This window comes from Trachurus trachurus, assembly GCF_905171665.1.
Source record: "Trachurus trachurus genome assembly, chromosome: 22".
In the NCBI taxonomy this organism is placed as follows: Eukaryota; Metazoa; Chordata; class Actinopteri; order Carangiformes; family Carangidae; genus Trachurus; species Trachurus trachurus.
This window is the reverse complement of record NC_139907.1, coordinates 15370126-15442214: the sequence shown is the minus strand read 5'-3', so window position 1 is coordinate 15442214 and position 72089 is coordinate 15370126. Positions and strand designations below refer to the sequence as shown.

At 42.4% G+C, this 72089-nt stretch overlaps 3 protein-coding genes across 5 annotated transcripts; 1 reads left to right on the top strand and 2 right to left on the bottom strand.

The window, feature by feature from the left end:
- Window positions 1-26428: 26428 nt before the first annotated feature.
- On the bottom strand, window positions 26429-58645 carry rnf144aa (ring finger protein 144aa). Of its 2 annotated transcripts, XM_083998414.1 has the most exons (11): window positions 58289-58645; window positions 57748-58030; window positions 46093-46140; window positions 45837-45995; window positions 39695-39845; window positions 38643-38747; window positions 37578-37638; window positions 35608-35824; window positions 32954-33101; window positions 32427-32516; window positions 26429-30401 (listed from the first exon to the last, which is right to left on the bottom strand). In XM_083998414.1, the coding sequence occupies exons 4-11, from the start codon at window positions 45935-45937 to the stop codon at window positions 30270-30272; spliced, it is 1005 nt and encodes a 334-aa protein (XP_083854540.1). In that variant the 5' UTR covers window positions 45938-45995; window positions 46093-46140; window positions 57748-58030; window positions 58289-58645; the 3' UTR covers window positions 26429-30269. The 2 variants fall into 2 exon arrangements, with proteins under 2 accessions (XP_083854540.1, XP_083854541.1); XM_083998415.1 differs by lacking the exons at window positions 45837-45995; window positions 46093-46140 and having other exon boundaries at window positions 57748-58641.
- A 2704-nt stretch (window positions 58646-61349) lies between these two features.
- Window positions 61350-63912, bottom strand: rsad2 (radical S-adenosyl methionine domain containing 2). 2 transcript variants are annotated; one of them, XM_083997569.1, is made up of 6 exons: window positions 63580-63912; window positions 63331-63492; window positions 63006-63235; window positions 62770-62919; window positions 61986-62018; window positions 61350-61754 (listed from the first exon to the last, which is right to left on the bottom strand). In XM_083997569.1, the coding sequence occupies exons 1-6, from the start codon at window positions 63887-63889 to the stop codon at window positions 61590-61592; spliced, it is 1050 nt and encodes a 349-aa protein (XP_083853695.1). In that variant the 5' UTR covers window positions 63890-63912; the 3' UTR covers window positions 61350-61589. The 2 variants fall into 2 exon arrangements, with proteins under 2 accessions (XP_083853695.1, XP_083853696.1); XM_083997570.1 differs by having other exon boundaries at window positions 61732-61754; window positions 62757-62919.
- Window positions 63913-64837: 925 nt separating this feature from the next.
- cmpk2 (cytidine monophosphate (UMP-CMP) kinase 2, mitochondrial) lies at window positions 64838-68876 on the top strand. Its single transcript, XM_083997764.1, has 5 exons — window positions 64838-65460; window positions 65747-65861; window positions 66257-66458; window positions 66684-66917; window positions 68186-68876. Exons 1-5 carry the CDS (start codon window positions 64855-64857, stop codon window positions 68304-68306), a joined length of 1278 nt encoding a protein of 425 aa, XP_083853890.1. The 5' UTR covers window positions 64838-64854; the 3' UTR covers window positions 68307-68876.
- The last annotated feature ends 3213 nt before the right edge of the window (window positions 68877-72089 follow it).

The following is a 72089-nucleotide window of genomic DNA, read 5'->3' as shown; positions in this document are numbered from 1 at the left end:
AAAAGAGGAGATGGGGGTTATTGCTTAGGGAGGTTGTCTGAGGAAACAGAGGAGAAATTGTTGTGACAGCCATTAATTCCCCAGAATCCACACTAATTTCCATTCTCACCTGAATCAAAACAATTTTCATGGTGTAGCGCTCGGGCTGCAGCAGGAAACTGGCCGATAAAAGCAGGAATGGCAAATTGGCCCTCGATATCCGATATCACAAGAATCCATGCGAAAATATTCATTTTTATCTTCATGATGATGCTGTTAACGGTCGTACATCTTTCACGGTTCTTTTGTGTGTTTGCATACTCGAGTGCTTTTGTTCCAGTGTGATGTGAAGTTTTACCCCTTCACAAAAAAAAATCCTTTTAAAGGTCAAAGAAAAGTCACAAGTTCTCTGCAGAAGCTCGCGCATTATGCTGATTACTCTTATGAAAATTGCATGTAGTGGGGTGAGGGGTCACCCGAGCTTAATTCCGTTTTCATGTTTTGTTTCACACTAGCCAAGCTGTGGATGTCGGTGTGTGAGGCACTGTTTGCTATTGGCCTTGACAGCGCACAGTGTAATTGGCTCACTAAGGTGATTCAGTAATCGTCTGAGTGACACCTTCCCTGGCAAATTTTGACACTGGAGGTGGATGAGGATGCGGTGGGCTTGAAGTGCCAAGGGAGCTAACCTTGTAGGGAAACCAAATTTACAGCAGGGAAACGTAGAGTAGACCCACTTCATTCAGTATGTTTGCATCCTATAATGAAAAAGGTTGGCGAGAGACTTTCTTTTCTTATGCTCTTAACCTTATTGACTTGAACTGTTGTCCTTGCTCTTAACTGTTTTAAATGTGCATCCGATTTCATCATCTCTCCTCTGTTTCAACCTCCTCCTCCTCATCCTCCTCCTCCTCCTCCTCCTCCTCCTCATCACCTCCTGTCCTCTGTTTCTTTACTTCTCCTCCTTTCCCCTCAGCCTTCACTTAGTTTTCACTTCTATGGATCATCCCTGCCACTGCCCCTCTTCTCCTCCTCCTGTCATCCTCTGCCTCCCGTCTCCATCCTCTTCCTCCCCCGCCCTCGTCCCCTCATGTACCTCCTTAACTCCACTTCTCCCTGTCTTCCGCCTCCTCCCTTTTGCTCCTGGCGTAGCTCATGGAGAGGAGGAGCAGCCAGCGCTGTTCTGTTCCTCAGGACTGTCCTCCTCGCGCAGAACACAGATGGTTATTATGAAGCTGCACATAAATTGATTATGTTGGAAATTAACTGTTGCTGTCAAAGGCAGCCGCCAACCTGTCCCAGTGTGTCCCTGTGCCCGCTGATGCATAGGATCCAGCTGATGGACCAGATGTTTGCACAGTGCGCTGCTCCTTTTAAGGTCAGCACAAAAGTGGTATGGGGGCTCTCTGATCTCCGTTCTCTTTGTACTTTCAGTCTGTGCCCTCTTGCCTCTTGACATATTTGGGAAGCAAAATGGGAGCTTTTGAATGAGGATTGGATGATATGTGAAGTTGTGACTTATGTGTCTTATTTCATATAATTTTCTTTTTATTTGATAGAGCATCATGTGTAATGCGTTTCAGGCGTTTCAGACATTTCTTATTTTGTCTTTTGACTGATTAAATTTGCAGGATTTGTGCGAGTTCTTTCAAGAATGGAGGCTTGCGCTAAGTAACATTTAATCTGTGGGAGGTTGAAGTAGGCCTCAGGTTTGTGCCAACAGACCATGTAGTCTCTTCAACAGAACCAGCATGCCAAGAGTCTCCAAACGCCGTCTCTAAGTAGGACTGTCTTCCAGCAGCTCATTACGGGTTGGTCTGGATAAGCATGATGGGTGACTCCTGGCTGTGGCCTCGGGGGACAGGTACCACAATGCCAAACTCAGCAGAAAGACAGGTCTTAGGAGTGTTGCTACATCGTTTTCCAGGCCTGACCTTGATTCCAGGCCCACTCCTGCATGTTTCCGTATGCATGGCAGAGTACGGAGGGCTGCCAAAATCTGAGCCAGACAGGGAAGAGAAGCCCCCTGTGATTCACACACACACCAACACTCAGACACATGAGTAAACACACACACAGACATCGGCCAAATCCCATCACGAAGGTTAACTTTCATGGAAAGGGAAAGCTGAATTACTGATAAATGCAGTCTGTGATATATATAATCAATGTTTTTATTCTTTTTTATCTATCTATCTATCTATCTATCTATCTATCTATCTATCTATCTATCTATCTATCTATCTATCTATCTATCTATCTATCTATCTATCTATCTATCTATCTATCTATCTATCTATCTATGAGGATAATTTATGACTTTACATAAAGTTCAATGCATGATTTAGTACATAATACTATAATTTTTGGGGCATTTTCCCATTTCCTTTCAAGTCTGTGAGCACTGCATTTCAACCTGGGTTAAGAACATTTTGTTTTTGTTTAATGTGACTGTCTCACTCTCAGTTATTTTATTAAAACAACGTTTCGGTCAGGAATATGACCTACATCAGGCATTTCTTCTGAATTTTGCAGTTTGGGTTATGCCCTCCTCCTACGCACCTGTACATGTATCTTCAGGTGTGCTGAGACCTTTCACTTGTTTTAGTTTATTATAAAATTCGGACTTGTTTTTACATTAATGAAAAGAAGTGTCTCCTTTAATGCACCTCAACCGTGGCTTTAGATGTGTTACAGTTTTTCTCCATTGGTTTGGCTTACTCAGAAATTACATTCTCAAAACTCTAAGATCATTTGGCAAAACGGTCTTACAGTTCAGCACAACACCATAGCTCACTTGCAAAAGCAGATATATATCTCCCAAAACAGTTCACTCATGTCAAAACTAAATTCCTCTCTCATATAAATAGTTAGTGCCCCCAAAATGCATCGTCCCTTTGGCATTGTTTAAGCACAGCAAGTCAAAATGTTTAGATGTTTTGTCACTATGGTAGAGGACCATTGAAATATCCCTCATGTCCACCTCTCAGTCTTAGCCCAGTCCTTCATTGACAATGGTTACTGTACTAGTTTTTTTTGTCTTGCTAACAAAATACAATTGTGTATAAAACTGGAAAAAAGTAGCCTCCATGGTTTGACATCACACATTGCACTCATACTGCCAAGGAAATTGTAACCATTTTTATTCACACACACATAAGTAACTTCCATTCATCAGAGTAAAAAGAAAATGTATACAGCATATATACTGTAATGTAAACACATAAACAAAAAACAGGGACAATTATATGTAGCCTACATTGCTGTAATTAATATATGGTATTCATAATCATGGTGTTATTCTTGACTAATTTTGACAATTGAACAGACTATTTTGCATGTGATGACTTTGGAGAGATCAACCATTAGAAGATCTATTCACTTGGAAATTGTGCTAAATGTAGGCTACAGTACCTGTACTTAATAATTTGCAAAGATGTACTAAGACATTTGCAATGTGATGAAATTAATGAGACAATTCTGTTGTGAACAATTGCCAAGTGGTTTGGAGGTTTGTCCATGTTGTTTTGAGAATGTAATTTCTGTTTTAAGAAATGAGCCAAATCAATAGAGAAAAACTGTAATACCCCTCAAGTGAAAATGTCTCTTGAAGCATTTTGATTTGCACCTCTCAGAGGATGAATATCCCTGTAAGAACCTTTTGGGTAAAAGCTGTCAGACACTTACAGCAGCCTGTAGGCAGAATAAAGCTTCAGTGGTCAGTGAACTAACTGAATCCTGTCTCAGGCCAGGGAGGCATAGTGACATGAATATGAATGTCAGCAGGTGATAAACAGAGTGGATTTCTGGGACGTGTGACTGTTTGCGACACATACCCCTCACACCCCAGATGTAGGCGAGCTGTGGAGACTGTCACTCAATTTGACGACATCTGAGCAGTTAACAGCGGCATTGGCTGCGACAGCCTTATTGGATGGAAGCAAGTCTCAGGGAAAACTTTAAAAATGCAGAAATGATACACAACACTCACACACATTGATGTTATTATATCATTCTGAAAGTGCAATACTGTTGTTTACCTGAACTGAAACTTTTGACAGATAGATAAGATTATTTTTGCACTCATAGTGATCTCCATCTCTTATGGCTTTTGCTTAACATTTGGATCTTGAAAGAATGGAAACTCTTTATAGACTAGTTTCTTAGTTTCTTAGAGACTTTTTATCAGGTAGAAATCTGGGCATAAAACTGTCCAACTAACTACAGCCATTTGGGTGCAGGCCAATCCGGGATCATTAACTTTAAGGGTAATCAATTCCAGAGCCTATTTGTGAGGGCAAATCACACAATCTTCATACACTGTAAGATGTTAAATGACCTCAAGTAATGACATCAGTGCAGAGAGTTAGCAGATGTAATTCTGGTGAAGCAGTTTGACCTGAATTGAAGGCTGCATGTTGACATAAGAAGCAGAAGAAAGGACAAACCACTGGTTAGAATTACTGCCTTGTGGTTGTATGTGTCTGCCACTATAGTTTCAGGTTACCTCCCGGCTCACCCAGTGTCATAAAATATGAACCATTTGTGTGAAATTGTCATAATTGTTGGGTGAAGTCTTAAGTAAGTGTTTTGTGAGGTCACATTGACCTTTGACCACCGGAGTCTAATCAGTTCATCCTCAAGTCAAAGTGAGGCTTTTGTTCCAAGTTTAAAGAAACTCCCTCAAGGCGTCATGGAGATACTGACTTCACAAGGCCACGACAGACCATGACCTTTGATCTTTCTCTGCCAAATTTTAATCAATTCTCTCTTTAATCCACATTAATCCAAATTTGTAGAAGTAGAAATGTTACAGAGATATCGTGCCCACCAGAATGGGATGGATAGACAAACTCTCTGAAAACCAACATGCTTCCAGCTCGGGCATAAATATTTGTGAGCTAAATAATTAGGACTTATTAAAATGGGAATCAACACAACACCATTGTCTTATATTTAATAGCAACTAGCAATCCAGATGTCCTAATACTTCTGATAACAGGCCATAGTTCCTGCATCTAGTAGGCAGCTTTACCTCATTGTTATTGTTATCATTAAATTGTAAAGGAGAAATGCCATGATCCCTAGGTCTACAAATAATGTTATGTCGCCCTCCATGCCACAAGCAACCAACAAAGACTTGTATTCAGTATACACAAGACATAGACAATGGAAATGACATCTGAAAGGCTGCCAGTGGGCATGTAGTAATAGAAAAGTGAACTGAACAGTGTGAGCCTTATGTAATGCAGTGTACAATGGTGCTCTGCAGCAAGATTTCCCTTTCAACTTTTACTTTACTTTAGTTTTTTTCATTTTCATTTTATTTATGAATTTCATTCAGATGCTTCGGAACCAAAATGAAATTCACAGCATCTCCACTCACCGTATAATGTATCTCAGAGTGGCACAGTTTATTTCAGTCGGTCTTCCACATGAGTGTAAGCTACATACTTGTGCATCAGAGGACTCAAAGCGTATAAAATATGGCTGTGAAGTGAAATACTGGAACAAGTTTATCTCATTTTTACAACATATTTATGTGTAATATCTTTCAATAGGCAGACGTAGTTTAAAAAAAAGAAAAAGCAAAGAAAACAAATTCAGGATTTTGGAGCAATGTGCGCTCATTGTTCCACAACTTAGATTATATGAGAGAAAAGGCTGGAGGATTTTGGGTGATTTACACTCCTCTGTATGAAAAACAGGTAGGAATCTCCTTTTCTTCTCATCTCTATCAGGCTGGAACACCTTGGGCTGATAGAAGCTCAGAGGTACATAGCCACAAGCTGCAGTGAAATTTTACATGTTAAAAATGTGTGTATATGCGCGCACGTATCTTTTTCTACGCACCTGTGTGAGTGTGGATGAGCGTATGTTCACGTGTGTGTGTGTGTGTGTGTGTGTGTGTGTGTGTGTGTGTGTGTGTGTGTGTGTGTGTGTGTGTGTGTGTGTGTGTGTGTGTGTGTGTGTGTGTGTGTGTGTGTGTGTGTGTGTGTGTGGGTATGGCATATAGTAGTGGTGGGAGATATTTTCCAATCACCGCTCTGCCGGTTCCTCATTGTTCTGGGAAGCTGTTTGCCACTCTGCACGATTAACAGTATTATCTGTATGTAGCCCAGTCAGCCAGCCAGTCCTTGGGCCATTGTGTTCCCGTCAGGGGTGAGTGCTCTCGGCGCTGCGTGTCACGCCTGCCCCCCGACAGTAGGGACAGGCTTGGCTAGGCCCAGGTGGGACGTGCTGGCATTTGGGCGCTGTCCGCTGCAGGAGGGAAGGGAGAGACGGGAGATTTTTTTTTTTTTTTTTTTTGGTGGGGGGGAAAGCCACCACCGGCAGGCATGAGGCAGAAAACTGGTCCCTTTGTGCAGCCAGAGTGCCAGTTCAAGGGTGAGGCAGGGTGAGGGAGGGGGGGTGAGGATGGGAGGCCCCCGGGGGCCACCTTCGTGTGCCCTGAGCATCAAGCTCCATCTGGTCACTCTGCAGAGAGGACAGCGTCTGTGACAAGCCTGCTTTTAGAAAACAGAGTTGCCACAGACTTTTTGGGTTTGGCTCTGGCGGACCTCTCTGTCATGTCGCCACTCTGATGTCTCTAACATTTCCTTTTAAACATAATGAACACTACTGATTTTACTACTACTTTTTTTTTTTTTACATAATCCTGAAAATACTCCCACACAGTGTTTACACTTGCAATAGGTAATTGATTTATCCAGAAAACACAACATTTTCAATCCTCAAAAATGTTGTATTTTCTTAACAATTCAATGACCTATTGCAAGTGTAGACAGTCTGCGGGAGCATTTCCTGTTTCACTTTGTCAGCCATTGGTCTTCTTCTCCTAGACACCAGTCCATTTTTAAAAGGTGTGCATATGTTTTTCTTGCTTGACATGATCCTAACACCAAGAAGCCAAATGTAAAAAAAAAAACATATTTACTTTTCAGCCAACCCTGCTAATGTCCAGTCATGACTATTATAAACAACAATAAACCGTAGTAGAGGAAATCCAGGAGGAAACACTCATTTGTAGCCTTTCAACCAAATATGTGTCTTATTTGATTTGGTGATGTAGTTTCCTTCCTCTGATGTAAATGCCGTATTAGCATACCATTGACAACATACGGGACTGAAGCTCTCCATCTCTGTCCCTCTTTCTCTCGCTTCCTCCCTGCCTGGCGGCCTCTGTCACCGCTGACCCCCTCTGCCTTCTCCTTTGATGAACTCATGAATTCATTGCCCCTGTTCTAGGGGGCCTTCTCTTTCCTCTGCTGCTCTTTACCCCTCTTCCCCATGCTGTATAATTGACTCAGCTGCAGCCTTTGTGATATAATAGCTAGTTTACCTGGCAGAATGACATTTCACAGGCTCTGAGCCACCATAAAGCTAATTGTTCTAGAGCGAGAGAAGCGAGTGTATGTGTGTGCAGCTGATGATAAGAGAGCGGTCGTTCCATTTGTGCTGTAGAGGCCAACAGAGGGTTAGAAGTGACATTTATCTCCACATTGGGCCTTAGACCCAGCCGTGGCCTGATGTACTCTCTGTCTCTACCTCCTGCTCTTTCTTGCTCAAATTTTCTCTCTTTTTCCTTTCGCAGACTTTTTGTAGTTTTTGCCTTTGAATAACTGTTGTGCGGATGTGTGTGCATGCAAATAGTTTAGTACATACTGTACCAACCTTAGACTTCAACCCTGCATAAGAAGAAAGATATGGTTTTTAATTAGGCCTGGGTCTATTTCTCCACTCAATTTTCAGCCTAATTGTAGAAGGGAAAACATAAGTTGGTTCCTACACAGTGTTTTTCTGTCATGTTGTTCTGGTCGCTCTGTGCTGTTTGCTCTGTCCATCTGTCTTCTCAAAAATTAATATACAGTATGGTTTAAGTGAATCTGCTCTACACAATGTCAGCCACCAAATAAGGCAGTGCTGTTTGACTGAAAGGTATCACAACATGGTTCACGGCACAGATGCAATGGATTTTTTTGTCATGCAAAACATAACCCCCAAATTGAAAGAAATCACTTTGTGTATTATGCAATTTCTGTATGAGTCTTTTAAGGGGATAAATATTTAATTTTGTAAGTTGCTTTGTGAATGGGTTGTGGTCTTGATTTATCCTACCAAACTAGAAAACAGGGACAGTAATCCATATTGGCTAATATTTCAGATGATCTCATCATAAAATATCCCACGCTAACTAAAGTAACTCTAAAGTTTGATTTTAATTAGTGATCATTAAAGAGCAACTTAACAGAAGCAACTTCTCAGATTGTTGCAGTGTCACTTCACTGTGACATCAGTGACAGAGGGTGATGTGGGCGATGAACATATTAGAGATGTCAACCATCATATCTGACATTGCTTATAAGTAGAAGGTTAATAAGAGTCATCTTTGGTAATGGGGAATGGCAAAGTTTCTCAAGAAGCTGCCAACACTATGGCTCAAACACACCAATTTGGAAAGATTAGATTGTTTTTGTTCCACACTTGAGATCAGTCACAGTGCCCTATAAAAGTTGTTGCTTTAATTGCAGAGGAAAACTCAGAAACTCACAAACTTGACTAAATCTAATTGTTTTTTGATTAACATTTCAGTTTTAAATATTGTTAGCATCATTTTTGTGTTTTTGTCATTATTCTGTAAATGCATCATTCTTTTGGTTACTTTATTGTCACTCTGTCTACTGTATGTTGCTTTAGTTTTACTTGGGTAAATGTGCTTGTAGATAATACTGTTTTGAAGTACAATAGTGCATCTTGTGGGGTACAGGAATTGAGATGCAGCAGTCTGACTGAGCCCATCATTCCACTGAATCAGATCCTTTATATAGAGTCTGACAACACACTCAGACCTGCCGCTGACATGTTTTGTATCGATTCTGTCTGTCTGATATTCAGATAGCCATTGTCTGGAGTTTCAGCAGAAAGAGAGAGAGAGAATGAGATGGAGGGATGGAAAGAGACCGAGAGGGGAGAAATCTCCCAGAGGGAGAGCAGCTGCTCAGCACTGCAAGAAGATACATTTCATAATGACAGCATATTGCTATTGATTCCTAGATTGAATGGGAGCATTGATTTGATTGAACAGTCATTACATCTTGGCCGGTAACAACCATAATGTGATCAGACTAAAAGCATGTCTAATGTTATTTGCCGGGGGGACATTTTTTTCAGTGGGCTTGTTGAAATATACAAGAGTTCAGCATTTCGAGAAATGCATTTACTTCCTTTCTTGCCAGAGTTAGAGTAGACCAATACCAAAGCTATGTCTGCTTTAGATTTAGAGGAAAGGAAATGTCAGCTAACAGTACAGGAAAACAGTTAGCCTGACCCTTTTCAAAGTTTAAAAGCTGACTAATTGACAGTGGCGAGCACTCATAAGCTATAAATACAGTGCGTTCCCAAGCCCCTCAATAAAAATCATTGAAATGTACGTCTCTCAGTGTGTTCTATTATAATATGCCTTAGTTCTATCATTTTGGTTTCAAACCGCTAATCTATCCCATTCTGCTAGCGAAATGCTGGAAAGTTGACAGCTTGACGCGCACATGCGCTCTGTGATACCGAGTAGAACAGTTAGTGCTGTAGCCTGTGTTCACTGTACATGAGCATTTTGAATGGCAAAACTACTACGTAGCTAGCTTGCTTGAATTTTTCAGCAGTCACTCACTTGACAGCTAACGTTTGCCAGTGGTTCATGTAATCACCATTGTTATAGTCAAAATGAGTGAAAATATCAATTAAATCGAGTCTTTGCTTTCAGTGCCATTTTCCCGGTCACCACTCACCACTGCTAATTGATGTGTGTTTGTGTGAACAGCAAGGCCCATCTCCATCGTCAAGGTTAGCATAATCAGCTGCTTATATAACAGTCTTAAAGAATATTCAGCATCTAACTTTACTCAACAAAAGATGTCTCGAAATGGTGAAAAGTAATGCCCTGTTAAAAGGTTAGCACACTAACCAGCTAGCCTTTCTTGTGAATTTCTTATTTCTTTCTGCAGTTTAGTGTTACCTAAAAGCCATAATGCTGATTCACAAAGAAAAAAATCATCACTGGGATAATTGAGCTGCAAGGACCTGCACTTATACCAAGGGGAGCACATTGTTGTCTGCTTCTTCTTTTTTTTCTTACAACACATAGCCCTCATCCTTACTGCTCATTGATTAACTTCTCCAATACACTCGCTACAGCTGGTTTACTTCACATTACATTAGTCACAGCACTTTGATGGCATGATGTGCACAGAAATATGGTTACAGTATTTTAAACATGAGAAGATCATGTATTATACAGGATGGTTGGCCACCTTAACTTCCACATTATCCCAGTGAAAAACTTGTTTGGTGGCAGGACAAACTTAGAAATAGCTCCTTTAATGTTAGTATACCCAGTTAGACTGATGTTTTGAACTGGCAGTGTTTCTGTAACAACACCTTGTTGCTAATATAAAGGATTTCACTGCATTTCATGTTTTGTTATTGTCTCCAAAAATATGGAATATAGATCAAAAATAGACCAGAAACATAATACCGTAAATTTAAAAAACTGGTTAACAGTGAGAAATTTGAGAGAAATAAAACATCAACAGCGATGGCACAACTTTACATTCTCAGGTTTAGTCATGCTCCAAGTAAACATCCTTTGATGTCATGCTAAATAATATGGCAACACATCCATCTATGCTGGCAGGTTGCAGCATGTCCGCCTGCCTCTGTGTTGAACAGACTGTGGGATGTCGCTGTAGCATCACGAGGTTTCTTCTGCTCTGTTCCTGTCAAAAAACCCACAGGCCCACCCATCCAAGATGGCCTCTCTGCTTCCCACTTAGAGAAATAGATGGAGTGTTTAAGTGTTTTTGTCGAGTCAAATGGCACCAAGCAGATGACTGCATGCCATTACCATAATTTACCCTGATCCAGGCTGTCAGGGTGTATCATCAGCAGGTCTGTTTCCTGCCCTGTGGAGCTTCCTGGAGCTTATAGACAGGTGTAGCTCTCCATAGTTACGCTCCGCGCAGGTTCAGACTGTGGCTTAGTTTGGCAAAGTTTTGTTTGTTTGTCTGCCACAGCTTGTCACGGGTAAAGTTAGCTCCACTTCCTCTTCTCTGGTGACAGCTGAGGGGTGCTGAGTGGCACTCGTCCTTCAGTCTGTCTGTATGTCCATCCCCACCTGTCTCTCTCTGCTAAAGCTTTCAGGGTCTGCCCGCGCAAATCTGTCAGGCAGATGGGGGGCCGGCTTTTTACATGTCACTTGAGGGATGCCCAGGCAACACAATCTGCGGCCCACAATGCAATGTGTTTGAACCTTGTGAAACCCAAATGGAGGATGGATGCAGAGCCATACACGGCTGAGATTCTCTGAAGAATCCCTTCGTATCCTGCCTGTCTGTGTCTACCTTCTGCCGGGTTCCTTTAGAAGAACTCTGCATCTTTTATTTATCCCTTGAAATAAGGCTGGACCCTGACGAGAGCATAGGCTGCACACGCAGACACACTCTCTCTCACACACATATACACACTCGCACACAAATGGGCCTCCTTCTGTTACTGAAAAGTCGGCAATTATGGAGAGAGAGGGGAGGGACAGTTGGGATTTGCATATGTCGCTGAGAGAAGAAACTACATCTCCCACAAGGCCCGGCGGTGGAAATGAACCAGCTGTCCATGGTTTGTAGATCAGATCCCATCCTCTTGATTACGAAATCACAGAATAATAAGGACCAAAAAGTTGTGGGCCACGCTGTTTGTTCCTCCTTTGTTGTTCCCTAGAACAGAAGTTATTTTGCTTCCGCTGCCTCCGAGCTGTTTGCCATGTGCCAATGTTTGGTGCACGGTGCTCCACTTGTTCTGCTTCTCACACAGAAAATCAGAAGGCTCCAGCCCTGCCCCTCCAAAGCTGTCATGTGAACTCCCGCCTTTTGTTTAATTTACATTTTGAGGCACAGCCCATCAATTCCCCCTCTTCCCCGCTGCCCCCTGCCAACACCGCCACCACACCACACCAACTGGCTTCATCAAAAATGCAGAGTTCAAACTAATTAGTGACATTTGGCCATTTGTGAAACTTTTCCCTCTCTAAGCTCGGCTTCTGTCAAACACAGCCTCATAGCTCATGGAGTACGGGAATACTTTTCATCAGAATGACAAATCTGAATATTATATATCAGTGACAGAAAGCTATTTCTACCTCAAAATGTCGGCATATTTGAATAGAATTCTAATACATATTCATTCAAATTAAAAGAAACAAAGGAATAAAAAATGGTGTTATATCCCTTAGTGTGATTTCAGCAGTAGGTTGTGGTGGCTCACTTTACACTTTCCATCCCTCAAAATTCAACAGCCTGGAATAAAGACTGTGAGAAACAATTGGACTCAGGACTCATGAAGCAAATCTAGAGAAATTAAAAATTGTCATGGAAATTGTTTGCATGTACGAGCACAAGTACACTGTGTGGGTGCCTCTCTGCAAATTTAAAGGATTGCTTTTGTCACAAGAGACATCTGTCTCACTGATTAAAAATAGCTCTTAATATGAAGGCAAACATCTGTAGAGACAGAAATAAATAAATGATGTGATAAAGTGATGACATGAAAGCTTAATTACACAGATAAGTATTGAAGTTCTAATAGCAGCTTGTGCAGAAGTGTAGAATCTGGGGACTGGAGATGTAACACACACACACACACACACACACAAACGCACGCAGGCCTATTCAATGTGACTTGGCCAGTGCAGTGATATTTTCAAAGGCCTGGTGGTTAGGTGTCTCTGTACTGCCAGCTGTTCTTCAGTGAGGGTGCAAACAGGTGCTGTGCATATAATTTCTTCTCCATAAACAGGCGTCTTTTTAGCTTGACCACCATTTATTGATGCACTGAAACGGTCGGCTATCTCTGTCTGTAAATTAATCATACTATCTAAAGTGAAGTTAAAGCTCGAAAAATGAATACTTTGATATTAACACAGAATCATCTAGTGACTTGAATGTGACAAGACTTGCTGAGAGTGAACCTACAGTTTATCTTACCTATACAGTTTCCCTCAGTGGTCAGCTTTTGCAATAGTTGTTGAAGGTACGGCTATATAGGGACTTGATGATATATATATATATATATATATATATATAAATACATATATATGTAACAGAGGTCCGCAGGTATAGTCACAGTCACGAGGTACCAGTAAGGAGAAGTGACAGCGTGTGGCGGTTAGCAGTACTTAAGTTAAACTCACTCGCCCATAAAAAACGTGCTAACCTGCTTGCCAAGTGGCCATTGTCCTCTTGGCGAAACGGTTAGCATCGTCGCCCGTGGTGCGGGAGACCAGGGTTCGACACCCGCTCAGGGCAGGTCACAGAGCAACATTGGTCATATATATATATATATATACAGTACATATATATATTTAAGCAATATATCACGACAGGCCGTGGTATATGCTCATTATACCACGGCTAAGGGGCGTTGTTCGGCCCGACGCGAAGCGGAGGGACGACAACCCCCTTGGAGTGGTATAATGAGCATATACCACGGACTGGAGTGATATATTGCTTTTATAAAACGGTTACGAATAAAGGCAATATAAAAGAGGGATACGCAATCAATTTCATGTAGTTTTATTCAACCAGAAATACATATTATCCAATAAAATAGCCTCACTGTGAAAAAATAGTCCCACCTCTCCAGACGTTAGCTCCAAGTTAGCTCTGCAGCTCGTCTTTTCCTCCGCATTTTTTCAGGTGAAAGTCACTGCTCAGTCCCCTCTACCATTGTTAACCCTTCCCGAAGGTGAAAGTTCACCTTAAACATGTGAATTCAACTACTTTAGTCCGTTTTTTAACATCGTAAAAACATCAGCTGTCTTTTGCTACGGACGGCAACAGTCCGTTGTCATGGATACATGACAACAACTTCCATTCATACCAGTCATACGTGCCTGAGGCGGAGTGATAGCTTACGCTGTGATAAGGTTTTAGAATAGTAGCCGTGGTATATGCTCAATATACCACGGTTAACAACCAATCAGATCGCCGGATTTCACCTTTCCGTTTTATAAATATATATATTCTGGACACTTCCTAGCATTGCAGCCCAATACAGAAGAGGGACTGATTGGCCATAGAAGATAGAGAATAGTGCCATCCCTTCAACTCTTGCTGCTTAAAGTCTCTAATATTGTCACCAGTGCTTCAGAATCCAATTACATGACTGCACAGTCTAGTCCTACTGTCTCAGCTCAAAGCGGGCCAGACGACCAGCTTGGTTGGAGTGAGTTCAAACACCCGAGACCGGACGGATACACAGGTTCTCTAAACTATGAGGCTCATACTCTTTAGTAAAGCAGTGGAGAAAACATTCAGCTGCACCTACTAACTAACGCTAACGATGCTGAGCGTTGCTTTCAGTTGTTAAAATGACAAACGTCACTGGTACTACATCATATCGGCTGTCATTAATTAATGTTAATTCTTTTAACAACTTGATGTCAGGCCAGACAGAAACGAAAAAACTCATGTACTTCGATTTGTCATCAGTTTGGGTTTGTAGTCTGTAAATGTATGAGGTTGAATATCTGCGTCAGGCATGGACATCCCATGAAAAGATGCTATTTGGCATTTGAATGTAATATATATCAAACAACATTTTTGGAGCTTGAGCTGTTTTGGAAGTTTCATCAGAAATTACTTGGGTAAAATTATGAATAATTGGTGAAGTTATCCATACAAATATTAAGGGAGTGATCTTTTGTCTTCCGAGGGGAGCCGAGCACACAGTGTGAAATGTCACATGTACCGGACCAACAGCCAATCAAAATGCCATGGTGACTCGACATGGATTTATACGACTCGCAGTATCGGTTCCAGAGCGCACAGCGCTGCTCTTTACTCACCTCCAGCTCACGCTGTAACGCATACAGCCCACATTCCCGCCCTCTCCATGACTTTTTCCATAGTTGTTTTGTTTTTTGTGTGTTTTTTCAGACATTAATAGGCTGAAAACCACGACCATAGCATCTTTCTGTTTGTCCGCCATATTTGTTTACACTGCAGTCACGTTTGACCACACGGGATTTGGAATATTGAGCCTGATACTCTGCTGGTTAGTGTGTGGTGTGCTCCGTATTGCACACCACACACTATAAGATCAGAAGAGAGAGATCTTGTGTGATCTGTCTTTTGTTATCATCAAGTGTGTGGTCTCCAAATCTGTGAAGGTTTGAAGAATCCTGCAATGTGTGCCAGCCTAGAGTGTGTGCACCTCTGACCTCATCAGCGCTCTGCTGAAACACACGTTGCCGCTAGCTTTGTTTCCATGTTAGCTTGTTAGTCATTTCGATCCAGAACTTCAGAAATGAACAGAAAAAAGCATCGCTGCAAGGCCGACAGTTTCTGCCAAACTTTGTTCCAGCGCTGTTTCCTGTAGAGTCTCGGTGAGTGGGGAGCATTTGAAAATGAGCAAACAGCAGAACGTGGTGAGGAATGGAGCGGCACAGGTGAGGAGAGGGGAGGTAAAAAGCTGACAACGTTAATATGGAACCAAAAGGAGAGTGCAACCTGGCAGTCACTCAAATCCTGCACCTGCACCTTTATAAAACAAGCTCTCCGGTGTGCCTCTCTGGCTCCCCCTCTCTCTTTTTTCCCCCTCATTTCTCTCCTCTCCTCACTCCCTCTCTCTCTCTTTCCTTTCCATGTGCTGTGGCTCGGGGCGTTGTCATTTTCGGCATGTTTTCTCTATACTGTGCACTCTGTGTGTGTTAATTGCGGCCATCCTTGGGGAAGGAGAGAACGATGAGGAGGACCTGTTTGAGAGTAGTCGTGCCAGGTTCTGTGGTACGACTCAGCATGGAGCTACAGACACCTGGTCTGCCTGAAGGGCAAGAGGAAGGTAGACTTGCTTTTTCTCTTCTCCCTCCTTCTGCCCACCCTTCGCTTTCTGTTCGACCTCTCTCTCTCTCCCTATCTCTGCCTCTCCCCCACTTTCACACACTCTCTGTCTCTGCTCTCCTCGAGCTTGGAGAAAACAGCTGCTGTACAGCCTGTGCACAGGCATCCCACCTTACCAGCCCAACCTATCCCATCAATCATGGCACACTACTCACCGCTGTTTGTACGGATGCAAGTGTGCTAGAATAGGAGAAACTGGAGAACTTTGTGGGTCAGTGACTTTGAAGCAGTTTATCCAGAACGCCTGAAGCCACCATACCAGCTGATAATGTCTCATAATCTGCAATAATACATCAGTGACCAACCTCAACAACTCATGAACAGTAAATCGCTTGGGAGCACCTGCACCTGCATCACTTAAGGGTGTTATTGTTGTTTGATCACCATTTCTTTCAGCCACGATGAAAACTGTACTCAGCAAAGTAATTCCACAGATTTGGGAACATGAATCCCTGCAATGAAGTTGGACAATGCAAATGGTCACATGATCAGACAGTTTATAAACTTAAGCAAACAATTCATCTGGAGCTAAAACTGACAGAGGGTTCTGTCTGAACCCATTTTCACATAGAGAAACATTGTCAGTAAATCCCTAAATTTCAGAAGTTCAGTCAAACAGTTTTTTGAGCTGCCATGATGGTTTTGTTTCATCTAATTCTGAACAGAACCAGGCTAGTTTTTTCCATGTGTTTATAGCCTTAATGCTAAGCTAAGCTAACATACTGATGGTAGTTTCCTTCCTTTTCACCATAGAGAAATGTAACAATAGACTTGACGACTCTAAAACTGGACTGTGATCTGCGTCTGCCACCAAAGCGCGGTCTGGATTTCTAATCTGCATCTGCTTTGTTGCGTTGTCACCGCTCCTTGGCCTTTCCACTCAACTTTGACATTCACCATCAGCTTTGTGGCCATATGTGCACATGGTGGTTGAGTGATGAAAAAGTTGCCCGTTTTCATATTCAAGTCTGACATATTGAGGAATGGAAAGATGCTCGATGAGCGCTTGTGGGCAAAGACAGTGACATACGGACACAGTCTCTCTCTCACTCACACTCTTTCTCTCACTCTCTCAGTCACTCTCTCACCCTCTCGCGCTGTCTCTCTCTCTGATACACACACATACACACACAACTCTTGGTCAGCAGCACAGATGAGTTCTGGGAAAACAAGCAGCTGCAGGAGGAGGAAAGGACCATAAGGCTGGACGGGTTGCCAAATTTCATCATCTATTATGGATTGCCTGAGATGCACACTGTACTGCAACCAGGGGCATGTCTCAGATTCTCATGCAATCACAAATCTGTGTGCACACATAAGCATGCTCTCGTGCACACCTCTCGATACACCGTTGTGCAGCATTTCTCAATTCTTCAAACTGTAAAACTGGAGCGTAGAAGGACAAACTGGCACTTTCCTGTTGTATTGCATCTCATACAGGATGTGTTATTGTTTTTCTGTTAGCACAACAAAAGATTGACATTTGTTGTGTCTTTATGTCCTAATAGCCCATTATATTTATATAGCTTAAATATCTTGAAGTCTTATTCATGGTCACATATTGCTTTTTCAATACTATCACAGAAGATAAGTGTCTTAAATGCTTAAAATTCTATTCACAAGACCTTCAAGTGAAAATAAATTGATGCATTAGGCAACTTTAACAGAGAATAAATGTCGGGACACACAACCGTCGGCTTGGTTTAAGTGAAAGTGAACAGCTGACAAGACCACTTCACACAACCCAATACAAAAACACCTACATTAGTATCCACGCCAGATGTTAGGGAAGCAGGACAGTTTGATGAGAAGTTGGCTACTTGTGGATAAACGTGTTGCACTCCAACTATGACAGCAAACCAAATGAGGTGATATATTCTTACACACACGCACACACACTGTTGGCTGCAGTTATGGTTATTATAGAAACAAGAAAGTCAAGAGAAGATGTGAAAGATGGATGGGGCACTTTGGAAATGTCAATAGCAAAATGTTCAGACAATAGTCTCCTGCAGATGTTGCTGGGTTTGCAGATGGGTTCATGTGAAGGCCCTGTTTTACCAATCTTCATATCATGACTAGATATAAACCACTGATCTGTGTTTCTATAAGCTGCTGCTACTCAGCTGTACTCATTACTGCTTTTCAATATACATTACCTTTCATATAAAGTCATCCTTTGTGCTGTTTATATTTGTTATGTTACAATTAACAGGAAGAGTTTGTTTACTTCACGCCATGACATTTTGAGAATTGAATATGCTAAATTGATGATAACCTTCTGAATAGCTAATGTGTCTTAATCTGCTGCTGATTATCAGGTAGATTGCTGGATTGACTTTTACCCTCAGCATGTAGCCTGCAAAGACTCGGGGCGTTTGTTGGGAAATGGCCACATGCCTTGCAGAGAAGCTGCTCACTAGACAGTATATTCCCTTCACGAGCAGAGGTTCCTAACAGCAGAACGGCCACATGGCAGCTGGTGACTAGTCCCCATATAGTAGCCTACGTCCTATGTAACAGCTGTTGTTCGACGCACTCTCCGATGTGAGTTTGTGCTGCTCTGAGCTCGGTTGCGGGACGAGGGACGAGGTCAGAGTCTAAACACCAAATATCAGCTTTGTACACAATCTGTATCCACAAAATAAATCTGTTCTCCATGAGCTGGCTAACTGTAATGGAGCCTGCAGGCTAGTCAAAGCAGACATTTCAAATATGTACAGAATATATAAAATATGTCCAGTGCACCATGTGATATTTACGCCATACTTCACTCACTCTCTTATTTAGCTGCTCCAGTGCTAATTTGTAAACACTTGCTGTTGCAGCGGCTGCTCCCGCTGGTTTTGTTCTGTACTTAACTAAGTATAGTTATTTGCTGTCAGTAGCCCCGCTACCACCCCAGAATGCACCTGTAGGAGTTGCTGTGATGCTTCATTAGAAGTGTTTGTTAGATGGTTGAACTTAAGAATTACCCCCCCTCTTTGAAGGTTTTTTCTTTTACCTTACCTGCAAGTGTGATTGTTCGAAAGGGATACAAACACTGTTGTCAACCAGTGTGGGTGTAAAACATGTTTTACAAACTAGTTATTTTCTTGCATAACTCAGCACTGAATACAAGATTCCAAGTGGGGAAGAGTGTGTTAATATCATTCCTTAAAGGAATAGTTCACCAAAAAATGTTCTGTTCTGTTTAGGCTGTAAAAATGTCCTAAATGACGTTGTGTCGAGTAAACTCTGGACTATATAAGGTTTTTGTGTAGTTTTATGGACTTTTTGTGTTGGGTGCTATTGACTCTCATATAAGGATTTCGTTGGACTACGAATCTCCCTCCCGGGTCTCCAGATGCACTTTGAGGAATAAAAAACTGGAGTATTCATCAGCTTGAGGGTGAGTCAATAATGAATGAATTTCATTTTTTGGTGAACTATTCCTTTAAAATCTGCATATTTGTGCTTCACTGATCCTTTGACACTGAGATGTCCATTGTGTTTTGTTTTTGGTTGCATGGCAACAGCAGTGCCACCCTTGTATATACATTTGTTTGATGGACTGAGTGCTGAAGTTACACCATTGGGCATCATTGCCCAGTGCTCTGTGGAAATGAATTGGAGTTCCTGTTTCACCATCAGGATGGGGTTTCTTTTTTATGTGGCTCCACTTTTTTTTTTTTTTTTTTTTGCTTCATCCTCAGTTTTTGCACATTAACCCTACACAGTCCTTATGCTTGATTTTGACGTAGTCTTGTTTTTTCGTTTGTTTCCAGAAAGTGGAGCAATCAGGCAAGCACCTTGAACATACAGTAAATACCTCACGGGCCTCCGCAGCACTCAGCTCATCCTGTGGTTACATTTGGTCTTGGCATTCTTGGTACCATCTTCAGGAAGGGAAATGGGATAACTTGTTGTTGTGCATGTTTGTGTATCTTTTCAGAGGGAGCACTTTGGCAGGCACCATTACCGCCCAGCAGTAAATTGCCTTGTAAATTACAGTGCCGGGGTAATAAAGCCAGATTTGTATATCACCGGGAGTGGAGACTGTGTCTGTCTTGTAAATTTAATTAAACAGCAGGTGCAAAATCAGGTCATATGGCTTTGATGTGCCCCATGTGAGAATGACAACCAGACAAAGATTCTAATACGGGCAGCATTTACATATTTTTGCATGCGGCGGGCGGCTTGTACGGAGGTAGGGGGAGCCTCGCCTATCACCTTGTAGTGTATTAAATTTCCCACAAATTAAAGAGGATTCAAATTAGCTGTCACCTTCAATTTTAATAGATGTACAGCAAAATAAATGGTTAAGCTCCTCAAAAATCAGCCTCTTGCTTGTTTGGAGTGTGCATGAAATGCAGCCATTACCAACACCTAGTGCTGACTGAAACACTTGCAGACTAATTGGCTCTTATTGCCTTTCTACTGTACATTACACAACATTAGAACTAACCCGTTAGAGCGCAATTAAAATACTTCTCAAGAACCCCAGTTAAACAAGATGTGACACCAAGCTAAGCCCGTGCAGGCAGCAAAGCGTATTAGACAAACTGTGATTTTTCTAGCCAACTTGAATTGTGTTTTAATATAGATCTCCTTCTGGCTGATGTGCACTGAAGCCAAAAATCATCCTCTTATGGTTGTGCTTGACCTGTGACACTGTCAATGTGCTGTCTGGGCTCCAGAAGGCCCCTTCCTGTATGTCGGTTTGAGCTCTCTGCCAGAGAGCCCACGAACGTGTCAGCGGCATCAGTTGACCTGACGGCAACACCTTCGCTTGTTTCTTTTTTCTTTTTTTTTTGTGTTGGGAGGAAGTGGTTGATAATTACCACCTAGGATGTAGCCATCTGTGCCGCCCTTTCACGGCCTGTTAAGCTCGCTTTTCAGAAAAGTTTACTGTTGACAGAGGGCACGCGAGAGGAGCGAACGCCAAAGCGTGTTAAAAAGACTGCACACTCAAGCAATATTAAAAGGAGCACTAAGGAGCTGATTTACAGGCAGAAGGTGGAAGGAAGAGGCAAAGGCGGAAGGGTAGAAGGAGAGGGGTGGGGCACGAGGAGTAGGTGGTAAAGTGGGGAGGGGGGAACGGATGGAGAGATAAGGGGGTGATGTTCACTCATTAACAGGCGTGCATCAAGAATAGTAACCCTAGTGAACATCAAAATCATTTTAAAGGGATAGTTCACCCAAAATTAAAATTTCACTCATTATCTACTCACCCTCATGTCGACTAAAGGCTGGGAGAAGTTTCAGAGTCCTCCGTGCCTTCTCGGAGTTACAGGGGGGTCCGTGCAGCACTGCATGTCCATATGACGGTTGCGAACGGAGCTCACTTTTCTTCGTCCAAAAAGACACACCAAAAAACATCCAAATACCTCCATAGTGCTCGTCTGCAATGTCCCTCTTGTATTGAAGCCCCAACATGAGAAATTGTTCCGAAAAAAATTTAATAAGTATATGTTTTAAGCTTGTTTGTAGCGTTGGGGCTTCAATACCAGAGGGACATTACAGACGAGCTGTGTGGAGGTATTTGGATGGTTTTTGGTGTGTTTTTTGGACGAAGAAAAGTGAGCTCCTTTCGCAACCGTCATACAGTATGGACATGCAGTGCTGCACGGAGCCCCGCTGTAACTCAGAGAAGGCACGGAGGAACTTCTCCCAGCCCTTTCGTCGACATGAGGGTGAGTAGATAATGAGTGAAATTTGAATTTTGGGTGAACTATCCCTTTAAACCAGTGTTTTTCAATTGTGAACTCATACAAGTTCCCAATCCCAATCTTGTTTTTGTCCCAGCATGCACACTTCCCTCTTGTTCCAGCTATGTAACTTTTCATCACTCCCATCCATCACTCAGAGCTACCTATTGTCATCAGCCATGAGGGACAAGTGTGTTTCTGCAATAAGGCAGCAGTTATCATCAAGCTGTCGGATATCTGTCACCACGGCAAGATCTATGTGGAAACCTCCGCTGTCAAAACCTGTCAAATTTCACTGAGTCTTTAATGAGAAAAAGCCAAGTTGAAACCACAGGCACAGTGTGTTCATATGTGTGTGTGTGTGTGTGTGAGAGAGGGAGGGATAGAGCAGGCTGAGGGAACAGGTGTGTGGCTGGAAGCTGTGGTGATGGTGGGAGCAGTGGGGGCTCAGTACAGTACGTCATCTCTGATAGCTGATGGTTCCAGTTCCACTGATCAAACACCGATCAACTGCCAGCGACTAAAAGACACATGACTGACACGGTATAAAGAGCAGTGGGCTGGAAATGGATCCAGCTCCATTTCACAAACTTCATGTTAGATCCACAGATGAAATATATTTTTTTGTACTGTAGCCTCGGGTGGTAAAAAAAAAAAAAAAAAAATCAATTAGCACGCTGCATCAAAGAAAAAGTTTCTTTCCCAATTAAATGTAAACTGAATTTGAGAGTATTTTTGTGTGATTTCCCTGCAGTTCTCTTTACACCAGGCAATATCGTAAACAGCGACAGCCTATTTGTATTTGACTATGCACTCATTGCAAGCCAAATCCCCGAGGTGTGTGCTGTTCTCAGGTATGTCATCGTGACAGAAAACAGAGTTTGTTACTTTCCCCGCGGCCCTCCATAACCATAATCCTCACCAGGCGGGCCTGCCATCCCAACGGGCCTGTCAGAGGCCAGGTGAGGAGGCTCAGGTGATTGACCCCAGGCAAACTTCTCCTAGATAAAATCGACAGAAAGGCAGGAGAGTGGGGAAAGACGCGGGAGGCGAGTGGAGCAGGGAAGGCAATCGCATAGAGAAGTGGAAGAAGAAGTGCGCTGAGTTTGATTGAGGTGCAAAAGTGGAAAGAGGGTCAAGCAACTGTTATGGGACAAGAGGTATGTGATGACGCATGAAGGCGAGAGAGAGGGGATGGAAGATGTGATGGAGTGTGATGTGAATCAGTCTGTTACTGAGGAGAAGCCTCTTGTGAAAATGAACAAGGAGTGACAGCGCTTTATTAACCTACAGGATACGTCTTGAAGAAGTTACAACACTTCGCTATCAATCCATCAGCTATACCTCTTATTCTTGGAGAGTCTTGGAGCTAACATATTGTGGACAGGTTGTCAATCTGTCACAGACATGTGGAGACAAACAACCTCACTTGTGCATGTCTTTGGACTTTGGGAGGAGGCCAGAGAACCCACACAGGCACAAGGAGAACATGCTAACTCCACACAAAAAGGCTTAATAGGAACATAGTTTTTTGTCTGAGTTACAGTTACGGTATAGTTGGGTGGACATGTTGCGTTTACATTACTTTTTACTAACAAACTCCTTGTCACTTATTTCATCACTGCCCCAGTGATGAAACAAACTGTTGTTGGAAATCTCAATTGACGATTGAGTAAACTACAGAGTGTAAGTTATATAGGGAGTTGGGATTCAGGGAGTGATTTCGGACATTATCTATTTTTTTGGTCGACAAACAGCAGTGACTTGAGTGATTCTCTAAAATTCCAGGAAGACATTTAAATTTTTATCAGATTAAACAAACCAAATATACAGTGTCAACTACTGAGCTTTGCAAGCGTTCAGTACAACTGAACCATAACACCCCCCCCACCCCATTTTTGTTTTTTTAAACTAAGCTCATCATATCCTAGCCATGGGCACAGGCAGAGACATTAGAGTGGCGTCAGTTCTCATCCATCATTGCAAGAATATGAATGTATTCCCTCAAGTGTTGAACTGTTCCTTTACTGTGACGATATCTTGCTAGTATGTTCATAAAGTAAAGTTCATGATGCCGACAGCAATTAGCTATAAATGGACTTTTTTCAAGTCACAATCTGAGTGATTGTTCGAACAACAGCAACAAACATAGTCCATCCTTTGTTGTTGATTTGACAGACCAGAGCACAGTCTCGCTGAACCACAGGAAGCTAATGAGCGCTAATAGGTGTCACAGGCTTAAGGGACAAAGAGCAGTACTACTACATGCTGGGATAAAATAGATCAGAGGGAGAGGACCCTGTCATCTTATGTCAGTAACTGGCTGATGTTCAATGGCCCCTGGTTGCAATTAAGAGTCCTTTGTGCTGTGTGTGCAAGTATGAGCAAATGCACATGCCTATTATTAACCCTTAACCCCCACTGAGAGCTGGCAAGGAGCTCTTAGCTTTAAATGTCAATGTGTGTTTAGTCCACTCGTTCCGCGGTAGGTGCACACACACGCCTGTCACTGTAAGATGTCAGGGCTGAGGAGAGAGAGCAGGAAGCAGTGCTCAGTGGGTCAGAAATCACAGTTGTATAATGATGTGGTGGACTGAGGCTCTAAGTGTTCTGAATCACACAGACTGAATCTCTGATCTGTCCAGTGGCTACTTGATATATGTGCAGCCGTTAAAAACATGTAAAAGAAAGAAAACAGACTGAAACTATAGTAAAGCTGAAAGTAAAACTACATCTTAATCATCCTTCACTCGATGTGTCACTTCTTAGTGTTGGGTGTATTTAAAATCGATGTGTGCATCATTACTGACACACAGGCTGTGCTGTTTTTTTGCAGCACTCTGGTTCCCTCTTCTGGCAAACAGATTCACTGTTTCCCATCAAGTGGATCTTAATATCCCTTACAGCATCACTACAGAGTCATAATGGAAGTTGATACCCATGTGAATCTGTGTAAGACGTCTCTCACTGCCGAACTCTGGTCATGCAACATGGGAAAATGAGGACACTTCTATCAATAAGATATTTAGATAAAGGATAAAGGAGAAGACAACCATCCAATGAGGTTAAAAGGCAGGACCCTAATGAAGAAAAAAAAAACACTTTTAATGATAGGATACTTAATCCTGTACTAGTAGAAGTTTTATACAGATGACAATAACTGACAACTATGACATATCTAAAGTGTTAGTATATTTCTTGTTAAGTGTTTTTGTGAAGGTGTCAACTGTCACTGAATTTATTCTTCTACTTTTTTTTTTTTTTTTTTTTTTAGGAAAATTATTCATTGCAAAGCTGGGTCTTGAAATCCAGACAGGAAGTTGCAAGATGAATCCATGGGTAGGAAACTTTCAAAGACAAATACATTTTGGTTGTTCATCTTCTTTTCTTGTGTACTGGATGATTGTGTCTGGCTGAGGCTCATATTCATATGGACACAAGTAAATTATATAAATAGTAGTAGTAGTAGAAAATGTTTGCTCAACCGCTGCATAGATTCCCCTTTAGCAATGATATGGTATATGGGCTGGTAGTTAAGAGTTTGTTGTTGGGTTTGGAGGTGCAAAGCAGCGGAGGAGAGGATGCTGATAGGGAGCAGGAGGACAAGTTGGCAGCGGGGTGTTGGAAGGTAAAGCCGGAGCAGAGCAGCCTGATCGGCCTGCAGCCAGCACTCGTGTGATAGCAGAACCTTGTGTTCTATACAGAGCAGGTGCAAAGGCCTTGTCTCATCTCTTTTCATCCATCCCTCTCCCAGCATTACAGCTTGGCTCTGCGTCTCCTGTTTCTCTGAGGTTCAGCTCTTTGTCTTCCAGGCGACATCACTCCTCCCTGTCTCTGTCCATCTCTCCCATTTCCCCTCCCTGCACCTCCTGGCTCTCTCTCCCTCTCTCTCTCTCTCTCGCTCTCCCTGCCCCTGTATCATACTTCATTTGCTCCAGATAACACATCAGCTTCAACGCCCATCCACAAACCCTGTCACCATGGCGCCCACAGATGGTAACTTCCTGTGGTCCTGCCCAGTGATTGGTGGAGAGACTTCCAAACAGAGAACAGCTGGTGAGGGATGATATATCACCGAGCGTTTGCACTTTCATTTTCAGGGTTGTCTTGTTAATGCTCCCAATCCAGCATCTGGCAGGAAATAGACACAAAGGCAGAGAGAGGGAGAGAACAACCTGTTCTTTGGCAGACCTTAACAAAAGGCTGACACATGTCTGATGAACAGACAGAGCTGCCATGGAACAGACATTACAGACAGAGCTGCCATGAATTTGAAGGAAGGATGCTTGACACAAGCAAAACAAAGACTGGATAAGAGCATGTGGATATTTTCAACAAAGGGTCATTGTTAAGAGCAGAGAACGACAAACACGCCTCCTCTGGTTCAGAAACTTACTGTATCACTCAAGTTCTTAATTAGGAGGATGAGTACAATTTAAAAATGAAAAACAAATTACATGCTCCTTTGACATCACTTTTTCTTTTGTGATGAGGAATTGCCTTGCTTGTCTCCATTTATTGTTGATTATCTATTATTATTATTTATCTATTATTCTGCAATTATCAGGGGAGAATAGTGTTTTGTCATTTTGTAGAATAAAGACTACACAGCTCAAAACTGCACTTCGAAGTTTACGTTTTTCTTTTTCTATTCAGTTCATGTTGTTTCTTTTTGTAGACTGTATATAATAATACTGTAATCTTGTGTTTACTTGATAAAAGAGTCATGCATATATAGACTTTCAACAGCAGAGAGAGCCATTTCACACCCTGATAAATATCAGTGTGAATGTAAAAATGAAGAGAGAATAATCACAAAAAACAACAACCTTTAATACCTGGTGTCACAGTGTTAGTGGAACTGTAGATATACTGAGATGCTGAGTCTAAAGTTGTACAGAACCGATCCAGATGTCATTTTACAATGTCGATTTCATTGTTATCACCCACGTCAATTAACTTTCAATTACTGATTGAACTAGAGACATTGTTTACCATCTCTAAACACAGGAGTCGTGTGTACAGACAGCATTTTCGATCCACTAACCGAGGTGACCGACTGAACTTGAACTGACCGATCGGGCCTGAAGAATTCTGTATTTTAAAAAGATAACGCAAATACAACAACTATGGTGTAACACAGGCATATTAAAAATAAAAAAACAACAGAAAAGTAACAGACTCATGAAACCAACCTGCTGAATGGAGGAAGGCTGACACATTGTACGTCAAAACATATTTTCAAAAAAAGAAAAGAAAAGAAATTAGACAGCTGGGCGAAAGGCTGACAACGCTACCATTCCAAAGATCTTTAGAGGCTACAATATATTAATATTTAACAGGTAGAAGTCAGAGAAAAATCATGCAGCTTCATCTCTTGACACAACAGGTTATAAAATATAAATTGCTGCTTGTAACCAAACTTGATCTTTAGGTTAGCTGCAAAGTGGATCTGGAGTCTTTGTAAAATAGCATTTTACCTTCTGTCTCATTCACGGGCCAAATATCAGAAACATTTAACTCCTGCGCTGATGTTAGGTGATTTTTTATTTTATTTTATTTTTTATAAACCTTTATATGGAGCCCTGACAAACCTGTTCTGGCCTTTGAGTTGCATAATACAGCATCTACCTGTTGAGTGGTGCCAGCAAACAAAGTAAAGAAAAATGTTGTGTGAAAAATGGAAGTGGCCATGATTTTATTTGACTGATTTTAGCTTGTGCCTGCTCAAAACTCTTGATGACATTTTTGTGTGTTTAAATGAATATTTTTGAAAATCGTTACTTATCCTAATCCTAAAACAGACCCCTGAAAGATTAAACTGCGAAAACCCTTTCAAAGTAACAATGCAAATCTCTTTTATCTCTTGACTTTATCTGTTGGGTTGATGTTGTTTTCAGCTGCTAAACTCCTCCATTTAACACAGCAGGCACCATAACCACACACACCACAGATCATATCAAGTAAGTAAAACAATGAAACCCATATACAGTGCAGCGCTTACATAAAAGAAGCATTAAATATTTTCCACCCTGTAAAAACTGTTAATACATTACAAATACATGGTCAAAATGCACAAACAGTAGACAGCTATGTTTCCTCATCCCTTCCAGGAAATCTGCTTGGCACGATTGTCATGAAAACAACAAAAGCTTCTGAAATTAAACTATTTTAGGGTTCAGGAACTAAACTTTAAAAGGTAGAAAACTGGACTGGCTGTTTTGATATCCAATTATCATGCTCAATATAGCAAGTGAGGTCAGTGAAAGCAACACAGGCTACAGGTAAGGTACTCAAAATGTAAGGCTACTGACAACAAGGGTTATGATAAGTTTATGAGAACAGAAGTGAGTTGCAGATGAATAGCTACTGTTTAGCTTAGATTAGCTACTGTTGTTATCTGTTGACCACTTTGTATGGTAACTGTAGCCACACTTCTCATGAAATGCTACATGAACACTGGTGAGTCCCACCAGGAAAACAGATAAAGGAAATGGCTTTTCGAGAACACTGAAATGGCTTTGCATGGTAGACTTAATAATCAGTTCACTGACTAAATTGTTTCACCTTCTCTTTTCTGTTACTTTTTACGGCAATAAAAACAAAAATCTGACATCAATGGATGAAAAATGACCAAATTCTGTCCAGAATCTCAAACTAGCAACCTTAAAATATCACAAAAAGACAAAAGAAGAGCAACACAGATGATGAAAGTTAATGGATAGTTTCTGAACAATTCCCTGATTAAATAAAAGCCATGATATGCACATGTATAGTGACATTCGGCAGCTTTTGCCACACAGGTTACATTGATTATGACCGATCGATAGCCTTTTACGAATGGTAATATACAAACTTGCATAGATAAAGTGATATAGTAGAGAGCAGCTTCACAATTGTGCCCAGAAATGGAACATTCTTTTATATTTACTCTATAGGCTTTTTTTTTCTGACATCCCTGCACGGAATAGCTGCTTCTTGTTGGAGGTCTAACCAACCAACAAAAACGAAACATCGACACTCGGACCACTAACGTATGCAAGTTTGCAATTTGGGCCAAGGCTCAGAGAGTAGGGAGATCTGATCTGAGTTCAGTTTTAAATGGTTGGATGGATGCTGATCAGCACTCCTGCTCTACGAGGCCTAGGACGTACAGGCCCTAGGTGACACGAAACATCAGGACGGTTGTTTTTGTTTTTACTTCTTTTTTTTTTACAGTATGGCTATTAACAGTGTGGCATATGGATGACATCATAGAATCATCTGAATATAAAGGGCTTCACTGACTGTCTGTTATGCTTGAAAAATGCCTTTAAACATGCTTTCCCTGGGATTATTTGGATTTTGACTGAACTCTTTTTTTTTAAAGCACAGGGGGGAAATGCCTGATTTTGGCTATTCTCAATTTAAGGCTATTCATTTCTATTTGGCTAAACCACCACCTGGGGACTGAGAATTACAGGTGTGACATCTCTTTTTAGTGAAGTATTAAAATGGTTCCACAACATGTGGGTACAAAGTCCTCTGATAGACTTCAACTTACTGCTAAACCTAAAGGGGAGCACCACTCAATTTGGGAAATCGTGTGTATATAGGATAATGAAATCTGTAACATCTGCGGACACATTCTCTTTCTTACAAAGATGACTCCAATGTACAACATCTGGAGGTGTGCTGAAGAGAACCAATTAGGAAAAATGGAAGAAATAGCTATAAAAAGAACATTTGGCTAAAAAAAACAAAAAAACAAAACAAAACATAAGCTGATAGGTAACAAAACTAGTTCTCCTTGTCACATGACCACAGAAAATAAGATTTGAGTGGTACTCCCCTTAAACAGGTGTACCTTACAGTTTGGAAAACACTCAAAAGTACAACACATAGACACTACTCTGAGCACAGTTCTATTAAAAGCGACAGGTTATAAAACATTGACATCATCAAGAGGACGTGCTGTACATTGAGTTGAGAGTGACAACAGCCTCCCATCTCTACCTCAGTCGTGAACATGACGGCGACATCATCTCCCGTGTGCAAAGCGAGTGAACACCAAACATGCGTGGTGCGACTCTAATGCTACTGACTGAATCTGTAGAGCTACATCAGGTGTGGTGGTGGGGAAAAAAAAAGCTCTTGTTGCGTACGACAAACCGACAAAACATGGCCCAAAAAAAAAAGTTTAAAAAAATGTTATAAGGTGGCTCCTGCATGATATTGTCCATACAAGAAAAAGCATTTCTTAACATTTATTTTTTCCCCCTTAATGATCCGCCACAATACCACACCACAGTAACCCACAGTAAGGCCACGGAAAAGTGGCCCAGTCCTCCTTCACATCCCCAACCGCCAACGTCTTACACACACAGACACAGTGGTCCTTGAACAAGTCCGACCTCCTCTGTCCTTTGACCCTGCACCTCTCTTCAGGCCAAAGGTGTAGGGTCGCTTTTCTGCCATGCCTCTCTCATGCAGAGCGATGGATCCCGAAGCGACCGGGGGGGCAGGGGGGCTGGTGCAGGCTCAGCCCAAAAAATGAAGTACTCAAAGCTGCTGGGGAGAACAGAATGTCAAGGGGAGAAGGGATGGGGGGTGAAAAGGACAAAAAGATGGCCCATCCTCAAAGCGGCTCTCCACTCCAGCCCTTGTGGCGTGTTTAAGTTGGCAACGGGTCGTCATCGCCTTTGCTGCACTTGCACTTGCAGCACAGGACGATGGGAGTGGCCAGAAGGAGGAAGGGGGAGGCAACCAGCAGGAGCAGCCCAAAGCCAGCGAAGATGCCCACAACCTGCAAGGAGACAGCAACACAAACACAGGAATTTAAGGTTTCAGGGTTTAATGTCTCACTAGATACCAACAGGGGTCCAGAGAGCTGTTTCAGCTGCACCTGGATGTTGTGGTTCATCTATACACCTGGACTTAAATCTTTTGTCAGCAATACCAGATTTTGTCCAGCAGAGGTCACCCAGTGCATCTAAATCATAAACCCTTCTCAGCACTGGCAGTTTAGACTCAGTAGATTCTATTACTTTGATAAATTCAACACTTAAGTCAAGTAAAAGAAGAAAATCTTACATTATAATTTTTTTTCTTATTCCATTGACCAGTCATTGGTGCTGAATATGTATTTTGACATCAAGAGAGAAAGCAGGGATGCAAAATAAACCGAAAACATCCCAACAACAGCAACAATTAGAAAAACTTACAACAAACTACAGCGACTGAGAAAAGGTGGTGATACACATTGTAAAAGAAAAAAAAAAAAAATAAAACAATTATTTTGCCCAAATTTCGTGCTTGGACAAAGACTCAGTGACAGTAATGCTTGAGGGATGCAACAACTACATTATTAGTAATTCTTCTTTCTGTTGTTTGCTTACGTCTGAAAGCATGTTAAATTAGCTTTTCTAATTTCTATCATGATTGTTTGATATTTGGTGAGATTGGAACCACAGTTCCATATATAACTATATAATCATTTTACTCTAAAATCAACTGACACACAGGTTGGACAGAGTCTAGCTGCTCTGTGTCACAGAAATATATTCATAGTAAACACATTTGTAATTCAAATAATTGTGTGTACTCTGACAGTGTATCTAAGCCACCACATGGGGGCACCAAACACCAACAAATTGAAGGCCACAAAATGAATATATAACACATAACAGGCAGTCACATGCAGAAGTGACTTATAATAGCACGATGCTTTTCCTCTTGTTGTGAGGACAAAGAAATATGTTTTTGAGCATCAGTTTCAGGCAATCTTTGTATTTCTTATTACTATAATAACAAACCACATTACTATGTGTTCTTTGTACAGTGACTGTGTTCAGTAGATGGAAGCACAGTGTGTAGAGTACAATTTGCACTTATTAACACACCCTGATGCTTTCATGTTTAGGACATGACCTTCTGTACTAGTGATGTTACCACTCTCGTGAAAACGTAGAACCCGTGTCGTCACATACAGGCAAGATGAGGGAGGATGGTTTTTCTTTTTTTGTTTATATTAATGATGGAATCAGAGGGAGGTTTTTTGTTGTTGTTTTTTGACGTGAAGAAGCAGAGGAGGGTGAAATGAGGAGAGCAAGGGGGAGACAAAGACAGTGAGCAGTGAAGCTGTAGCTGCCTTCCACCAGCTGAACTGTAATCATATGACTCAGCCTGCCCCACTGGGCAACAGATGCCAGTGTGTATGCAAATGTTGACAAAATAACAAGTATGTTGGACCGAGGGACGGGCCAACCCATGAATAGATTATTTGGCTAAGGAGGAAAACTGAGGAAAAATTTGGGAACTGAACAGCAGCCTCTGTCACAGATTTAAAGCACGTTATCATGTGGGAAATTACATGTCATGGCTAATCCTTCATGCGTAATCCGTCACTTCACATGTGGGAAATTACATGTCATATCCAATCCTTTATATGCGATTTGGTTACCTAAAGGTAAAGACGGACCTTGGTTATGTAAACCCTTTTTTTCTTTTTTCTTTTAAGTGAAAAGTGTACATAATAGGCTTAGTAGGAAACAGCAGGACACTGACCACCAGACACTTGTCGCAGCACGTGGATCAAACTGTCCTTTTCCCATTGTGCTGTCAAGATAACAGTAGCCCATCTCTGAGAGAGGGAGTTGAGCCAGAGGGAGAGAAAGAGGCAGAGCCAGACAGCATGTGTAAAGCCACATGCTGCAGTAAGGTTGCGGGTAAGGGGGGGTGGAACCTGAGTGAGAGTAAGAGGATGATGGAGGGGCAGAGGTGTGTGTGTGTGTGTGTAGGGGGGTGGTTGTTAGGAAGATGGTCTTCTCACCTGTGTTCTGTGCCAGATAACAGACGCCCTGGAGTGACCCAGTTTGTTTCGACAGGGCCCTTTGTCGTAGTGGATCAGGAGAAAGTCATCCTGTCAGAGAAACACACACAAAGAATACAGATAAAGATTGACCATTAGCAGCCTGAGAGACATGGACAGCTGTTGTGAGAAAATTGCTCTTTAAAATGACCTGCAGCCATCTGCGCTCGCACAATTAAGATTACATAAGGCAGCACGGCTCAGAAGTCAACCTGTCATTTTCTTCAGCCTTCTAATGAATTAAAAAAAAACAAAAACAAACATACATCTTGTTCTTATCAACACCAAGGTTAAGCTTTGGTTCCCTGATAACAAAAATCATTGCTGTCGGGGAGAAAAAAAGAAAGAAAAAGATGTCGACATCCAAGATGATCACTGTAAGCAAACACTACTGCAATATTAAACTGTAGAGATTTTAACAGATGAAAAATACATAATCTCGCTCTCTTTTGCAGGGAAGATAGAGAAATTAGTAAGGACCCACTCACATCCAGGGACTCCAGGCAGTACCAGCAGAAGGCATGTTTGCAGTTCTTGCACATCATCTGCGCACAGCCCTCGTCCCTCTCGATGTAAACTTTACATTTAGGACAGCGTTTGATCGGTGCGTCGTCCTCCTCATTCTTATAGAAAGGGCTGAGGGAGGAGACAAACATAAGCTTTATGTGTTGTTGTTTTTAAATTCCATACATGATATAATCAAACCCAAAACTGTTCCACATTCACATTACGAGAAGTGCTGCAGATGAGATTGCTTTAGCACTGTAATCGATATTTACCATCTTTGGTGGAAAAGAGGATTGTGTAAAATGGTGGATCGCTTTAGTTCAGGAGTCGATAACTCAAAAAAAAAATGCACCCGTCACTAAATGGCCTTGAACTGGCTCCCAGGATCTTACTCCTCCCTCCTGTTGGTGTCAGTTTGTCTGTATCAATTTCTTCTGTCTCAGTAAAAGCGCTGACGCGAAAGCTGCAGGCGAGCAGGTAGCTGTCATTCTGGGCATCGCCCTAGGACGGCAAATACGCCCATTCATTCATTTCCGGGCCAGTTTCTCCATGAATTGATACACTGTGCCTCTAAGTGCATTACAGCACATTCTATACACGTCCATTCATCTGACACCTGGCAGCCATTGTGAAACTGGCCAAAAAAAACTACACGGCTCTACATTTGCTTAAAGAGACGTAGAGGACGAGATTCTTCCTCTGCATTTAAATGGATCCTTGTTTTTGTCAGCTTAAGTTCATCATACATAGCTTTGTCTAATTTGAAAAAAGAAAAAAAAGTTGTATAAGGAAGCAACAAAACATCATACAGAGTGTAATGTAATACTGAAGTCCAGGCAGCAGCTGGACTTTAGGGGGCATTCATGTAATAAGGTTCAGTATTTCTGGCATCATGAGGTCCAAAGCAGAACCAGAATCAGCTTTGAGATGTCCACCTAACAGCGAACAGATGTAGTTCAAACACCAATGCTCTTTACAACTCCTGCTAATCCTCTCTCCCTTTACTGCGGCCTCTGAACTCATTCCTGGACCTGTGCTGATAGAGGAAAGCTCTGCAGGGGCCGGTGACGCTTCCGCAGTAAGAGGATATCACAAAGAAACGGGTCAGCTGCGTCTGACACTGGACTGCCCCTCTGTCTCTTCTACTCGCAGACAGATACTGTATTCTCAAAATGCACGTTAAGCCCATCTCAGGCCGCTCGGCTGCAGTTTACTTTCAACAGATTGTTTTATGTCTATCTATTAATTTATGCTTGAGTCCTGGCTGATGCTCAGCTGAGCGGTAGCTGCAAAACATTCAGCCAGACCAGCTGTCAAGTCTATATTTAAGGCTGCGCTGAATGAATCCTGCTGTATATTGACAAACGGTCCTGGGCTCCAGTCAGGTGAGTGTGACATGTGGATTGCTACTTCAGTTCGAAGAAAATGAGGAACACATCCAGACGGTGCATTGGAAAATGAGGCCAGATACTGTTGCAACATGGGAAAACTGAATAAAAGGGTTTTATTTAAGCTGAAGAGGTAATAAAAACATTCAGGATAGAGGTATTATTACATTAGCTGTAAACTGTTGACGTATAACCTTTTTAACTGATGCTCTGAGTTAAATGCATGGCTTGAACCATTAAATTTAATTACATTGTTACTAAAATTTTCAATAATGTTTCTGTAAGTTAAACATAAGCCTATTTTATGTGGGCTAATAATCACTTTTACAATTAATTTATACCTACGATTACAAGTTTCAAGTGTCATTTTAATTACATTTTGTATTCTGTTAGCTGGGGCATGGTGGTACAGTGGTTGGCACTGCTGTCTCATAGCAAGTTCTAGGTTTGATCTCCAGGCTTGGCGTCTTTCTGTCTGGTTTGATTATTCTTCCTTTGCCTGCGTGGGTTCTCTCGGGGTTCTCCAGCTTCCTCCTACAGTCGTAGGACATACACACTGGGTTGATTGGCGAGTGCGACTCTAACTCTAACTTTCTACATTTTTTTTTTTTTTGTCTCCATACGTTAGCCCTGTAATAGACTGTTGGGTGTGCCCTGCCCTCGCCCTGTGTCAGCTGGGATTGACTCCAGCCTGTCCGTGACACTGCATACATTAGCTGTATAGTCAATAGATGGATGGATCCTGTGGTTCATACAAGGTTTGCTACTAAAGATGATTTTGTAACATTGAATCTGTCAGTTATTTGTCCTAAAAATGTCCAAAAGAAATGCCCATCACAATTTTTCAAAGCCCTATCTGACTGACTTATGATTTGTTTTGTGCAAAAGAGAGTCCAAAACCCAGATGTATTTAGTTGAATTTCACAGGAAACCAAGAAAAACAGCAGAGAATTTGGGGAATTTTCCTAAAAAAAAAAAAAGTCCCTAATGTTTTCCAAAAAATGTTTCCCCCCTAACTGTTTCCTTAACTGTCAATCACACCATCATTTTAGCTCCATCACATGTTTGAAGAGAAGAGAGGCATGTATGATTATGGTGACTAGTGTGTATGATTCATACAGTACAGAACACAGAGGAAAGAAAAACAACATACTATCTGATCTAAAAATAAGAGTTGAGAGAGAAATTCAGAGAACAGGAACTTCAGACAGGGTGCAGTAAATAAGTAAAGAGACAGACAGCAGTACCTGTTCTCTCCTGGTAGGAAGGAGGTAATGGGCAGGTTGTTCTCCTGGCAGGCCTGCCCGGGGTGCCAGTTGGCCTTGCAGGCCGAGCAGAACTCGAGGGCACAGACGGCGCACTGGACCAGCTGGGGCAGCGCTGGAGAATCCGATTCCTTCAGTTGGCACACGGCCTGACAGGTCGAAGAGGGGCACCACGTCCGGCACGGGTCCAACAGAACCTCTAATGGCACAAAAGAAGGGCCGGTGTCAGGGACAGTCATTTTCATAAAGGAACCAATCTCACATTTATTTTGGTAGAAAGTAGCTGCTAATTCTGTGGAACTTGCTGTTTTAGTATTGGATCTAAAAACAGAGACCAGAACCATCTGTGTGTCCATACACCTCTAAATATAGCCTTTTCAGATTAGGATAGAAGGCACAATGACTGTGTCATCAACCAGGCTTGTTAACTAGTGAAAGGCTTTCTACATATACATATTTTTGTAATACTTTGCAATTCTTATAGCTCATATTTGTGGTTGGTAATGTTGGAAAATTACTTCAATAGAAATATTTGTTTTTGGCAAATCCTTCTGAATATTTTCGATGAGGCTTTAAAGTGGAGAGGATGCCAGTTTTCTGCATTTTTCGCCCATTCTGTTTTAAGTTCATAGCGTGATGCACTTGCCCTTGTATCCTCTCCTTCCTTCCCCTCGCCTCTGTGCCAAGGACTCCGAGCACACATTCCACATGCACTCTTGGCTCAGCCTGAGAAATATGGAACGGTTACAGCAACTGTTCTGCCTGAATGGACTGGGACATTGATGAGACGGCTGACTGCCCTTATTCAGGCAGCATCAACAGCTCTTTCTGAGGGTTTCTGAGGAGCTGTATTCATTTACAGGACCCCCCACTGTGTTCGTATATATATGTTTGTTTTTGTGTTCACGCGTTTTACTTCTGCAACTGTGTTCTGCATGCTCTGTGTACAGTTTGTGCCTCTTGTGTAGGTGGAGAACCTGCAGGGAGAGCACCATCAGAGAGTGATAAGAAACACAGCTTGGTTACTGCTGGCTATCTGTAGCAGTGGAACTCTAATATTACTGATTGGCAAGTCTGCATCCACAGCATGGACCGTGGCAAACACAGTCCTGCCATTATCTTTCCAGCACCGATATCCGAGCCTTCATCAGCAGGTTAACATTTATTCTGCAAACAGTGTGAACTGCAGACACTGGATATGTAGCCACACACTGAGGCAAGAGAGAAAAAGGGATTTGATTTGAATATCTCTCCATGCTAAGTGACCTGGCTCTATCAGAGTCAGACAGTATGCAAGTTTAGAGTCAAACCAATCCAATTAAAATCTCTTTAAAAAAAAAAAAGTCCGGGAGTCTGGCTTTCCCCCTTTGTGTGGGTTATGTTTGATGGCAGCAGGTGTTTGATGAGGATGACAGGGTCTGGGTCTACAGTACAAATCAGACAGTTAGGCCTGAGTACCTGTCACAAGAATACTCCTCACCTGCTTGATTAGTGTAGCGCACGGATGAAGAATTTGTCAGAAATCAATTAATTCTAAAACTGGCTGACTGCTGCTGCTGGGCGCCGACGTGCTGAGCTGTACGGAAAGAAGGCGCGCCTTTGACAACATCTGTAAGTGTTGGAAGACTGAAATTTACTCAGCAAACAACATTGCTCAGATTTTTTCTATTAGCTGTAGAGCTGCAGAGAGACCCCGTGGCGCAACTCAATAGCGAAAAATATCCAGTGGGGGGTGAGTGGGTGGGGGCGGGGGGGGGTCGAATGATTGATTCCAGACAGAGCGAGCAACAGTTCAGCTACACGTGCAAGACAGGATTGTCTCCGTGCTTTTTGTGTGCGCACCGCAGTAAAGTACAGTATCCCTGGGGGACAAGAGGACCCACGTGTCCCTCTGCGATTGACAGTCGTTGCCCACACACTGAGGAGCCGTGGCTGCTTCTGCTCTGACTCACCCCGTTCAAACTGAAGCTTCTTGTATCTCTGCATCATTTCTGTGGCCACCATGCACTCAATCTACAGGGAGAAGAGCAGAGGAGAGGTGGGAGGGAAATAAGCAGGTCATTGTGCATATTTATAGATGGAAGCAGCAAGAAGCAATTACACATTCAGTATGCAAGTGTCATCTCCAGAACAATGTCAAATTCTAATTTCTACATGATAAAAACTTGCCACTTGCTTACCAATAAGGCCCTTTAGCCTGCTCTGAGTGAATCCAATTGCCAGAATGTATTCAAGGTGCATACTCGGGCCCACTCAAGGTTAAGTTCACTCATTTACTGGGCAATGAGACGTGTATCTGGGCTTTGTGAAAGAGCAGTCAATTACAAGGTGATGGCACTGCTGTCAGAGCAGACAGGGATGAGGCATACTCTGCCTGACTGGCAGGACTAGCTGGTCTTCCATTAAGGGCCAGTGACACAGATTGATTAGAAACATAAGGCTGTGGCATGCCGAACCACGCTGAGCCCGTGCACTTCCAAGTCTGAGTGAGTCCATCAACTAAAATGCCTGGAGGATGAAGAGCGCCTTGCCCTCGGATTGACCCGACGTGAGGAAGGCGAGCATGCAGGAACTCTCATTATAATGGAATAAACACACTAACAGGTGGAGCAGAGTGGTCATCTGGAGTAAGGCTAGAGCTTTGAGGAGAGCACAGAGGCCTTGGACTGCATGCAGACAGTCAGATTCACCAATTCATATTTTTGTGAAAAACACCAGCATGGTAGTAGATGCATAACACAGAGATATTGATTTGTGGAGATGTTCTTCCCTTATTTTAAGTGTGCAACATTTGCTTACACATACGAATGCACATGCAAATGCCATATTGTTGTGCATGTTGCAATAATGCACATACTGTATATCAATTTAAAAATAAAAATACAATTGTGAATGGAAATTTCTGCTCTGATAAAATCCAGAGCTCAAATATAGTGGACATTATCAGAAACATGCAACCAGATGCCAACTAAAATGACAATCAAAGGAAAACTCTTGACTTGTGTTCTGGTCAATACCTCATTTTCCTGCAAATGTCCTCTTTTGGAACAGGCAGAGTCTGGGCAGCTAATTGCAGTTTCAAGGCCTTCTTTAATCAGGAGTTCCACATACTGCTTCAGGCACTGAGAGAAAAACAGACATACAGACACAATATTGACCCAGTGCAACAACCAGTCAGTCACTTACACCAGAAAAAAAGAAAAGGAAAAACAAACAAACTATGCGCCTGAAAAGCTGGTAAATAAACACTGACCTAAGTCTCCATCACTGTCTCTCTGTCAGAGCTGAAAACTCAATATATTTTATTAACAGTGGATCAAATGACTGTAATGTGAGTTCACAAGCAGTGACAAACCTATAACAATCTTAACCTGACTCAACTGTTTTAGCTTCTTTCAGCTCATTGTTTTGGATTTGAAGTCACTCTATTCTATATGACTGTGAAATAAATTACATTTACAATCCAACTTCTTAAAGTTTAAATATATTACCATTGTGCTTTTGACTTGATGTACACGAAAAAAAAACAAGAATATGTATTATGTTACTAATTGTGTTAAATGTATTTGAACCTAACTACTCTACTACTACAGCTCTTCTTGGTCGAGCAATCTGTATTCTTCTTCAATGTGATCAAAACATTTTAAAATGAATATCAAATATAAGATGGGTCATAATAAAGTAGCTCAAGTGAGAAAATAGTCCATGTTTGTGTTTACATTGTGGCTGACCTCGACAAATAAACTCCACTAGCTGAACTTTGGTAATCACTGTCACCACCCAGACTGTGTTCTAGGAAGTGGCTTCTATTTTTAGTGTTCATTTTATTGTTTCCTCATCTGTGGACTAGATTTGTAAAGATCTGACAGTAAATGGGTGTTACTGTTCCTCTGTGCCGACCTTGTCACACAGAGGCCAGTGTTACACAGACGGGATATGTGACATTTGTAAACTGATCTTGTGACCATGACTGATTTTAAGCACAGTGAAAATCCCGTGCTTTAAATCATCTTCCTGTTGACAGCTCCTGGAAACTTGTTGCTAGTGTTTTGCAGAGTGTCCTGCTCACCAGTGTACAGAAGACACATTGGCACTGTGTGATGGTGGTCATCTGCTCCAGAGGGAACTCTCCAAGGCACAGCTTACATGAGACCAGGGGGTCCACGGCCAGCTCCCAGGTGGGACGGTACCGTGCCGTGGTCATCTTCACCGCCACAGAGCTGAAACACAACGGGAAAGAAAAGAAGATATTTAATGGAGCCAGATGCATCCTGACAAGAGAATAACAGCAAGGTAACACAAAGAAACTCTTAAAGTGAGAATATATATGGCCTGGTTTTGTTTGTGTCTGTCTACATGATGAACCCACTAGGTGTTTTATTTGTTGTGACACAATCAGTGTGATGGTATGAGCACCGACTGAAAATGCATTGTGAGTTGTGTCCAGTGAGGGTGAACATACACAAACAGCCCTGCTGTATGCAGAATGACACCAGCTCTCTGCCTAAATGGCCCTTGTCAGATGTGTTCATTTTTATTCCGGGCTTCATGCTTTCTGGCAGCGAAGAAAAAAGAGGAAATACAGTTCAAAGGCCCCTAAAACTCCTGTAGCTATCAGCTATCTCTGCTCCCTCTGAGATTTTTCACTCGGAATGAAATAACACGTTTTTTTCTTTCCCCCCCCCCTGCGCGTCATCACGTCTCTTTTGTGCGAATCAGAAAAGGTTATTTTAGGCCGTCTCGTCTCGCTCTCTCCTTCGCTCCGTAGCTGAGAGCAAAGAGCACCTACTCGGCTGTTTACAGGAAGTAGTCCCGCGCACACAACGTCAACACTGTCAAGCTCTCCCCGTGCTGCTTAGCAACCGGCTGAAGGAGAATTTCGGAGGTGGAGGGAGGGGAGAGGAGCTGGATAGGAGAGAGAGAGAGAGTGGAGATGCACGGCAGAGGAGAAGATTGCGGTTTTGCTTTCACTGGCCACAGCACCATCTCCCTCAATGTGCAGCTGCCTGTTCGGAGGCACAGGAGAAGAAGAAGAAGAGCACAGCGAGTGGGAGGAGAGAGGTTGAAGAGTTCACACGATCGCTCAGTGGACTCTTGTGCCGTCTACATGTGCTGCCCCAAAAGAGGGGAGTGGAGGGGAAAAAACAGACAGCAAGCGTGTTCTGGTCTAGCGGAGATATGACATCACTTCACCCTGCCCCTCTTAACAACACTTTGAATCTTTTAAAGGAGGCTTGCTCCGCTGAATCCACTTCAGCAGGGTGCTAGGTAAAGGCAACCCACAGATGATACACGCTAGAGCCATAAAATAAAAATGAGACAGTTACAAATCTGTTGCGGCAAAGAGGGAAAACCTGGGAGTCATGTGATGGACTGTAGCCATTGGTGCAGGATGATGCGTCAAAACCTGTATCCCATTATTCATTTGTCCCTAATAAAACACAGAAAAACACAGAGCTGCCATCGTTAGGGACATCCCAGTTCTCTTACAGTAAAGCTGCTCGGCGGTGCAAGGAGGAAGGAAGGAGGAGGAATCCCAAAGGAGACTTCAGGGAGGATACATGAGAGCATCCTATGTGGAAGTCTATTATTGGAAAGATACTTCACTTTATTGGAAATCTATAAGTTAATGGATACTGCAGCTGCACTGACTACACCGCAGTGTCGTCAAAATACAAGTACAGACTGAGAGGACAGACACAGCTGCACAAATTTAGGTATCAAAAATAACCAAAGGCAAAAAACTAAATAAAAAAAAACGCAAACTTCAATACACTCCTACAAATAAAACCAGTCAGTGACGATCAAGTAAAAATCAGGACAGGATTTGAAAGAGGTCACTGATTCTGTTGACCTGATTTCCTCAGGCAGCTCGTTCCACAGCTTCAGGGCTTCTGACGGCGACTGCTCCGTCACCTCCATTTCAGCTGCAGCTCGGGACCAGATAGAAGACCTCTGCTCCAGGACGTCAGCCTACAGTACGTACTGGCTCTTATGCAACTAACACAGCACCTACTATACTATGGAGAGAGGCCTTGGACGTTAACAAAAAGACTTTTCACTGAATGGTGACTCACATATGGTGGGTTCTTTCAGCAATGAACGTGTATTGTCTGTGAATTTGGTTTCTTATTTAGTTTAGAAAAATTGAGCAGAATCATCATGATCACTAACCAAGGTTGAAAGATAATGAATTTAACGGAAAAAAACAGAACAAAAAGTGAAGATTTTAGTGAAAGTATCTGAAATATTTTAGACTACAAATCTTTCAGACAAAAAGATGACACTGAGCAGATTTAAGCTCACACAGGAGTCCCAGCTGAGCACCTGTTGACGCGGAATGAAGTCGATTCAGATGATGCATGACAGGGGAAAACGTCTCATTTGATAAAATCTGATTGCCTCGCTTCTTCCTCCTTCGTATCTTCTCATCGTGTCATGAGTAGGAGGGCCGAGGAGGAAATGCAAAAGTGAGAAAAAACTTGAGGACAAATGTGAAAAATGAGACGTGCCTCAAAGTCTGACTCACTCTAAATCACCTGGCATTCATCCATCCCACCACCTTCCACCACACACACTGACCAGAAACCACTGAGAAGTGAAGGAAGCGCTGTTATATAGGTGCTGAACTCGTTTACAAAAGCCGAAATTGGCAGTTTCTTATCAGGAGGATGGAGTCAAAGACTTGAAACCATGACCCCCCCAAGAGGAGGAGTGTGTGGGAGGGCATAAAAGAAGAGGTGAAAAAAGAGACTTAACCAAAGAAATACTGTAATTAAATCATGACTGAATCTCAACCACAAATGCAGCTGCACATGCAGGCACATTTAGTCGACTGGTACTGGAAAAACCAGGGCTGATGGCTCAATGCGCAAAACAACACGAACAATCTGATAAGGAGATGAATGGTGCAGGTGAGAGTCATAAAAAACGTCTGAATGATTTCATATGGCAACGGCAAACTCAAACTTGTAAAGCTGATGAGAACGACATCAGTTCCAGAAACGAGTCAGTTTCTTTTATCTATCTCCTTATCTCAGCTACTGAACTCCATTAACCCCATGGCCGAAAAACAATGACATTAAAAAGTTAATACATGCTACAACAGAGCACGATTTTAAATTTGAACGGCTTCTGCAACCTCCAAACCAACTTCCCACCAACGACTGTCACTCCAACTACTGTCGTTGGCACTTGGAGCACAAAAGGGAACCAGTGACATCATCACCCTTGTGAAACGCCCACACAAGAGGTTAAATAGTGAGTCTCCACACCAGATAGTTGGACCAGTCCCAGCCTGGTCAGCTGCGTACATGAACTGATGAAGCCTCTTGGATGAGAGGTGAAACGTCTTCCTAGACAAATAACTAAGTCCAGTTGCTTTCGATTTAACCTCCTTTGAAATACTATGACCTGGACAAATGAGAATATGCACCGGCTTACTGCACCTCCCAGACTTTATATTGGCTGTGCAAATACTGACAGACTAGGTCGATGGGGACAAATAAAATAGTTCTGTAAGGATGGTCTCAGGATGGGAGAGGGAGAGATGGAGGGAGGAAGAGAGGGAGGAGCAACAAAGGGAAAATTAGTTTTTCACCAGTAAAGGTGGTACAGTGTGATCTCCCTGCTGCATTATTAACTCGATGCTCCCTTATCACTGAACAACATACACGTAAACAGCGTAGTCCATGCAATGGGACTTTGCATGTGGCGCTCTCCTGCCCTCTACCTGTGTTCATTTCAAATATTACCTCCCAGAGAGTACTATAGGTCTGAGAAAGGTCAGGTCAGTGAGCTCAAAATCAATTAAACAGGAGTCAAACGTGAGTCAGAAGTCAAACATCCATCCTGATTCCTGAGCAGCGGCCACCACGTGTCAGTTATCAAGTCTGAAGGGGCTCCACTCATGGCTCGACCGGCTACAGCAGCACTCGTCTGATAATGACTCGGTATCCAAGAGACAAACACACATGCACACATGCAGTAACAATCCATTGCGTAACACGGGGTGGAAACGGTCACAGAGGAGCGGCTGAGGAGAAGTCCTTGAGGGGGAAATAAGTGAAGGCGATTTCTTCCTGCTGTATATATGATACCATCCATTACAGCTGTTTATTCAGTGAGCCAGGGTATGTAGAGCTGGCAAGAAAAGGTTAACTACAGAACACATAGTATAAGAGACTGACATTTACACCAACACAGACACACAGATATACACACACACACACACACACACACACACACACACACACACACACACACACACACACACACACACACACACACACACACACACACACACACACACACACACACACACACACACACACACACACACACACACACACACACACACACACACACACACACACACACAGTGAACCTATCTTTAGCCCTGCGCCATACGGTAATTCCTATAAAAACAAACCAGCCCCAAAATCCCATCACAAAACTGACCTCACTCCACTGATCTCAGCTGTGAACTGGAGCTCACAGTAACACAAATCCAGAGACTTACACACATACTGTATATTATATAAGCACTGCTTGTCTCATTATATACACGGAGGAATTTCTGCATGATGTGGCTTTATCAGACATCCTAATTTCCATAATAGGGCTGGGTAAATTTACGGATGTCGCGCTGTTTCCTAGAAATGTCTCAGATTGTGAGAAAGTACTTGTCAACACATGCCTTCCATGAGTTAAGTGCAGGTTGGTAATGTTTTTATAAATCAACAAAGGTCACTGGAGTTCAGCCAGACCTGAAATTTGATTTCATTATGAAATCAAATTGAATTTGTTATGGCCATTTATGAGATTTCCATTAATAGAAACTTAATGGTTACTAATATCGAATTAAATTTGAATGAGTGAGTCAAACAAACAGTGATTGGTTCTCGATCTTCTGTGAGATGTTTTTGCGGTTTCAATTATTTTTGGACTGTTGGTGGGCAAAATAAATAAAAAAAAACTCATACATTACACACATATACACATTCAGCTCTGGAAAATTGTGAAAGTCATTTTCAGCTATTTAATATGCAAAACAATTTATCAGTTATTTAAAAACTAATTGATAGATTGATGTGAACTGAAAACCGTTACCAGCTGGAGCTCTAATTTTTATTATCACACTTATTATTACGTGACTTCCGAAACAATTAAAAAGAAACTGACACTCAGCTGTTAATACAGCAGCCATAGTGTTTTTTCTGCTGCTCCCGCTGGCGTTCACACACGATCACACCCTGATCTGCATTCAAATAGACACCGCTTCCCAACATATAAAGAACAAAATAAAATGCAAATTCTGACTTGAGCAGACTCCAGCAGAGATGGCAACATGAGAGCACATTTTCATATGCTACAACATGAAGCCACACGCTGCATAGCAATGCAGGCTTTACATTCATGAGCTAAATTCAATTAACAGGACTCAATGCACCACTGTGCACAGGCTAACCGTGTCATTTACTCCTATGGAAGAGAGAGAAGATTGAAAAAATGTGAGATTTTCACCTGACTTCAGTTTTTCACTGTGTGTAATTATATAATGTCACATCTCAGCATTGCATAAGGTTCTATTTATATTCTGTACCACACCTATGGCTGATGGGAAAGAAAGCTGCTAACAACTGTTAGCTACCCTGGGACTGGGAGCAGCCCACACATTTTCCTCTCTCTCACACTCACTTACACACTCACACACTCACTCTCACACACACACACACACACACACACATCTTTGAAGACATGCACAGTGCTGTCCTTCAGCTGATTTCCATGAATCTTCTGACAGCCGGTTTGGCAAGTTGGAGAAAGAGCAATGGCGGACGAAAACTGAAGGGTTCAGCTCAATATGGACGGAGGACAGGAAAGAGGGTTGGAACCATGTCAGGGGGACAAGCCAAAAGATGTGTCATTATTTTCTACAGCAGAATTAATGCAGTGAGAATCCTAAAATATCACTAGCTGACGCGAACAAACTTTGTTCTTACTGGCCTTATCAGCGAAAACTAATCTCGTCTCAAGTTTACTCTTGTCAACATTTCTGTCTTGTACACTGCTGCAGTAATTTTCTCATTGTCTCTCTGGAGTTGCTGCTGTAATTGCAACACACTGACAAATGTACTGTATGTTCATCTTAAATCATGTCACAATCAACAGCAGACGTCATTTGTGGTTAAGAATAGGGAAGAAGAAACCTAGATTGGCACTCAGGGTCTGTAATGATCCTGCCGTCTGCTCCTCCCTCCCCTGTTCCATCCTGTCTTTCCTCCCTCCAGAGCCCAGCCCTGCTCTTCATGGCCAATTAGAGGGACCTTTTAAGTCTCATCCATGCCGTATCCTCTCTGTGCCCACCGCTGCAGAGAAAAAAGGGGAGAGACAGTAGAACTGAGTAGAGACGGGGAGAGTGGCAATGTGCTAATTGCCTCCGTTTTCCAGGCTCCCTTGGCTCACCTTCACTGCCTGCGATAGCTTCTCGTCACCTTGTTGTGGAAGCTCCCGCTGGGCAACGGAACAAACAGACAGAGCACATCACTGAGGGAACACACACAAACACACTGGAGCACACAGACATGCATGCGGACAACTGGAAAACGTGCTGCAGATGTACGGGAATTATGGTGTTGCATGGAGGTCAATATCAGAGTAAGAGCTTTTGGACCAGGGATTGTGCTAAATGTCACCAGTTCTCAGCAGCTTATTAACCATCACACACTGACAACAGACAAGGCCACAGACTGTTAACCCTCTGACATAAGGGACACAACAACAAGTAAGTTTTACTGATAATGTAGTCACCACAACTGAGACTCGTGTGTTCGATGACATCTGGCTACTGTTCATGATCTTCATGTAAGTGCACCATATGTTGGTGTGCATAATTTGTGGTGCAACGGTCGTTAATAATTAAAAAGTTGATTTTAGTGCGAGTGGTCTGGACGTGTAGCACATGAGCATCTAAATCCTGGTTTGACTCCTGGTCAGTCAAACAGTTTACAGAATGCAGTTCTTCTGCCTCTACTGTGTCTTTTCACTCTCCTATCAAAAAGACCCAGGAGACAATTCTTCCGTGTGAGCTTGCTGCAATGCTACTGAAATAGTTGGCCCTGTTAGTTTGGGGGTATTTTAGAAGAAGAATTGTAATGGTTAAGTGGTCTGAAAATGAGAAACACTGTTGATGTTTAATGACTGTCGGGCATGTGATCGACAATCAACTGATTATAATAACATAAAATACTAAAATCTAAAAAAAAATTATATTAGCTATTTGGACTATTGTTGTAGCACAGCCCAATTAAAAATGTATTATCATTATAAAAAATATAGTATAAACAATGATAATACATATTTTAATGTCTCTGCTGTGTTAAGCCTATTGTGTCCACTCCTTGCGACAGTATTAAAGAACACTACAAGAGCATGGTTGGTGATATTACTACTGAAGGGACCAAATTACAACCAACACTTGACACCAACATCTGCTCAAATCTGGGATTATTAAATCCTGCACGTCTCACAGTGAGCACTGCAGTGAACATAGAATGAACCCTGCTAATGCTCGGCCTCGCACGCAGACAAATGAAACACAGCAGTTTCCTTTTTTCACATATACCAACACAGGGTATGACATTTACTACCTTCACATTTCTAACCATGATTCTAGGCAACAACAAAAGTCAAGTCAATAACGAAATTATATACTGTATATCTATCTATACTGTATCTATCTGTATAAATAACAATGACAATTGACATCGACACCAGTGTCTATTTTGAGCATATCCAAGCAGAATGTAGGTCAGTGGTCTGTATAGTGGGGCCATAGGTTAATGCAGACTATATGATACTGAAACCACGCTCAGGTCGTACTGTGCACAGGCGTTGTCAGGGTGCTTGGCTGTGTTATTCTGTTGATTGACAATCAACTAACCCACATTCTTAACCCACTCTGCACACAGAGGGACTTTCAGCTCGGTGGCTGAATGTGAAAAGTGATGTGCCGTAGTGGAGGGACAGCGGTTGGGGACAGTCACCGTCTGTCCTTGACATGAAGGGGGGTGGTGGTGGGGGGGATCTAAGAGGGTAGCCAAGAGTGGTGATAGGCCTAGTTTTTCCATGCCCTGAGGAGTTACACAATCACCCAGATGTATTTTGGCATTGTGGAGAAGCTGTGTGTGTGTGTGTGTTATGGTGCCTAGCAAGTCAAAGTCCATTTTGCAGTTTTGGCCAGACAGACAGTGACAGTGGTCATGCTCGGGTATATAGGGCAAAAAACCCATAGCCTCATTTCTACTTGGTGTCTTGCCATCTTTCTGCAGCGATGCAGCTAAATATTGTTAGAGTACACAGTCGGTGCAAGGGCTGTGATTAGCCTGTCCAGGCTGGTTTGTATTTACTTCGTCACGCGTGTTTGTTGATGGTGACAACAATAGGGCACGGCATTACTACTACTGTATTAAAAAAGTGAATGAGAGGAATGTAAACACAATAAATCAACACTGCTTTTTAGTGCAACAGAGCCACAGACCTGAAATAAATAGCATGTTCAATAATACATCAGTCCATATACCTCAGAAATGTATAGCATAACCACTGAAGCCCAAGGACAGAGCAGTGTGCTGTGACCTTCGCATGGAGGGTCTGTATGACGGGTGCTTCACCCCACTACAGAGGGAATGAAATGATTATAAGTGATGAAACTGACTAAAAAGGGCAAATGTGAAGTCAATCCAGTGGTTGCAGTGTTCATTTTGTTTGTCTTCTGCTGCCATTTGCAACAGCATCAACAGCGAGAGGAAACTCGTGAGCTCTGTGCACCCAGCAGCAGCTCTGTCCACATTTACCACAAACACTGTCTGTCATCAGAAATAACAGTCTCACAGCTTCACTTTTGCCCAGTGATAGAAACCATACACTTGCACTGACAGGCAAGAGAGAGACAAAGCAGAACTAAAAAGATGAGTGAGAAGATGGGACAAAAAAAAAGACAGAAAGAGGAAGGAAGACAGGGAAGCAAACATAAGTGACAGTGCAAAAAAAGAAAAGAAAAGTGAAATGTGTACGAAATGAGGATGGAAAACCAGACAGGGGTTAATGTAAGAAGTGATGTGTAATCGTAATTAAAAACCACAAAAACTCCTGAATTTCACCAGAGCTGATGGCAGCCACTCCAGACAATGCTTGTGAACCAGACAATTTTTGCAATGTGTTTCAGAAGCAGCTCTCCACTGTGCACTCTGCTAAAAATATGCACCCAGTCTATTTGTTTTATTTATTTATTTATTTTCACGGAAGCCACATCAAGCTGTGCAGAGCATATCGAGCCAGGCAGGAAGTCGGACAAAGAAACCGCATGGAGCATCTGGTCAATTTTCAAAATAAAACACCCTTAGCCGAAGCTTGATTGAATAGACCATCATTACATTGGTGTCATAAGTGATGGCCTCAGGCCAGAAGTCATGGGTAGTCTACATATCCATGCTGGAAAGCTGTATGTTATAACTCTGCCCCTTCAGTGGACTATTAGGATGGAAAAACAGGATGGAAAACAAGAAGATGTCTAAATATTCATGAGATAGGCATCATTCTATATTTTCTATGTTTGTCCTTTTAAGTCGAGACTGATTCAATCTCCAGTGTTTGCCTGATGGGATGCCAAGCTGGGCGGCATTCATTGGCTTTTAAGTTCACAGAGCTCTACTTCCACTTGGTAGGAAGCCATTTCTGTGTTTTTTTTAATATCAAGATGAGTTAATTTCCACACCCGGAATGACTTATCAGCACCTGGAGGAGAGGAGATAGAGACTAACACACCACACTCTTCTGATTTCACAAGAAAGAATTCAGACCCACACACACCTCAGTCATTACACACTGGTGAACAACGTGGACAGAGCTTCAAACTAGAGGCTGAAGCAAGAGGCAGCTCTTTGCCCACAGAGTCTTATTGTTCAAGGCAACGACAGGACAAGACTGTACTGAACAAGTGACAACATACAGTTCTACAACAGAGAAAACAAAGAACATGAAAACTAGATCAGACATCTAGAAGAATGTCCTTATTTGAGACAGCGGCAAAAGACTTTGCATCTTAGCCAATTCCACAAGTGCTTAAAACAAGGCTGTGAGCCGCGACAACAGGCTCACTCTCCCACATTAGTGTCTCAGAGGCTAAGTGAAGGCGACAGCCATGCCACACTGAGCCTATTTCTATTGACAGATGCAGAGAGCCTGAGCAAAAGGTCGACTTTGCTGGCAATCTGTTGTCTCTCTCTGCTGTACACCTTCATTTTTATACACCTTCATCTTTACATGCATGTAACCTATTTAAAGTGAGTCACATTATCATCTCGACTGTGGAGCCTGAATCCTACCTGTATTTTTGCAGTAGGCGCAAATTCTTCTGAATGCACTTGACATTGACTAAGACTGAGTAATGTGCCAGCGCCTCCTCGACACAGCTTGTCTGGCCATGACTATGTCCCCACTCAACTACTCTCTCATTTGTGTCATTATGGGAAGTTACTTTTTCACTTGTGTTTGTCCATCCAAACTTCTCTTTGTACAGAATCCAACAAAAAATAAATTGGCATAACCAAGTGCTTCAAACTCACTCAGTTTTGTTGCTTAATGTGGCTGGCTTCATTTTAATTTTATTTATGATTTTGTTGCCAGGTTGGTGTTGTTGTTTTTTTTTTTACCTTTCAATTTATCTTTGAAGTGAGCCTCATTAGAATTCCTTGTGATTTTCCATCCAAAACAAAATGCTAGAAAAATGCTGCAGTGGTACTTGGATTTGATTAATGGCAGCCGAGTAGATTTAGCAAATGTACAGTATTATTCTCCTACAAGAAAAAAAAATCTCCATGTGCAAGGTCACACCCACTGAGGCCACTAACAAATAAGAGCTGCATTCACAAGCAGTCGAAGAGTGACGTAACTGGTAAACACACTTCTTCATTCAGTCCATTTCACCAGTTTTTAAGACAACTGAGTTCTGTCATGGAGAGAAAAGCTGCACAGACAGCAGCTGTTAAATGGATTCATTCTTTTGATTAATGCAACTGTCCATGATATAAAGTGGAGACATTATTATTTAAACATCAAAAAGTTGGTGACTTTTAGCACACATACACAGGCTTTCATGCCATAGATGCTGGGAGTGGAACATAGATAACTACTTTTCGTTTATATCCCACGAGGAGGTTTAACAGGCAGTGTGTGACTGGCATATATTTGCATATCTGTTATTTTAATCTGCCAGACACTGTCAGATCCCTTCAGACGACACAAGCAGGCACGCGTACACATTTATAGCCCAGGGGACAAAACTGTTGTAATGCACGTTGAGACGAAAGGAACTGTGCAAGTCACAGCAAGGCAGTCTGCTTACACATAACAAAATAGTTTGTGTCATTCCACGTGACTAAAAAGGTGACTGCACAGTACAACAACCGAGACATTTAACTGGTGTCACGTTTTACCCTCTGATTGCAATTAGTTTTCGTGAGAACACTACAGAGCTGGTACTAAACTAACAAGTGTGACTGCTGCACACTGAGGACTGCTGTCACCCATCTGGACAATAGAGTTTTCATGGTCACAGAAGGAGAGAGCCACTACAACAGAGAGGCACTCAGAGCCTAATCTGTGGGTTACGGTGGCACTCTCACCAGCAGTGGGCCGAAACAATCCACAAGCAATTTCAGTAATCACTGACTTAGGGCGATGCAGACCAAAACAAAAAGGGTACACACTCGAGTATTTTGTGTGTCATCCTCGTATCTCGTGCACCCACTTCTGCCTCCGTGCTTCTTGCAGTTTCTTCATTGCAAAGATACTTCAATATATCATCCCATTCCTCACAATCCACACAAGGGTTGCTTCACTACACAACACCACACCACTCCAGCACATTCTATCTCTCTCTCTCTGTTCTGCCCTCCAGCCTTTACCTTCCTTGCTGTTGATGAGCTGCCGCCGTCGTACTGTAAAGAAAACACAGTCGAGTCCCTTAGCAGGGGAATGGGAAGGAAGAAGCCAGAAAACGACCTCAGGAAATGCGCTGACGTCCTGTTGTTGGGTTTGTTCCAGATACACAAAGGATATAAAACCAACTTAAAATGATGAGGAGAGGAAACACTCCAAAGGCATTTGTCTCCACGTTACTTTACATATCAAAAGAGTGATAAAAAAGACATTACAACACTCTAGTGACAGGTTTAAAGAGAGTGCTACAAGCTGCAGCTGCATTTACTTTTTATCTTTTTCACTCATGACATTATGGTGCAAAAGTGTTGTAAGTTCAAACAATTTACAGCCCATGTTTAGACATGCTTAAATACACGTCAATACATTCATTTTAATGTGAACAAATGCAAATCCTCCCTTGGGTTTAAGTTTTACGAGTCAAATCTAGAGTGAAGATAGAGCTGCCAAAAGTGAGCCATTCACCGACAGGGTTGGAACATAATGAATTATCTTCATGGGAAATCGCACAGTAATAGATAAGGGAGGAAATCAGAATTACTGACAAAACTATTATCTTCAGATAACCTAATAGCTGGACACTCATTATCCTTCCTGCTGCTCTGACATTGCAGGCAATGATAATGTTTTCTGTTAAAGTTGTGCTCAAAACCACCTGTGGCTATTACTACATTATAATGTATGCATGCATGTACCATCACAGGAAAACAAACAGATAACCAGCCTATAATCTTAAACTACATTTTGGATAACAATTCTACTCTGCATTTCCTTCTGTCAAAGCTTCTCAGGGTAGGCTACTTACTAGTGACCGTAACAGCCATTTTGGCACCGGATTTAGCCACAGGAACACAGTTGCTAACTGCCACATTGTTTATTGTTTGGTCTCTTGACACCTTAATAGAGCTGCATGAAGTTACAACTTGTACAAACAGAACATTCAAGAACAAGAACAGCAGTCATTTTTGGCATTTTCTAGTTAGGAGAGATGAAGATCATTACCTCTTCTATTGCGCACTACAATGTGTCTCCAAATTAACCATGATTGAAAGAGAGAGCCTATTTGAAATGTCCACTATTGCTTCATGGCCACTGTTAGCATGTTGTAACAAGAGGTTATAATACGCCCTCTGAGCTGCTCTACTTTTTCAGGGCAACCTGTACTCCACAGTAACTAGGGCCAGAGTTAGCGGGTTAGCATGCTAAGTTAAGTAGAAGAAAAGAAGTGACAGGAATAGAATCAAACAAGAGGGTTGTTTTCCACCACTGGAGACAGCTCTTGGCTAACAAATGTGCATTTAGATAACAGAAAACCACTGGAAAATAAAAGAAATAAGCCAGCTTTTAGCTTAGCTTTAAAATTTTAACATTATGAAACTATATTTTTGATTCTATTGTTGGCAGCCTGATGGTGAACTTGCATCATTTGTTGAAGACTGTTTAGTTACAGCTACAAATGTTAAAGGGATAGTTCAACATTTTGGCAAATTGGCCCATTGCCATAATCGCTATAGTCATAGCAGTAGGTTCGTTATGATTAATTGTCGGTGTAAGCTATTTTTAGAACGGAGGAGCGGAGCGGCAGGCTGCTCAGGGCTATGCTATGGAGGCTAAAGGAATTTCTTGGTTTCCCTCATCAAACTCATCAAATACAAAATCCCAAAACTCCAAAACGCTTTCGTGGACAAGTTGTGACCTGCACAATCACCACGCTATGAGATAATAATGGAACATTACGAAACTGAGCCATTTTCGAGGTAAATACAGGGTAAATACAGAGTCTGCTTGCTGAAAAACTGTCCCTGAACGCAACGCGCATCAGCGGTTTTGCATGAATTTACCTCTAAAACAGCTCTGTCTCGTAACGTTCCGTTATTATCTCATAGCGTGGTGATTGTGCAGCTCACAACTTGTCCACGACAGCCTTTTGGAGTTGTTGGGTTGTGTATTTGATGAGTTTGATGAGGAAAACCAAGAAATTCCCTTAGCCTCCATAGCATAGCCCTGAGCAGCCTGCTGCTCAGGGCTCCACCGTTCTAGAAATAGCTTACACCGACAATTAATGGTAACGAACCTACTGCTATGACAATAGCGATTATGGCAATGGGCCAATTTGCCAAAATGTTGAACTATACCTTTAACTGTTGATGATGCTAACGTTGGCTAAGTAGCATTAGCAAAACTCACAAATAGCTCCTTCAAGGATTATGATGACATCTTTTCTGTGTTTGAATGTATTTTTGATAGAACTATGCAGCTCCAGGTTCACGGAGCAAGAAAAAAAAAGTTTTCAATGTTTAGATGGAAATTGTGAAAGTAGTAGTCAAGACACGAATGCTAACAAGAAGTTTAGCTGAGCAAAGTCCAAAGAGTGTCAGCATGCTAAAATGTCACACAACCAAATCTCTCTTGACCACAGATACTTTACACTTCACTGTGCTGTTCATCTGTGCCTTCCCCCATGACATTAGCTCATGCTTTATGCCACGCCAGGTTGCACCAGCTTCTGGCTCACCACTGGCAGCCTCAGTTCCCGGCCTACCTCCTGACTCATCTGCTTCAACTTCAGTTAGTGATTTGCAACATTTCCGAGGAAGACTCCCTGCAGAGCACAGGCCTGAACATGTTATATTCTCCTGTTTTTTCTGTGTAGGTGGGGAGCATCCGTGATAGAGACAGGCATAGTAAGAGCAAAGGGTTGGCTTATTCCCAGTGGAGCTGAAGTGTGAGTTGTACCCCTTTAATGAACATGAAACGTGATTTCTTGCTGGACTACAGTCTACTGAGGCTAACGTGGGTGGAAGAACTAATGTCTCCTCCTACAAAATATTTCTCCAAATTTGTAACTTCAGAAGGAAGCCCATGCAGCGTGAATACGTGGGACGGATACCAGAACCTGAACTTTACAAGTGTTTCAGTAGGCTGAACTTTCTTGGTCCTGTAAAACTCAATTACACAGCTATTGCGTTGGAAATATCTCCACATACTGATGTTACGTCATCTAAATTTAGGCCATTTTCTACAGGAGGCAGTAAAATCTACCACCTAACAAAAAAAATGGATCTAGAATTGCAGTGAAAGCTTTTCTTGGACACATCTTGGCTGTGTCTCTCATTAGGCAGTCAGTATATACTATGTATGGATGGTGCTGAAGAAATCACTGCTGAAAGCAGCTCAACAGTCAGTCAGACACATACAGGCTCTTTGTTTGAAAGTCTGAGGAAGATGAGCAACTCTGCCACTTCATTATTGCCTAAAATGATCTGTGCTTATTGCTTGTTTGTCTGGGGTTCACTCAACCCCAATGGATGGCATGCTGCAATGAAACGCTAAATCTTGGAAGGTGTCAGCCGGTCAGCAGAATCTTTTGTGCCTTTATTACATAACAGTGTCTCCCTTTACGAGCCCTACCTGTCTGAGAGAATAGAGCCTGAGAGACCAGTTCAAAATACCAAGCTGCCGTCGGGAAGAGGCACGGCACACAGGAGCATCGCATTATGCTCTCATAACAATCCCTATCTCAACCTAACGCAGCTCTAACTGGCTGGATACAAGCCATAACACAAAGAGCTAAAGCGCTCCCTGAGCAATGAACATCATTTTCAGGAGCTATTTAGAACTCAAGTGATTGCGTTGTTGACTATCTAGTGTGTACACTGCCCTCCCTCCAACCCCCACACTCAAACAAACACAGACACACACATAGACACACTGTAGACCTGGAAACCTGGAAACCAGCACCACCCTGAACACACACTCACAACACCCTGCTGAAATGGCATTTAAGCTGTTGCATAATCCTTGGCAACCTGACTGCAGACATGCAGACTACAACCCCCTGAAATCAGATTACACTAAAATGACTTCTTCTCCGAATATGCAAATGTTACACAAATAAAGGAGCGACTCAAAAGAAAAGCACACTGTGGTAATTTACAGTATGCCTGAGACAGTGTCTTTCGAAGTCCCTGTTACCTAACTATGGCACTTTAATATTCTGTGTCGCCTGGCCCTCACAGACCCTCCTCAGCTTAGTGAAACCGCTCAAACAAGACTTCACAGGTAATGAGGAACTGACAGTAATTGAGGTTTAATTACTGGTTAAGTGTACTTAAACTGAATGAGTGTCGCATTTCGAGCTCATCTCTGTCTCAGGCTGACTAATCTCCTTAACATTAGGTGCCGATTTGTGATGTAGGCCTGACCAGACTTCTACCTGTTGCACAGACAGATGCTGCCTTCAGGATCTGGACATTTGCCTCAGACTTATTCAGGTCTGACTGGAAACTAAGCGACTTCTCCCAGACACACTTTTTCGGATTACAGCATAAAGTATTAAGAGTACATACAGCAGGGAAGTCAGCAATATTGTTGTTAGTGACCTCACTATATTATTTTTGTCCATATAGGGCGCTTAATCCATCATCAAGCCATTCAACTACAACTCTGTCAGGTGCTTTGTTTTTGCAGAACACCGTTTTAAAAAGCCACCTGAAAAACCAACCTCAACCTGTATCTGTCAACACCGTCACAATAACACATTTGTCTTTTTCAAAATGGAGCAGTAAATACTTCTCATTTGTTCACATCCTTACTGTGAGAGGTGACGAGGATGACATCAAGAATCACAACTCCCCCCTTGACTATATTAAACGCCATTCACAAGAACACGCCTTTGTATGTATTGTACGTTTCCATGTACGTTCACGTGTATGTATTTTTGACCATGTGTGTAGCCTACTCCCTCCGGACTGGAATGGCACGCCGAGTTCTGGGCATTATAACCTCATTCCTTCTCACCCTTAAGTAAACACATCTCCACTTTCCTCTGGGAACGGGCTCGACTTGCCGCCGGTCACTCTTTGGAATGTGTTGCTGTTTTGTACGGAACATCTTTCTCTTGTTTCCAGCATTTCTGTGACAGAGGGTAGGGGCTTGATGCATTTATTCCCCAATGGGAACAAGTCTCTCTCTGAGTAGAATGGAAAAAGTGCATCACTACAGCATGTGTAATACACAACCGATGTTTCCTACACGTGTGTTCATGTGTGTGTGTACGAGACAGAGAGTAAATGGGTTTCAATGTGTGGCTCCTGTATGATGAGTAGAGGCATGAAATCTGAGAGAGAATCAATACCACACTATGGGCAGGATCTTGAAAGCCATGGTTTGTAACACGGTCGACCATATGTATCCTTGCATCCCCCATATGTTGAATGCATTTCATAAATCTGGCACAGGGACAAACCCAGACCCTTAAACACATCGCGAGGAGGTGAACCAGCTTTCTCCCACATATTGACACTTGACATAGTGTGTTAACAGGATGCTGACAATACCTTGGCCTCATTAGCTGAAAAGGACGGAGAAAAACACACAGCCAGGTACAAACATTTCAGCCTACCTGAGTGTGAGCGATGGGAACATGGTGTACAGGTGGGCTACAGATAGTCAAAAGGAAATTTCATGCACCACACATACATAGACACACACACACACATACCTCAAAGACCTGGCCAGACCAGCGCAGACTGCGGGAATACTCTGTTTTTTTTCCTACTAGCCTGGTTTCATGGTTACATCTATAATCTGACTGTACCCTGAGGGGGACCTGCTGCTTAAAATGGAAATAGCAGGGGCACACAGAGTGACCTTTCAGGGCTCAGTGGAGCCATCCACTCTGAGCGTGTTATCCTTGGAGTTCAGATGCAACACTCTGCAGCTGCTGCTGTACGGGAAATAAATACGATCCGAGGCTGTAGGGAACAATTACATCAACTATGATCAAGTATCAGCAGCACCAAGACCACACACACATACACACACACCTTCCTGATAAGCTACATTGCTGAAAGCAGTGCATTGTCATAAAGTCACTACATGTAATGACTCCAAAATAAGACAGGGAGTTAGAGAGTTTGGTAATAAGACTACAGGATGTCAGAGTTGTCAGCTGGCTGTGTCTCGGGTGCAAGATATCTTGCTGTTGAAGCGAGGGAAATGGCGAAAAATAATGCGACAGCAGTTTCTAATTGACACTGGCAGCTCATGAGCTCCACCAGCCTCCATCCAATGTGCTAGGTAGAATTAAAAAAAAAACCTTTTAAAAAAGACCCTTACCTGGCTTTCTGAGATAACGCCGTCTTGATGGTGTAACCTCAGGAAGGGCTGGAAAAGATGATCTCCTGAATTGGATTAACGAAGAAGGCGGCCAACCAGTCAGGCGGAGGAGGAGGAGGAGGTGGAGGAGGAGGAAAAGGAGGATATCTCTGAAGGGGTGATGCCCATGTTCATTATGTGTCCCTCCGACGTCGGGGTGGAAACATTTGACCTGCTACTGTCGCCCGCAGCGCCTGAGATCAGGCCCTGGTGAAACACCAACACCGGCAACCATCAGCGAAGACTAAATAAAACACACACACCGCAGGGAAAAAAAATAAGCAGAGCAAGAGGGGAAGCCGAAGCTGCAGCTGACACGCTCCTCTCTGTTTGGCTTGTCAGTAGGATTGTTTGTACGCCGGGGCAGCGGCTCTGCTCTCGGTTACTGAGGAGTAGTAGTAGCTACGCAACGTCTCGACAAGCCGTCAGCCTGCTACACAAAAACCCTGCGTGAAGAAGTGGGCTTCCTTGTTTTAAAGGCATCCGGGGGCGGTGTGTTTACCTCTCTGCTGTTCCTGCTGCCGTCGCTCGGGAGGAAATCAGCTGCTTCTCTACTGGAGAGACGCCATTAGTCCGCGCAAGCTCTTCCCGTCTGCTGTCCTGCGCTGCCGCTTAGAGGCGAGATCAGCACCCGGCAGCCTCTCACCGACCACAGCGCCCCCTGCTGGACAGAGGCTGGAACTGCACCCCGTGAGAGGTTGACTCAAACACAATTACGGTATGGGTATATACCGTATAATCTCATCTCCCTCTAGTGGTATTAACCAGGTGTTTAAATAATCATGCACAAGTAGTAGGTGAATGAATTCATAATCATTGGGTATTCATCCCACAAAAACATTTAGCATAATGTAGGCTAATTAAAGATTTAAAGTCTAGCCGAATACATAAGGATAAAAATAAAGAACGTTTTAGAATATTCTGCAAGTTGTTCTATGTTATTTATCTAAACCACGTTCCACTGAGTGAGTGCTGCCGTTATGTAAATATACATACAACAGTAGTAACAAATAGAGACATGTCCTCAACAAGATAGATGCCAGCAGAGGCCAGTCTGCTCAGTTTAGCAAGGATTAAAATCCACATGATAGCATATAGCACCTGTTGTGGTGAGTGACTGCATGATGCAAAGGTCATGTACTGCACCAGCTCTCATTCAAGGCAAAAAATTCATCTAATTTATCTTTCATGATGACCTCTGCTCGTCCTACTTAATAGAGTTTGTGTCACTTCAGCAGCTGGTGTGACCAGTGTTTGTTTTTCTATAATAGTGGAATGATGTCGGGAAACAAATGAGTCATTTGAATATAGTTAAATCCTGTAAAATGCCATGATGGAAGAGCTGCAGCAGCAGTTAAGGATGCAGCCACAGAGGAGAGGACCTTCTTCAAACTGACCATATCACACCTGCTCTGTTCAAACTGTTGGCACTGATGCACCTCAAACCTTTTTCAATATCGCTACAAGCAATTTGAGGCTAACTTGCATTTCCCCCGTGTGACACTGTTACTTTCGTTTTCCCTTCTGCCTATGAATTGCCGTAAGCACTTACTATCAGTAGCACTTACTATCAACACCTGTCTAACCAGACGGGTGTTGAGAATGACACACAGCACACAATGAACAATAAGTGGCAATTCAGTGGACTCAACCCAAGACAGTAACAATGATTCTCACATAGATATATCCCTATAAATGTTATCTTTAACAAATGATGCCTTAAGTTGTACACCACAGAATATGTTTAAGAAAATAAAAAGTAGACAAAATCTTTGCTGTGTTCAACCCCTTTTATCTTTTCCAAATTTCTATTTGGTTAGTTACACACTATCAGCTAATACACCACTTAGTTAGGCCTATATGAAATCATTTGTAGTCCACTACAATGAGTGTGGCCACAACAATAGATGCAAGGCATTTCATCATTATTATTTTTATTGTTATCATTACATAAGACCATACAGTGTATGGACTTCACTTTTTTACCTGGTTCCTCCTGTTCACTCTCTTTCTGCCACCGTTCTGTGTCTCCCTCCCTCTCTTTGTGTTATAAACCAAAAGGCAAAACATAATAAGCAGATAATTTATGAGTGTCATAAATTGAGCCATAATTCAAACTCTTTATTGAACAACAGAAACTTATTAGGTTTCGGATGGCTAATATCAGGCACGTGCACACATAGGGCCCAAAGGGTGCTTGAGCCCCTGCCCTTTTTGCCTCGTATTAAAAAGTGCCCTTTTTAAAAAAAAAAAATTTTTTCAATAAATGCATTCCTGTTGTGCATGAGGATGTAAACAACCGCGCTGTAAAAATGCCACGGTTATCTACCGTACGCATTTCCTTGTAATATACACGGTATTGTGTATGTCTACGTTAGTGTGTGTGTGTTGTCCGCTGCTGCTCCGCTCTGTCCCTCACTGAGGGGCGGGGTGGGGGGGGGGGGCTGCCCCGCGGTGCGCGCTCCCTCACATGCACGTCCAGAGAGAGAGAGAGAGAGAGAAGTAGAAGCTGCTGCCTCATCGATAACTCTGTGTTATCCAGATGAGACGTGACAGTGGAGCGACTTGTGTCGAATCTCGTGAGTTATAAATCCACCAACATAACTTCCTTGTCGGTTCTGACAAGTCGCCGTCCACTTATTCAACGAGCTTAATATGAGTCATATTTCAGAAAAGCGCCATTTGTGTTTGTTTAGCTCACTGCTTGTTAAGAGTTAAGCCCCGCCCCCTCCTCTGTCTAACATCACCTGAATGTAGTGAACAACAACAGCAACAGGAGGAATCACTCACTCAGCTTGATTTCACTGACTATTTGAATTTGTTTCCAGATATTGAGTTACTGGTAATTGTGACTTTGCTGTTGTAAATATTGCTGCTGTTCTGAAATATGCACAGTAGCAGTCACAGTAGTCATTTCTTGGTTTTGTGTGTGTAGCCTGTAGGCTTAGCCTACTTCTATTTTGCATTTTTTTTTTCCTGCAATGTTAATGTGCACCCAATACAATATTAGCCTTAGCCTACCAGTTCAGAAGTCATGACTCTGTTTCTGGAAGTTGGGAAATTGGTCCAGCGTGTTGACTGCAGTCCTGAAGGCGTGCAGGCTTTCTCTACCGACTAAATAGTGACTGTAATTTATTTTAATTAATTTATTTTGATATTAAGGCCTGAAAAAATTGTAGGCTACATACTGCCCTTTTCTGATGTTGAGCCCCTGCCCCTCTATAGTCATGTGCACGTCCCTGGCTAATATAATCACCTGAGCCTGGCTTCTTTTTTGAAGGTTTAGTCTTTGAATGAATAACAGACATTTTCATTGTTTCAATTCTTCCTTTCACTGTTTAGAAAACATACTTTAAATTATGTAAAGCTAAATTCTACCAGGACAAAAGTAAAGTGCATCAGTTTAGTTAGCTTGTGGCTGGCAGATGCAGCAAACAGACTATCCGAGAGCTAACATTAGCTAATAATCCTTGTGATAGCTAATTTTATATCTGTGGTGGCCCTCAGCATCACAACACAGCAATGTGTAAAATGCAAAGAACAGGATGAAACAACTTTTTAAATCTAAAATATCTTTATTACATTTAATTTGGTTGCAAGCCTGCATATTTACAGTGTGGTAATACTATGCTTACCTTCAATGAAAAAAGAAGGTGCAAAAAATACTTTGAATTTTTTTCTAAAAATCCGTAGAATGTAGAATGGCGAGTTATAAAAGTAACAGACATAAATAAAAATAAACATTCACACTTAACAAATTATCAGTGCAATTATTCAGTTAAAAATATTTGGGTGAAAGGATTTCACCATTCAAGCTTCATGTCTGCTTTGCTCCACATATATTTCCCTCCTCTCTTCAGAAACATCTTTTCATCAAAGCCACTAAAGCAAATGGCATCTTTCACTCCAACATCAAGGATGGACTTGGATGGGTCCTTCCTTCCCTCTCGACAGTCCAGGAAACGCATCTGAAGATGGAGAAAAGAGTAAATCAATTTGGGAGTCAAACATTTAAATGCACATCAGATGAGGTACATTACAGTACCTGTGTACTTTATTCAATCCAAATTAATGACTTCTAACTGCCTCAAACTTGAAGGGAAGTGATAAAGCTAACTTTTGGCATACATCGTACCACAGTCACACTAGTAGATGTCTCTAGGGAAATTAAAAAACCATAAACAGTATAAATAACTTACATATTCATCCAGGATTAGGTAGGAGTTTCTCATCTGTGAAGACAAACAAAAACGACAAATTAAAATGTTGCTTTTCTAGGGCTTGTTTTTTTTTTTTTTCAAACAGTGTTGTGCCACTCCTATCAAAAAAATGTCCATGCAAATATTTTAAAGTTGCATTACTGATGCTGATCTTGGCAGGAAGCCTAGATCAGACTCTGCATTCTCTTTCACTTCCTCAAGAGCTTGGTCTTTTATCAGTCTTCTCCCCAAGCTGAATAACAATAACCTGTCTAGTTTGTGTTCAAAATATAAGGTTTGATGGCTTTCTTATTTTAAAATTAAACCTTTAACTGTGGCAGAAAATTATACTTTCTCATCTACAGGAACTTTTTACAGCCTTTGCAAATTGATGAGCACACTGTGGGGTGCGTATTCATTATGTAACCTGAGCCAGAAGTAAATTTGTGACCATTTTTTCAATGCATATTTATATCCTGTTGAATTAGAAAGATGGGTGGTAGAGTGCAGGACTCCTCAGGTTAGCGGTTTTACTTGCTATCATTCTTTCATAGGTGAGAATGGCCAGTCATAGTATCTCAGCATGAGAATATTATTAGTGTAAGATTATAAAAGAAATATAAGATTACTGATAGAAGTGCACTTTGCGCTATGTCCAATAATTTATATCAAAGGGTGTCGTTTAAAAACGTTCAATAAAAAAAAAGATTAGGCTACTTCAAATGAGAGCAGGTATAAGTTTAACATATCTACAGTCATACTTGTTGACACCTGATTCTCACACCTTCTCATTGGACTCTGGGACAAGGCAGGAGACGCTGCTGTGTCTGTCCAGAAATTCCTGAAACTGCTCGTCACTGATGACGAACCTCTCTGCCTCCCTCAGGGCTTCCTCCCCAGCGTTCTCTCCATCAATCAACAGACATTGGAATACCTGCACACACAGTGTATGAGTATGAGTATATGCGTAATGATAATGATGATGCACAAAAATGGCATGCACTCTTTTTCTGTCATTACCTTCCAGCGGACTGGGTTGAGTTGGTCGATTTGCTCCGCCATGTCTTCATCAATGTTGAAGGTGTTGATGACCGAGTTGATTTTGAACGCCACTTTATACTGCTGGCACCAGTTGCATATCTTGTAGAGGTTATCCAGGTGGCTCTTTCTGCCCTGGGTTCTGCCAATCAGCTGGTTGGTACCTTCGTCGAAACTGTCACATGAGATGGCCAAGATGTCCAGATAGTCACCTGAGAGAGAGGGATGGTACAAAGAGATTATCTTACAAACAATGTGGTTAATAATTAATTTGTCTGAAAACACTGATATGCATTTGGGAGCTTACCATATTTCTGGAACCACTTTTCTTTGATCATGCTTCCATTGCTGACTATGCTGACACTGGGGAGCTGCAGGTCGAGTTTACAGTACTGAACTAACTTCCCCAGGAACTCCCCCTTGTCATGCAAGAAAGGCTCACCTCCTGAGAAGTTGATCTTCTCCATACCTGATAAGCAAACAGATCAATAATCAACAGTGTGCCAGAAGTTTGCCAGAGTATAAAAGAACAGAATATCTAATCTGATAGACCTACCTGCTTCCTTCAGAAGTGTGAGCCCCCTCTTGGCTTCCTCCAGAGGCAGTACGAATGATGTCTTAGCAGTGTGGAAACAAAATCCACATTTATAGTTACACTTGCGTGTAAAATGATAGTTGACACTTGTTGGAGTCGTTGAATTATTTTCGTCCGCGGGTCTTTCAGGTTTGTTTGCTGCTTTGCAGTCTCCTGCTGTCCATCGATGAACTGTTGAAAAGACGTGCTCAAAGATGAGGTGCAGGGTGCTGATGCAGAGCTGCAGCAGCAGCTTGGGAGAGGCGACCACAGCAGACAGGACCACGTTCATGCTGACCGGTTCAATGCTTGCTCTGGTTTGCACCGTGGAAGTTGGTGTGGCTTAAATACAGTAGAGAGCTGCAGGGCGCGCCTGCAGTGGCGAAGAGGGGAAGGTGAATCAGCTGAGCGTCTCAGCTGTTTCTGTTTACAAACGTCGGAAACGAAACTATAAGCGTTTGGTGCTGGACTTGCAGAGCACTGGCAGCAGTAAATGAATAAAATGTGGCAGGGCCACTATTGGAGGAAGATTGTAATCACAAAACTTAAAAGTACACCTTTAGTTATGTAACTGCAATAACAATCTGGCATGTCAGGGGAAGTGTGAGGGTAAAGGGATATTAATTACTTTCAGCAGTTTTCAGATCCCTGCAAACGAATTTTGATTTTCATTTGATTACATTATTTATATAATGTTTATGTATCATTATTAGGCTACTATTATTATTCTAATTTAATTGAATAATTTTCACTTTTTTTGGCAGGGCATCTTCAGTTCATCTGTTTCCTTATTATACATTTTACATCACATCTTCCTACTCGTTTTTCGAACTTGTGCATAATTTGATGATATAGGCTATAGTAGCCTATAAATTGTATTATTATTTTTGATTTTAGACATCGTGTTCGAGATAAAATTCATTCATTCACTCATTGTAATCTTAGTCTATTTCATTTTGTGTCTTTTGTGTAGGCTATTTTTGTTTTATCTCACACAGTTTATGTTTCGTGGCTCCTGACAGCTACTGTATGACACAGCCAAAAATAACTATCTACCTCTCAGTGTCTTTTAAGTTCATCTTTCTGTAAACATGACTTAAGGGAAAACGTTTCTCAGTAAAAGTTTCCAGGGTAAGTTTCGTTTCTCTTGTTTGGCCCCGGTTACTTTCGTTTTCCCCGCAGCTTCGTCACGCTATTACGTAACGCCGCCAACAAGCAGCACTGGAGAGTGACCAGTAAGTGCAGCTGGTTGTTTACATGGTGTCCAGGATGGCGCGGCGCACGGCGGCTCTTCTTCCGCACTGGTCCTCTCGTGTCTTCTCAGTGGAGCTGGACGGATCCGCTCACTACTTTGAAATACAGGAGAAGCACCGAGGAGAAGAGGTACCGCGGCTTTTCAAATTAAAAGCACAGCAGTATGACCGGTGCTACTCTCTGCTGGTCTGCAGCAGCGACAGAATCAGAAGGGCCAAATTCTACGGGGAGCTGAAGGACAAGTTGCTGAGACACTTGTCCCCAGAGTGTGATTTGTCCCCCATGTCCTCCTTCCTGCCAGACGTCAAGGGTTCTCTGATCAGGGGATATTTCCTCCAAGATCGCTCTCGCAGTTCTACCCCGATTGAGTTACTTCTACAAGATTTAATACAGCGTGACCCGGTGCTTGTGTGCTCATACTTGAAAGGTGAAGATGGTCAACTGTGGACTCAGCGTCTGTGGACACCTGCAGAGAGCCAGGTGATGGAAATGTCAAAGGATTACTATGTGATTCCCTCAGAGGCGCCGGAATACCACCCATCTGTTCTCAACATCATCAACTCCGATGTCTTCTACAGTCTTGAAGAAGCCTCTGAGGTCCTCAAAAAGGTTGTCACACTCATACTTAGTCCACTGAGCTGTTATAGTAACATGATGAACAAGCAAGTGTATATGAGTGGAGCTGCATTTACTAAACGTGTCAACTGGCGCCATCATGTGGCAGAGGCAAGTGTAACACCAAAGAGGCCCCCAAGGCCCTATATTCTGCCATTAATCTATTCGTGCCAGGTGGCCCACAGAAGTGTATGTGTCGTGTGTGTTCATGTGCATCACAGTCTTTGACTCCCTACTGCCTCCTCTCACTGCAGCAAACTGATTTTTATCTGTTCTGCAGTGTGGTGACATCATCCCAGAGGCCAAGTCTGTACTGGAGCTGCTGCCCAGCGGAGCGGAGGCCAGAAGTAAACCAGACTTCCCTGTAATTGTCATAGAAGGCCTGGATGCCACAGGTTAATGTCATTACCTCATAAATAAATATGTGATCAGTTTTGATGTATAGACGTCTCGCTAAAGTGATTGCAGGTTGTTGTCTGCTAAAGCCATTATCTGCCAGAGAGCTCTCGCATAATGGAATATCATGTATCCTGACCTCAGAAAAGTTACATCACTGTGAGGATGGTTTATTTAATAGCTTGCTCATGTAATATGCTTTACCAACCTTGTGGAAACCATATTGGTAGGGTAGGGGTTTCAGGTCAACATTTCAAGACTCACATCAGTCCCATAAAACATTAATAATAGATTTGTTTTGTTCCATATTCAATGCTTTGAAACTATACCCTGTCTTTGTGTTTCTTTTTGTTTGTGAGGTGACTCTTTCTCCCACGTCTTCTTCACACCACAGGTAAGACCACTTTGACGGAGTCTCTGAGGGATGCTCTAGGGGCCGCTCTACTGCGGTCCCCTCCCCAGTGCCTGTCCCCCTGGAGGGCCCGCTTTGATAAGGAGCCACCCCTCATCCGTAGGGCTTTCTACGCTCTGGGGAACTACATCACAGCAGAACAAATAGGCCAGCAGGGCATGAAGACACCTGTCATCGTTGACAGGTAAAGGCAGCTAAGATGTCGCCGGTAGAGGGAAGTTTTGTGACCTTTTTTTCTTCTCCTGAAAGAAGTTGAGGAGGATAGAGGGGACAACAGAAGAACCTCCACGGGGATCTACACCTACAACTCAGTATTTAACATTTCCTAGTCCACCAATGAGGCTAGTCACCTGAATAAAGATCCATCCATCATTCCGCCTTCAATCCACCATCCATTATCTGTCCCCAGATTCTGGCACAGCACAGCAGCCTATGCCATCGCCACAGCAGTGAGCGGCCCATTGTCCAACCTCCCAGCTGAAGGTTCGGAGGTGTACCAATGGCCCAGTGACCTGTTCCAGCCAAGCCTGGTGGTCCTACTCACCCTTGACCCTGAGGAGAGAAAAAGGAGGCTGAGGGACAGAGGTCAAGGAAAGACAGAGGAGGAACAAGAGTTGGACCACAACCGGCTTTTCAGACTCAGGTAAGATAGTTGGACTGTATGTATGTAGGATTGTATGTATGGCAGCCAACCAACAAGTTAACAATCTTTCACATGTGGTTCTAACTGTCTAAAACACAATATAACATGTACACACAAACATCAAAACAAAGTGTAGCAACACATACTGAGGTTAAAAATTAAGAAGACATTTTTCTTTTCCTCTTGAACAATTTATTGCTTCAAATGAAAATCATATTCTGGCCTTTGACTAATCCATTAATAGTCTCATTCCATTTGTACTAATACTGTCATTAGTTTTCCTAATGCAAGAGAAAAAAATCTGTCAGTTCAGTTTGAATTGTATTCAATGCAAATATTTGAGTTATCCGTTGTGTTTCACTAGTAGCAAGTAAAACTTTTCCACCTGTTTTAGGAAAAAGCTTGACTGGAAATGATTAAAAAAAAAAAAAAAATCAAAAACAAACTAAAAGCCAAAATTACTGTAATTAATGTACCATAGTTTTGTTAATGTAGTTTCAGTAATGGCAACACTACTGTACCCACCGTGCTACAGTACATAAAAACACTGCAGACATGCATATCTGTGTGACTTGTGTGAACAAGTGTTTCACAGTCTGTGATGAAAAAAAAAGTTTTCTCTGTGTGAAAACATGAAACCACAGATGGGGTACAGACTGTACTGCACATTTCACTGAGTCAGGTCAGCTCAGTCTTAGTCTGATCCATCAAACACTTAACAATCAATTACTGTCTCATGGGGGAAGCAGCTGATGAGAAAGAACAGGTGATTAGTTGCTGAGCTGTTGTGCTCCATTAAGCTGGCCAAAACTCGAAGGCACTGCCGGCCCAGTTAGTCACTACACAGACAGGTCGATGGCTACTTTCATTCATCCTCTATCCCGATATAATGGCCTTTCCACATGGGACAACCAGATGTTGGGCCAGCAGAAATTAGAAAAAGGAGGGAGTTGACTGTCTGCGGCTGAGACAGTGAGAGATTCCACAGACTTGGTCAATCACTATCACACAGAGTATTGTTCATTTGTCTTAGATAATAGCTGCACTCGGAGCCATCTGTGTTGTTTCTCATACTATATTTCTCAGTTGTGGTGCTTTTTCATCACTGTTCCCACTTTTCACCAAGACTGTGATCTGGCATAAATACTCTAACCTATCCTAAAAACTGATTATACAGTGTAGTGTAAAGTGCCATTCATTCTGATTATATGTTTTTGTGTATTCCCATTTGTTGACCAGTGTGTTTGTGTGTGTATGTGTGTCTGCAGAGTGGAGGAGGCTTACAGGAGGATCAGTGGGCCAGCTTGCGTCACTGTGGATGCTAGTCCTTCTGCAGACCAAGTGCTTCAACAAGTGCTGCTTTTAATTAGGGGCAAATGCCACTTGTAAACAGTTCTCCATCTCCCCTGCTGTCGGCCAGAGCATCAAGTGGATGCAGTACCGCCTTCCACCACTGGGTGCCAGTAAGGTGTTGTGAATGTAGAAGTGGGAGCAATGGTTGCCAGATTGGAGTGTGGAGAGGAGATGCTATTCAGAATAAGTAAAGGTTGAATGGCCAGGGGCCAGAACTCCATGCTACAATCAGAAATACATATTCATGGAGAAACACACACACACACATGGATGCACACACAAATATACACAAACTCACACTCAAACAAAAGTATTGTGAAGAAGAAGTGTGCATTTTAACTGCCGTTGTGACCTCTCAGAAATCACACAGAGTAGCCGCACTTATTAACAGCCACTTGTACTTGGACTGACACTGAGGAAATATTAATACGAGCATCCACTCACACTGTTTTCATTTTGTTAGTTCGCAGACAGGAAAAAATATAAAGTAACAGTAAATCCACAAAATAAAAACATTAAAAGAAACTATATATTTATAGGGTTTGTGTTCAGATGTAACATTTTAATTTAATTTTTTAAAAATCTGTTCAGGATTAAAGGAAATAAATAACACTAAACAGGTGAATGTGGTCTTTCTTACTCAAGTTCTTTCCAACATAAGTTGGTTATTTACACTTTATGAACCAGAATGTCTGTGCTTTACCTTTCATATGTAAGTGGCTGTAAACTTTCTTTTTTCCATGATAACCAATAACCATAACCACTGTAGTCTGTGTGACTCACAGTGGAGTTGTGTGGAGTACATGAGCACATAATGGTGTTTATACTTGATGTTCTCATGGGCACACCTAAATGTACACATGCATACCTACTTATGTAAACACACACATACACACATAAGCACGCACATTTACTATGAGCATATACTGTAACTCATTTATATAGGGAGGAAGTGTATATTTGGCCTATGTGATGGGAAGATTAATTGGGGGTTTTAGTAATTATGAGCTTGGCAAAGCTGCGGGCTGGAGAAGACAGAGTGACCCATCTCTTTTACTGTGATGCATCAGCAGAGCGCCAACCACTGCAGACCCTATTCATATGGCAATTAATGGAGCGCTGTATATCAATGTCATTCCAATGCTCCCCCACATAAGCGCATGGATTACTCCTACTACCAATTACAGCAATTCAATGTTTTTACTGAGTGGAGAGGTGCTGTGGATGCAAATCTTACCATCACATGTAATCACATAAACTAGAATAAGGTGTCATTATGTTTATGGAGTATGGATTCCTCAATGAGGTAAGTATCTGAGGACACTTTACTGGATTCATAAGTCCTCAGCTGCACAGTGACACTCTGGATGTACTGTATGACACAAAATGAATTAAGTGCAGCCCTGTGAGGAATTTTGATTGCTATTACCACAGTAGCCTCTGTCTCAAGAGAGTCCAAAATTTATGAAGTAGGAGTGCAAAGCAATTAGGCATCGGGCCATACATCATACCTGAATGCAAAGTTGTGTGTGCCTGTGGTGTCAGCCATATTTCCGTGTCAGATGTTGTTGTGCTTTGTTATTCTTGGCAACAAAAAGTGAGTGGTGATTTCATGCTATTACTGCCCCTCAACATGGCTGTAATATGACATTAATGGCCCATAATCACAGTACATTACACATGCGTTGAAATAATTCTCTTTGCGTTTGTTAATGGTGTTTTTCCTTTTTCAGACATTAGGGATTTTTTTTTCGGTTGTTCTTGTCAGATGGCCAGAATACACTCAGAGGTCTTAACAATAACAACAACTCACACATTCACACACTGAATGTCTCTGTTTCAAAGCTGAACTGCGGTTTGAGGAAAAAAAAGTTAATAACTAATGCAATCTGCTTCCAATCTGTGACCTCACTACTGAAGTTTCAAGATAAAAGTCCGAGCCACATTTAGGGAAAAACTAAGATCTGCCTTAGAAGTGCAGGAGGGGCCTCAGCTGAACACACACACATGTCCATACACAAAAATATACTGTACACATTCGAGCACGCACACACGCACGTATACACATGCACCTCACCCTGTATGGGGCCACTTTGCACTACACTCCTCAACTTCAATATTTCATCTGCACAACAGAGAAGGAGCAGCAGAGAGGAGGAAAGCCCTCCATGAAATAATTAAAGATCCAGCAGGGATGCAGCAGCACAGCAGCCGCCGTCCCATCCTAAGTAATAGATCAAATGAAAGCTGTCCCTCAGATCATTAATAATGAGTGTGGTATGGAGACTGAGGGGGTAGGGGTGGGAGGGGAGCGGGAGGGCATGAGGCTGGTACAGGTTGGGGGAGGGAGAGAGGGCATCGTGGAGTTGCAAGGTGTTTTTATGTATGTGCGCGTGTGCATGCGTTAGTGTTAGCTGGGTGGGTGGAGGGGTCTGAACAGTAGTCTGGGTCCCCCTGGCAAAGACCCCGGTGGACCTCGCTTGGCAGCCACATGAAGCAGCATGGCAAGAGGAGTCATGCATATGATTTGGCACCAAGTGTCTGCCAAACTCTAAAGACCCAACAGCAATGTCTATATACATCCCTTGTCAAATAAACAGCATTTTTACACACCGTGAATGGGCAGGTTAGCAGGAGCTAATAATGCTCCTTTCAATCAGTGGGGCCTCGGAGCAGGGGCTGGATACGATGGTGGATTTTGGGTGAAGCCGAGCAGACAGGCAGGGATGGGCTGTCTGCAAATTGGGGGAGGGGGGATAAAAGAGACGAGAGGAGGAAGGGGGGGCGAGAGTGAGGGGAGATGCTGTGGATGTTGTCATCTGTGGGCTCAAGTCCCTCCAGATTCCTCCAGCTGGCAGGTACAGTGCATTTCCCAAATACTCTCTCTCTCTCTCTCCCTCCCTCTCTCTCTCAAACACACACACATGCACACACAACCAAACATGGTGTGTAGCCAGTTTGGTGTGTTAAAGACATCACATGAGATTGGATTAGAAAAATCTGATTAAAACAGACAGTCGGTAAATTCCAAACTACAACAGGGGTATTTAAAATCAAAGATTAAAATAGCCTGCTTCGTTAACCTAAATAATCAAATCATATCACTGAGTCCGTGTTATCCCCTCGATTATATTCAGTATTATAAATTCTTAGCCTTCTGTCACCTAGATTTTGGCAGCCCAGTCTCCTGTAACACACACACACACACTGTACACTTCCATAGTTGCACATATAAGCACACACGACACAGACACACCACTACCTTTTCGCCTCTGAACACAGCAGGTGGTGGCAGACACCCCAGCGCCATTCTCTGTGAATGACGGGTGGTAGGATGTAAAAACATGAAGGGTGTAGGAGTTGAACTGATCAGTGGTGAAATGTTTCTCAAACACATATAGCAAAGCTCAAAATGAGGTGGAAAAGGCAAAAGCGAGGCATAGACGGAAAGGATTACTTTGTCGTCATGTTTGGAGAAAAAAAAATAAAGTTTTGAAAATATCCCATCAAAAAGCAGATGTATAATTCAGAAGCTTTTCATCATCATGCTCACTCTTTGTCATGGTTTCTGAATACTTATTTGCGGGGGAAAAGACAGCATCTCTGTCGGTAAGTGTGGGTATTAGGCACAGCAGGCTGTCTATTCAGAATGCCATTATATATTCGGGTTGTGCTTATTTTCTGATGTTTTCAGGGGATAGGTGCTGTATATCTGTGATGATTGCATGAAACCTCACCAGTTTTTGCCTGGCGGCTGTTGGGGAGGCTTCACCAGGAACGGTTAAATATTTAAACACTGCTGTGAGATCTCATTAAAAA

Excerpts from the sequence above, each read along its gene's own strand:
- cmpk2 (XM_083997764.1), top strand. The coding sequence starts at position 64,855 with ATGGTGTCCAGGATGGCGCGGCGCACGGCGGCTCTTCTTCCGCACTGG. Across the intron at positions 65,461-65,746 it reads CCTCTGAGGTCCTCAAAAAG|TGTGGTGACATCATCCCAGA; the intron begins GTTGTCACACTC and ends TCTGTTCTGCAG. Across the intron at positions 66,459-66,683 it reads ACACCTGTCATCGTTGACAG|ATTCTGGCACAGCACAGCAG; the intron begins GTAAAGGCAGCT and ends ATCTGTCCCCAG.
- rnf144aa (XM_083998414.1), bottom strand. The coding sequence starts at position 45,937 with ATGAAGAGCAGGGCTGGGCTCTGGAGGGAGGAAAGACAGGATGGAACA. Across the intron at positions 35,825-37,577 it reads GAAGCTTCAGTTTGAACGGG|AGGTTCTGTTGGACCCGTGC; the intron begins GTGAGTCAGAGC and ends TTGTGCCATTAG. Across the intron at positions 32,517-32,953 it reads ACTGCCTGGAGTCCCTGGAT|GATGACTTTCTCCTGATCCA; the intron begins GTGAGTGGGTCC and ends TTTCTCTGACAG.
- rsad2 (XM_083997569.1), bottom strand. The coding sequence starts at position 63,889 with ATGAACGTGGTCCTGTCTGCTGTGGTCGCCTCTCCCAAGCTGCTGCTG. Across the intron at positions 63,236-63,330 it reads AAAGTGGTTCCAGAAATATG|GTGACTATCTGGACATCTTG; the intron begins GTAAGCTCCCAA and ends CCTCTCTCTCAG. Across the intron at positions 62,920-63,005 it reads TCAACCCAGTCCGCTGGAAG|GTATTCCAATGTCTGTTGAT; the intron begins GTAATGACAGAA and ends CTGTGTGTGCAG.